At 41.9% G+C, this 72089-nt stretch overlaps 1 protein-coding gene, 3 long non-coding RNA genes, 1 pseudogene and 2 gene segments (V, D, J or C); 4 read left to right on the top strand and 3 right to left on the bottom strand.

Moving 5' to 3' along the window:
- Positions 1 to 2948, bottom strand: part of LOC145657415 (uncharacterized) — a 5392-nt gene extending 2444 nt beyond the window's left edge. The window contains exons 1-2 of one of the 2 annotated variants that reach the window (XM_081711799.1): positions 1052 to 2948; positions 1 to 595 (exon numbers count right to left, since the gene is read on the bottom strand). The exon at positions 1 to 595 is cut by the window's left edge and continues 2444 nt beyond it. In XM_081711799.1, the coding sequence (XP_081567925.1) occupies positions 1149 to 1766 (618 nt within the window). In that variant the 5' untranslated portion in view covers positions 1767 to 2948 and the 3' untranslated portion in view covers positions 1 to 595; positions 1052 to 1148. The remainder of the gene's footprint in view (positions 596 to 1051) is intronic. The other variant, XM_081711800.1, reaches the window with a different exon arrangement.
- A 7011-nt stretch (positions 2949 to 9959) lies between these two features.
- Positions 9960 to 11385, top strand: LOC145657414 (uncharacterized). The gene is made up of 2 exons (XR_014123050.1): positions 9960 to 11040; positions 11196 to 11385. It is a non-coding gene; the product is annotated as an uncharacterized LOC145657414 (long non-coding RNA).
- A 1826-nt stretch (positions 11386 to 13211) lies between these two features.
- On the bottom strand, positions 13212 to 22000 carry LOC118240949 (immunoglobulin kappa constant pseudogene; annotated as a pseudogene).
- A 12494-nt stretch (positions 22001 to 34494) lies between these two features.
- Positions 34495 to 37216, bottom strand: LOC145657413 (immunoglobulin kappa constant-like). The segment is given in 2 exon segments: positions 34495 to 34944; positions 36400 to 37216. Coding segments are annotated over 2 exon segments (429 nt in total).
- A 7328-nt stretch (positions 37217 to 44544) lies between these two features.
- LOC145657628 (uncharacterized) lies at positions 44545 to 46813 on the top strand. Its single transcript, XR_014123502.1, has 3 exons — positions 44545 to 44716; positions 45349 to 45564; positions 46738 to 46813. It is a non-coding gene; the product is annotated as an uncharacterized LOC145657628 (long non-coding RNA).
- Positions 46814 to 51881: 5068 nt separating this feature from the next.
- On the top strand, positions 51882 to 63398 carry LOC113588556 (uncharacterized). Of its 4 annotated transcripts, none has more exons than XR_004775714.2 (3): positions 51882 to 51984; positions 52103 to 53402; positions 63295 to 63398. It is a non-coding gene; the product is annotated as an uncharacterized LOC113588556 (long non-coding RNA). The 4 variants fall into 4 exon arrangements; XR_004775715.2 differs by lacking the exon at positions 63295 to 63398 and having other exon boundaries at positions 52103 to 52658; positions 52746 to 54124; XR_004775716.2 differs by lacking the exon at positions 63295 to 63398 and having other exon boundaries at positions 52103 to 52517; positions 52746 to 54121.
- Positions 63399 to 66822: 3424 nt separating this feature from the next.
- LOC113588558 (immunoglobulin kappa variable 1-39-like) lies at positions 66823 to 70740 on the top strand. The segment is given in 3 exon segments: positions 66823 to 67017; positions 67168 to 68331; positions 68531 to 70740. Coding segments are annotated over 2 exon segments (384 nt in total).
- The last annotated feature ends 1349 nt before the right edge of the window (positions 70741 to 72089 follow it).

Genomic DNA, 72089 nt, shown 5'->3' with positions numbered 1-72089 from the left:
AGGCCAATGACAAAGGAACAGGAACAAAAACGGACACAGGCACTGGATTGAGCACAGAAACGGGCACAGGGACAGACAACACAACAGGAGGAAAGACAACACCAGGCAACGCAGAAGGCAAAAATGATGGGGCAGGAGGAGCAGGCAACAAAGGAGACACAGGAGGCACACAGGCAACAGGACACACAGGCTGGGGCAGGAGGGCTGGAACCCAGGGTCAGAGGCAGCAGGAGACACATCTAGCAGGATGGGCAGGGAACATGAGGCCTGTGAAACAGGAGGCAGGTCTAAGGACACAGAAGAGACTGGAGAAATGGCAGTGGCAGCCTTTTGGGGCACAGAAGAGCTTCAAGGCATGAGGCACGGGAGCTCGTGGAGTGGCTTCTTCCACTCCAGGAACAGGAACGGGTGGGTCCAGAGGCGCGGCTATGGGAACAGACCTGGTAACAGGACGGACGGGCAGCTTCTCTCATGCCTGGAATAGTCTCAGGACGGGTGGCGTCGCTCAGGATGGGCGGCATCTCACGCCGGGAACAGGACCAGGATCAGTCTGAGTGGCATCTCTAGTAGCAGATGAGGGACGGAGAAAACGAAACTAAGGAGCAGAACCAGGGAGTGCAGCAAAACAGACGACAGGGAAACCATGACAACAGGGACGCCAGGAGGGTGGCCATTCATGACAGTCATATACAAATATTTGATTGTCAGAAATATTGAGTACTGTTCTTTTCTTATTTTTTGGAGTTGTAGGTGGATGCTGTGTTTTGGTTTTTTAGTTTTTTGCTTTGTTCAAGTTCAAGTTTGGTTTATTTGTCACGTACATAGTCATACATGGTATAACTCGCAGTGAAATGGTTTGAGAGTGCTCTGTTCAAACTGAGGAAAAAAAAACAGGGGTGCATAAGGAAATATATCTACATCTATATATATACAAAAATATATATATATAACAATGTATGTACAATATATGTATATGTATATATACACAATGTACAATGTATATATGGATATATGGATGTGTGTATGTACACAATGTGCAAATCTAACTTACAAATTTACAGTCACTTGGTGGTGGTGGTCCCCACAGTTTATCAGTTTCCCTGATTCAGGGCCCGAATGGCCTGTGGGAAGTAGCTCCTCTTCAGTCTCTATCTAATGGTCTTCAGGGAGCGAAAGCGCTTCCCTGACCTCAAGAGAGAGAAGAGCATATTGTTGGGATGGGTGGGGTCCACAATCCTCCTGGCCTTGGTCTGGCACTGCTTGTAGTAGCTGGTCTGCAGGTCAGGATGTTTCGTATGAGTGATGCGCTCTGCTGAATGCACCACCCTTTGGAGTGCTTGTCTGTCCTGCTTGGTGCTGTTCCCAAACCAGACTGTGATGTTCCCCATGAGGATGCTCTCGATAGTGCAGGTGTAGAAATTCCGCAGTACCTTGGATGGCAGTCTGAAGTCTCTTAGGCGTCTGAGGTGGTAAAAACGCTGACGAGCCTTCTTTGCTAGGGAGTTGGTGTGGCAGGACCAGGACCAGGACCAGGACAGGTCCTGTGAGATGTGAACTCCAAGGTATCTGAAACTATCTACTCTCTCCCCCGTGGTTCCACTGATCCTCACAGGTTGGTAGTGCCGCTCCTGCTTCTTGCTGCAATCCACAATCAGCTTCTTTGTCTTGCTGATGTTTAGGAGGAGATTATTTTCCTGGCACCAGTATTCCAGGTGTTTAATCTCCTCCAGGTAGGCCCTCTCATCGTTGTACGAGATCAGGCCCATGACGACGGTATCGTCAGCAAACTTGACAGTGATGGTGGAGTTGGAAGTGGCTGTGCAGTCGTAGTGAGTAGAGCAGGGAACTTAGGACACAACCCCGAGGAGCTCCAGTGTGGAGGGTGAGGGTGGATGAGACACAGTTGCCCACCCGTACTGATTGTGGTCTGTCTGTTAGGAGATCCAGTCGCACAGGGATGTATGCAGTCCTAGATCCTCCAACTTAGTAGTGAGTAGGGAGTGAATGATAGTGTTAAATGCTGAACTGTAGTCGACAAACAGCATTTTAACATAACTACCCCTCCCTTTATCCAGGTGTGTCAGTTTGGTGTGGAGCAGATGTGCAATTGCATCCTCAGTGGAGCGGTTGCGGCAGTATGCAAACTGCAGTGGGTCCATGGAGGCTGGTAGTGAAGAGGTGATGAAGTCTCTGATTAGCTTTTCGTAGCACTTCATCACGATTGATGTGAGGGCAACAGGGCGGTAGTCATTGAGGGTTGAGGTTTCTTTGTGACGGGGATGATGGTGGATCGCTTGAAGCTGGATGGGACAGTACTGAGCGTCAGGGAGAGATTGAACATGTGGGTGAATACTGGGGCTAGCTGGTCTGCGCAGGCTTTGAGGACTCTCCCGCAGATACCGTCTGGTCCCGCTGCCTTCCTGGTATTCACTCTTTTGAACACTCTCCTCACGTCACTCTCCATGATGATGAGGGGGCGCTGTTCTATGGTGGGCTCTGCGCATGTGCCATTCGCTGCGCCGATAGCACCATTTGCGTTGTTAGCATTAGCGCTGTTAGCATTAGCACTGCTAGATGTAGCCTCGAAGCAAAGAATGTGTTTAGCTCAATCGCCAGAGACTCATCAGCACTTATTGATCTGGAGGGTGGGCTCCTGTAGTCCGTGATCATCCATAATCCCTGCCACAGGGATCTAGAGCCACTCTGCTGGAACTGTGTCTCTAGTTTCCTCCCGTAGCGCTGCTTCGCCTCTCTCACTGCCCTGCGCACTCCGTATGTCGCAGATTTGTACTCGTCCATGTTCCCGCTTATGATGCCTGCGTTGTAGGCAGCAGCGCAAGAGTTCAGAGCCTCGCAGATGGTTTTGTCCCCCCAGGGCTTCTGGTTGGGAAACTTCTTGTTGGTGGCTCTTGGAATCGTGTAGTCCACCAGTTTCCCAATAAACCCCACTACTGCCTCCGTAAACTTGCTGACATCATCAGTGCTGCGCCAGAACATGTCTTAATCTGTGTCATCCAGAGCGTCCTGCAGAAAGGCCATTGATTGGTCTGTCCAGCGCGCGACCTCCCTCTGAACCGGAGCTTCCTGTTTCAGCCTTTGTTTATATTTTGGTAGGAAGAAGATGGCGGCGTGGTCCGACTTGCCAAACGGTGGATGAGCTAGTGCCTTGTAGTTGTCCTTGTACCGGGTGTGGCAGTGGTCAAGTGTTCTATTTCCCCTGGTGGGGAAGGGCACGTGCTGGTAAAGGTTGGGCACTGCACGCTTGAGGTTAGCGCTGTTGAAATCCCCCACCACGATAAGTGCAGCGTCCCAGTGTTGTGCCTGAAACTGTATGAGAGCCTCATGAAGTTCACACAGTGCAATGTCCGTGTTGGCCTGAGGTGGAATGTACACAGTGTTGATGATCACCAAAGTGAACTCCCAAAGGAAGGTAGAAAGGACGAAACTTTTAGGCGAGCAGCTCCAGGTTGGGTGAGCAGGAGCAGGCGAGAGTAACAACATTGGCATTGTTGCACCAGCTGTTGTTTACCATCACACACACTCCACCGCCTCTTGATTTTCCCAAATCTGCCATCCTGTCCATGCGGTGAACCGAGAAGAACTCGGCCGGCTGGATGGCGTGGTTCGGTACCGCTAGGTTCAGCCACGACTCGGTGAAGCATATGAGGTTGCAGTCCCGAATGTCCCTCTGGAACTTTATCCTGGCCCGGAGGTCATCGAGCTTGTTGTCCAGAGACTGGACATTGGCTAGCAGGATGCTAGGTAAGGGAGCTCAGTGTGCCTGAGCCCTCAGCCTGTTCCTGACGCCGGCTTGCTTCCCTCGAGGCCTTTTCTTCGTGATTTGTATTTTATTTTACTTTTGTTTTAGGGAAGTTAATGATTGAATTCCCTTTAGTAGACTTTTTGTTTGTTGTGTTGCCATAAAGTCCCTACTGAAGAAATACTCCTATTAAGAAAGATTATGTTGTCTATATATTTTGGATGTGTTTTGTTCCTGTATGTAACAAGAAAACAAAGAATACATCACTGAAAACACTGTACAGAGTGTGTCTCTATGTTTCTTTTTTATGTTGCACACTTTTATGGTCTTAGATTTTGAGCTCTTGAAAAGGCTTGGTAAAACCCACCCTGAAGCCCACCCAGGGTTGGTAATAGGGTCGTAAAATAAATTGGGGGCTCTTCTGCTTGTTTTGGTCTCTGCGTGTTTCTGCTTGGCTGTTTTATTTTTTTTTTGGTGTGGGGAGTTTTTGCGGTTTCAGTTTTTACCATATTTGATTTAGACGCGTTTACCGCTGCACCTTCATTGGAGGAGTTTGACATTTGCTGCAAGGCAGATTTGCTACTCGTTGCTGATTTTTTTCAGTATTCAAGAAAACCATTTTGCTACAAAGGTTGACATCAAGGCTGATCTGCATAGACAGTTGGTGGAAAAATGGGTGTTGCCTGAAAGTGCTTGTGCTGTCTTTAGGAGTGTGGGCAGTGCTGTGGAAGGTCTTTCACCTGAGGAGGAAGCAGAAGAGGAGGACATGTTGGTGCCTGCCAGTGACACTTATATTAGTCCTTTGACTCCTGTTTCCAACCCTGGCTTGATGATATGCTTGAAGGAGCTTGAATGGAGTTGTAACGCAAGCAGGTTCGTGTCCTGGAAGTCCAGGCTGAAAGAGATAAGGCTGCGGCATTTGGAGCTGGAGGTAAGGTTTGCAGAGAGACCCATGCCTGTACCTTGTTTGTCCACATCCAGTTGGTCAGGTGAATGACTTCTATGTTAGTCCACAGATTAGCCTTGTACCGCAGTTTCAGGAGTCATAAGTTGAGTCCTATTTTGACGCTTTCTAGCCTGTAGCTACCACCTTGAAATGGCCTAGAAGAGTATGGAATCTTCTGCTCCAGTGCACACTAGTTGCTAAGTCTCAGGAGGTTTTCTCTGCATTGCCTGATGATAAAAGCCTAGATTATGATGTGGTCAAGGCATCTGGAAGCGTCTCACCAGAATTTCAGAAACAGCCAACAAGACGTATGTTGAGTTTGCACGGGACATTAGTGGCTTGCTCTATAAATGGTGCAAAGTGAGTAAAGTCACTTCCTTCAAACAGCTTAGAGAACTTGTACTTACACTCCCTTACACTCTATAAATTTACACTCTATAAGCTTGCAGTCGGAACTTGTTATGGGAACAGTTGTTGTTGGGATCTGTTATATGTTGCCTACTTTTGGGGTTTCCTTTATAATGGGAATGGATTGTGCAGGGAAAAGTGTTCTTTATGTCCCTGAAGTAATAAGGCATCCAGATGGTAATACTGTTGTACAGACTATGGAGGATAAAGAGTTACTATCTATTTTTCCAGCATGTGTAGTTACCCATGCTCAGAGTCATAAATTTGAGGATGTTGTGGACATGCATGAGTCAAATTGGTTCCATACAGAGCCTAGAGATGTATCCGTTAAGCCTGATGAGCTTGATGTTGAGCAGTGTACTGAGTCGAGTAGGCCTTTTAAATCACTTGGGGTGTTTGCTAACGTGGATTTCTGTGCCACTAAAGAACAGCTTACTCATGCTCAGCTTAAAGATCCTTCATTACAACATTGCAGAGAGAGCATGGATAGAGTGCACAATGTCGATTCTACAGTACCCACATATCTGTGGGGTGATGGCATATTGAGGTGGACTCCGTCTTCATACTGAGAAAAGAAGAAGTGTAATTGGATTGTTCAAATAGTTGTGTCAGGAGTACCGAGCCTAGGTTTTAACTTGAGCACATAATCACTTGGTAGCAGGTTAATTGGGGGTGAACAAAACATACAAACATATCTTGCAGCATTTCTTTGGGCCAGCATTAAAGTCTGACATAAAAGGCTCTTATAACACCTGTCAGTTCACCGAGCAAACCAATTCTAAAGATACCACCTCCCTTCATCAACCTATACTGTGTTGCCACACCCCCCATGTGTCACACCTGTTTGTAATTGTTTTTCATTTACGTGTGTATATAAACCCCTATGGTTCTGTTGTCTGGTGTTGGTGTTTGATGTTATACTAACTTAATTGCTACGTATTCTTTGTTCTCTGTGGTTTTCTTCAACGTAACTCATCCCTGCATCCTGCTTAGTCTCCTAATGTTACAGAAACACCGTCCGACGAAGGATGCCTGGGAAAGGGAAAAAGAGGAAGGGTAAGAAGGGACATAAATGCCCTCCCACAACCCTCGCAGGGAAGCCCTCCTTATTCTTGGGTGTGCTCCTCACTCCCACAGCAGGGGAGAGTGGCACTGGGGGAGTTGGTGAGTGTGGTCTGGGTCGGGACTCGGTGAAGTCGTACGGGACCCACAGACCTGGGCTACTGGGACTGGTACAATGATGTCCAGTACTCAGAGTTGCACTCTGTAGAGTCCTACTACCCCGTGGAGTGACCCTCCATCATCCTAGCCTCACTTCACACTACCACAACAGGGGAGGAGGCCACTGGACGATTTTGAGGAGGCCCTGAATATGGTCCAGGGTCGAACTTTCCAGATTCTGCTGGGTCCTACAACCCCTACATGGACTATTCTGAGGGCTATGCTGAGTATGGAGAGAGAGGGTACAGCGACGTCACTATGCAGTCTGACTTTTAGTCCGATTATGTGGAGGATCCATCGATGGAGGTAGAGGAAGTCCTCCATGGAGATTCTCTTGCAGACAGTAATGTTCACTGGACGTTCACGGGAACGACGAGCCTCCAGCACGTACTGCACAACGCTCCGCCCAGGAGGTTTCACCTAGGCACAATCTAGCCAGTCCTAGAGGTGACTTCCGAGGAGGAGGAAACTCCCTCTACTAGGGCATACAGTCCCGGGACGCATGCACCTGTACCTAAGCCTCATAGAGGAAAGGGGGAGGCCACACCAGTGCCCACTCCAGCCTCCTGAAATGAGTACGCGGAAGTCACCGCCCCCCAAATCAGCGAGGGGCGATTCCCCCACAGGCGGATAGGACTCCAGCCCCGCCGATGACTGGGGGACAGGCTGGGGCTCCTGCCAGCTTACCTGGACTCTAATAGTCCTTTATGTAGTTTTGTACTCGTCCCTGTCACTGTGTCCATCCCCATCACATTGTCTGTCCCAGTCACTTTGTTCCCCTTTGTGTCTGTGCCTGTGCCTGTCAGTGTATCTGTTGTCATCCTGGTCCCTGTCCTACCCCCCTCTGTGCTGCTTACGCCGGCCCGTGTTGGGTTGCTCAGATCTATGGCTTCGCCATTTGACGTTGAATTTGGGGCTGTAGCCTAATAGGCTGGCGCTCCATTGAGGAGGTTGCTTATTTGCGGTTCGAGAGACAGTTGAAGACAGTTGAATTAATGTTTGGACATATGGTTAGAGGATATGAAAGATAGTACAATTGAACAGATCACGGTACAATTGAAAATTAAGAAATTATGTGATAGAATTGCTACATTCCGTTCATTTCAGCCAGGTGACGATTTCTTGGTTTTGTTGCCTCATGTAGGGTCTTCATTACCAATGAGATTTTCAGGGCCATAAATTATCATGAATAAGATCAGTGAGATGGATTATGTGATAGAAACTCCAGACTGAAAACGTAAAACTCTTGTTTGCAATATGAATAGGCTTAAGCAGTATATTCCACGGTCATGTTTAAAACCTGATGTTGTGCCTTCTGCTGTGGCTACGTTGGTACCTGTAAAGGATGAGGATGATGGGTTAGTTCCTTCTGCACCAGTGATGGCTGTGTGCTTGCAACTCCACTATGTTACAGGACTTGGATGGTTATTTATTGCATCTACAGCCAAAAGAGTGTTCTGATGTTAAGTCTTTAACCTTTATGCACCAATGCCCCCTAGCGGGCCAGCCGGCAGGCCCAAACTGGAATACTCAAATAAATTACTTGATAACATTGAATATTCTTAAAGTACAGTACATTGATCAACATAACATTTCTTAGGACTAATACAAGTACGTGCTTCAGATAATTCTGCTTTTGTTACGCAGGATGATTGTTTTCAATATAATGTTATGGCCTTCAGCCATATGCCTATTTTGGTCCTAGATTTTGAACTCTTGAAAAGGTTAGGTAATTGGGTCGTAACAAACACATAAATAAAAATGAGTTTATTGCTATCTTATATGGTTTGAATTGTAAAATCAAATTGAGGAAGAACATTTTGTGAGAGGAACTTCATAGATATATATGATATTCATAGATATTACATTCATGATTGAGATAAAATCATTATAATTGCATGGGGCACTAGTATCAGAGAGACGTGTGGCGTGGGGCACTGGTATCAGGCAGACGTGTGGCATGGGGCGATAGTATCACGGAGACGTGTAGTGTACTAATATCAGGGCTGCTGGTCTGATGCTAAGTTTTCACGTGAGCTGATGTAACCACAGTGAAGGAGCCACAGAAATGCTGAATGTTGAACAAAACACAGTGTGTGCAGTACACAGTACACAGTCCAGAGGACTTGGTTTGTAAACACACCGTCTGGGGGCTGAAAGAGACCCTTCCTTATGCTTCAGGCCTTCCTGATATATCACTGGCTGAAAATGTCCTTGATGGCAGGATAATGTGACCCAGTAATGTGCTGTCTCTGACTAACCTGTCTCTACAACCATGGACCATGCTAGTGTTGTTGGTAACGAGTTTGCACGGGAGATTAATGGCTTGTTCGATAAATGGTGCAAATTGAGTAAAGTAACTTCATTCAAACAGCTTAGAGAACTTGTACTTTGAAAGAATTTTAAGAGTGTTTTGCTGGAAAAACTTGTCTTGCATTTAAGTTGCCAATGTTGGGCCCCTGAGCAAGGCCCTTAACTCTCAGTTGCTCAAGTTATACTCAGTCATAATTGTAAGTTGCTTTGGATAAAAGCATCAGCTAAATGCTGTAAATGTAAATGAGCAAAAACTTGTATGTCTCTCTGATGCTGCAGATGAGTGAGTGTTAACTCACTCCAAATAAAAAAATATATAACAATGGGGACAGTTGCTCACATTATTGCTGTTGACCTGCAGGTGAAGAGCATGAGACAGTAGTTACATCCTGTGTGAAGAAAGAGAAAGATAATATTTTGGACACCTGTTTGTGTCTTGTGACAGTTTTGATCTTTGATTCAGTGCTTGGTCTCTTTCTCCCTTACTCTGATTCTGAGCTTGTTTGATCCTTCTAACTTGGCCACTGTTGTAAATTTGTATATATTAACTATCGATCTTTATATTTTATGTATCTATTTATATATATAAATGATAAATTTGTACATAACATATCTATTTGTATCTATATTGTATGTATCTATTTGTATATTGTATGTATATATTTGTATATTTATGTATCTATTTGTGTGCTCTGGTAAGTAGGGAGTGACTGCCGTTGGCTTTGGGTCCTGGGTTAGTTTGTCTGTGTTTTCACTAAGGGAGCTATTGTAGTTTTATGTGTTTATTTTGTCCTGTGCAGCTTTAGTCAGCATCTTTGTTTTCTAGTGTGGGTTTGTTTGTTGTTTTGTCCTGTGTACCTGCTGCTGTAACACCAGTCTTACACTTTGAACTGTGTGTATTAGATGTTGGATATTTGTTTGTATAATACACTGGCAGACCTTGAACTACGATGGTCTTCTCTGAGGTTTCTTTAACTTACATTCTTAACACAAAACTCTTGTTACAGCCTTAAGCCTAGACGAGGTCGTAATGCTGAAGTAGAGAAATTTACATTTACAGCATTTAGCTGAAGCTTTTTATCCAAAACAACATATAATTATGACTGAACACAACTAGAGCAATTGCTCAGAAGCATTAATTTATATGATTGCTTATTCATTAATTTCTTTATTTGCTAAATACATTTTTATTCATTATCTAAATTACATGTAGTTGAGAACATAATTTGGATCCAATCTTCATACTGTTTTATTGGTAATTATTTCTGTTTCCTGTGTACATAATGTTCAGATATAAAATGAAGAACTGAAACTAGTCTCTAATGTCAATACCAGTCAGAGTGAGAGAGAGCGAGAGCAGTGGGGTGAAACAGATTTGTGTTTACAGCCCTGAGAAACCTGCTCCTTCCCAGAAGCAACACTTTTTGCAGATGTTCAACATTCATTAACCAAACTTATTCAAGCACAACACAATCCAGTACAACACACTCCAGTACAAAGAATCTTACAGTGCAGATAATGAATATTAAAATGATACAAGAACAGTTCAAAATGAAGCTTATTTGCAGTGATAACAAAACCCAAGAATCAAAACCAGCTGAGTGTTGAATTAAGAAAAAAAGAGCATTCTTCAGACTGTAGACTCCATTGTACAGGGCTGTACACTGGTCAGAACACGCTCCTTCACATCTTAGGCATCCACTGTACAACTCACCAGCGCCCCTTGTGGAAAGTATGTAGACAGCAGGCAAAACAGAGATTTGTACAGAGAAGCGATTGAGAGCACTACACCACACACACGTTTGGAAATACTTACATAAAATATACTAGATACTTCTGATTTATCATTCTCTCTTAATCTGTTCTTCAATTCCAGTTACCCAATAATCAGCACGCTGTACCATAGTGTTCTGACATTGTTGATAGTAAACATCTATATATTGCATTATATTATAAAGTTTATAGTTATCAAGTATGGTTGGTTCTGTTAAATATGGTTATTGTATTCAGTGGAGTCATTACTTCAGACAGAGAGGCCACAGAGAGTATTTGATAGATGTGTATTAATACAAAGAGGCCACAGAGAGTATTTGGTAGACATGTGTTAATATAGAGAGGTCACAGAGAGTGTTTGGTAGATGTGTATTAAAACAAAGAGGTCACAGAGAGTATTTGGTAGATGTGTATTGTCACAGAGAGTATTTGGTAGACGTGTATTAAAACAGAGAGGTCACTTTGCATGTGCAGCACCTGCTTCAGTGCTCTGGGAGTGTTTATAGTCCTGTGAGTTTAACACTTCATGACTGAGAGCTGCCTGCCCCAGCAACTTCACCCACAGCAACCATGACTTTGATCCCCATCTTCATCTGCACACTGCTCCTCTGGACTCAAGGTAACTCACTGCTTTACCTCTGTGGTGAACTATCCATGTGACACACGTCTACTACTCTTATTTAAAATGCACTATTCACAGATTTAGAGTAACTAAACAAAAGTATCTGTACAGGCAAATGTTACCTTTTTATGATTTTATTATTTCTTACCCAGGATCCAGAGGTCAGGTAACAGTGACTCAAGATTCAGTGAAATCTGCTCTTCCAGGAGACACAGTCACCATCAGCTGTAGGACCAACCCTGCAGTGCACCGCTGGAGTGATGGAGATGAAGGGATATTCTGGTACCTGCAGAAACCTGGAGAAGCTCCTAAACTCCTGATTAGATATGTGAAAACATTACAGTCAGGAACTCCAGCTCGTTTCAGTGGTAGTGGATCTGGATCTGACTTCACTCTGACCATCAGAGGAGTCCAGACTGAAGATGCAGGAGATTACTACTGTCAGAGTTACCATAGTGGTGATGTGTTCACACAGTGTTAGAGAGTCGTACAAAAACCTCCCTCAGTCAGACTGCACAGAGGCTGCACTGCTGCAGCTGGGACCTACTGCAGGTGTGGAGGGGGAGGATGTGATACAGAACAATGACACACTCTGTGCAGGAGAGATGCCCCATCACACTCACTCACTACTGAACAACACACATCTATAGAAAATCATTCTTCTAGGAACCACAACACACTCACGCACAAGTAACCAAAAAAATCTATAATGAATCACAAAGACACAATACAGACAACACTGTTGCACTTCTGTTAGAGGAGAGTTTTGTAGATATATATGTCCTTCTACTCCTGCTGTCTATGAGTTAGAAATGGAAGGTGTGAACATTAGTATGATCCATCAAGAAGAAACCCACCATTAAACACAATGCTAATGTTGCTGTTGACAATGATAACAGCTCAGACTGAGCTGCATTACCAGAAACATGGAGAAGCTCCTAAACTTCTCCTGTCTCTCTTTTCTTTGATCAGATGATCTCTCTGTTTCTGCTGGAGCAGGTGAAGACAAAACACTACAGTTATTACAATAACAACAACACATGGAATTTATCTAGTGCTTATCAAGAGCCCACAGAGGCACATTTACACACACCCAGTGCATGGAGCACCAGAAACCAGTCACAGCACTGCAGTACTGAGACCTTTGGTCTCTTGGGGCAGGTAGTTATTAGTGGAGAGAAATCTCTTATAGTAGCATGAAATACTTCTACCAGCAAGTACATTTCCTGTTAATTATAAATCTTTTTTACCAACAAGCAAAGGTCTAAAAGTAAAGCTTTTTAGGGGGTAAAGACATGAGAAATGCCACCAGACGAAAAACCTTTCAGTAAAGTTTTCTCTCTCACACACAAACACTAATTTTGTTTTGGTGTGAAGGACATGCCTGTGTCATTAATGCACTGTGTGACTCTTCCTCAAATCATATAAAACATACCAAACATTAAACAGTTCTTTACTGTTACATTTATTATGTTTAGCTTGAAGCTTTATTTTATCCAAACAGATAACAGAGGCCTGGAGCATAGATTTTCTATCATAAAGCCCATTGTAAAAATATGTCGACTGTGGGTTTTCAATAAAAAGTAGGTTGTTTTTTATATGAAACCTGTAATTTTTTTGCAATAAAAAATACATTTATTACCTCCTAACAGACCCATGACAATCTTTTATTAAAAAAACCCAGCTTGTGCTAAAATGTGATATGCAGTTAGTTTCTGGCATAAATTTAGAAAAAGGTAATACTATTATGGTATATGGAGGGGGCAAAATATGTTTTAGCACCCACTTCATGATGTTAAAAAATATACTGACTTACACCTTACAGTTTCTAGTGAATGAAACTTATGTTGAGTCATCTTATTTCCTGGTTCCTTAACAAACTTTACCAAGAGTGGTCAAATGGCAACATTATCAAAGTTTAATCCTATAACTCATTACACACACGGACTTCTGCAGTACAGACAATTAGCACTTTAAAGGCATTTCTTGTTATGTGCAATGTTGGCAAAGAATCTTCAATTAAGAAACTATAATGTTGTTTGTTCACATTTTTTATTTCATTTTGACCAATAAACAGAGGAACATTTGAGTAATAAACACAGTTGAACTAAAAGACAGCACATTAATGAGTGAGAGGAGAACACTTCAGTACACATGTGGGAGATTCACTACTCAGCACACTGCTCTCTACTCAGTGTCTGTGTGACAGGAGACTGGGAGTCCTTGGTGGCCTCACAGGTCACTGTCTTCTTCAGCCACTCCTCCTTCTGGAGGGTCAGGATGCTGCTCCAGCTGTAGAGGCCGTCCTTCTGCAGAAGCCCGGAGCTCTGGCTCACCCCCGAGCTCCAGCTGCTACCAGCCACCTTCCAGCTCAGCTTCCAGTCTGAGGGGAAGCCCTTGTTGGCCAGACACACGAGTGTGATCTTCTCCTGCTGCAGCTGTACACTGGAGGGGGGCAGGACCGTGAGGGTGGGCGGGGCATCACCCAGGAGACACAACACGGTCTACAGCTCAGACAGGCAGGAACCGTTAGCAGGAAAATCAGTTGTGTTTCACTTCCTCTTCAGTGAGGAACAGAAGTCAGAAACGTATTAGATCAACTTTTTTTTTTTTTCAATATTATTTTCCCTGGACATTAGAACCCCAATATATTCAATTAATGAAACATTTAAATAAATATAATGTATAGTCATACATAGATTAAAATGGAAGTATATTTAACAGACGGTGGTTCATCAGTATGCGAGTATTACGGTTAAAGTGCTTTGCATTGACAACCTCCACTCAGGGACAAACACTTATACTAATGAAAATTAACCCAGTAGGCAGAATAAAGGTTTGCTGGCGGATATTGCTGAAACATTTATGCTTTTACCAAAAAACGCTAATAATGTGGGTCGATTTACACTAAAAGCTGTAATAACACTGCAACGGTTAGGATAAATGCGCTAATAAAATCACCTTTAATGCGCTTTAATAAAGAGACCTTTATTACAAACAATACCTACTTAAAACTGTGATTTACTGGGAATAAAAAGTGAAGTTCTTCTTACGTCCAGTGTCCTCCACACTAACTTCGTTTAAGGTCCGTACATAAACCTGCTCTAAACACACTGCCGTCTCCTCTCTTTACAGCGCCGTAGTTTAGCTTCAGAGTTAATGAACGATACAACCCCAAAGACGCTTGTTTTTCTTTTCTTTTTGTGTAGTGAAAGAAGTTATCAAAGATACTATATACATACAATATACAATTAGAAATAAAGATAAATAAAGATAGAAAAATAAAGACAGTAACTACATTAATTTTGAATAAAGAGTGCAAGTTACTTAAATCCAAATGAGAGTTTTGTGCCGCTAAAAGTGTGCGTGTGTGTATGAACCTGTTTCGCAGAACTGAATTCGGTGATCCCTTTAAACTATTTCAGACTTATATCGTTAATGTTTATGCGTTAGATACATGTAGACTTTGTAGAATCATAGCAATTGATTATAAGAATTGTGTTTTTAGATATATTTATGTACACTAAAAACAATGTTTAATGCAACATCCAAATCAAGATAATTTATCTAATGACATAAATAAATGTGTTCTAGATGTATAATTTAGGAATTTGAGTATTTGTAAAAACGTTTTGATCCTGCAGTATGCGAGTATTACAGTAAAAGTGAACTGCACCGATAAAGCTGCAGTCAGGTACCGATATTTCTGACTTTTAAAATAAACCCAGCATGCAGATGAAGTCTTGTTGAGAGATATTCCTGATACATGTATGTTTTTACTACTGAAGGACACTTAAGAAACTCTCCATCGGTATAAATTAAAAGGTCTATAAGGACATATCAATGGTTATGATATAGGAAGATACTTAACAAAGTCACAATTAGTCTATAAAAGAGTACGGGTAGTTAACAAAAGCACCGTGCGTTCTGATGCAACGTTACCTAATGTGGATTAATAGTGTCACCTAATGTGGATTAAAAGTTAAAGTCTACTTATGTCTAACTGACATGTTTTGTTCCGCCACCGAAAGTCAACCACAGTGCTACAATCTCATTTCCAGGTATAAAAGGGTCCTGAAGACACTATTAGGAAGCTTTATGCCCAACCTTGTGTTTTCATTTGTGTGTTTGTTATTTGCTGTTTTGATTGTTCTGTGCTCTGACCCTGTTAGTCTACTTCCACAGTGAGATTCGCTTTGGCCTTCTGCTTGTTCTGTTGCCCTTATATCTAGTGTATATAGTGTATACAGTGTCTATATTTTAGTTTGTATAGTCTGTATTCACTTGTGTCACTTCACACCAGGTGTAGGGTGGGGTGCTGTTTGTTCTGCAGTTTTGGGTTTGTCTCTGTTTTGTGTCTGGTGAGGGAGATAAGAAAGTGTGTATGTGTTTTGGTTTTCTCATTTTGTTTCATTAGGTTTTGTAGCCCCACTTATGGTCAGTGTCACAAAGGTCCACCCTCCTCACGTCCCTGATGTCATGGTTTCCCTGTCTTCCTGCACTCCCTTGTTCCAAGCCTTAGTTTCATTTTCTCCACCCCCGTCTGTTCCTCTATTCCACTCCTTGTTTTAGTTTCCACTCTTCCCATGTTCACCTGTATCTGTTTAGTGTCTGCTTGTCTTGCTTATCTAAGCCCTGTAGTTTTGTCTTCTGGTTGTTTGTTATGGTGGTAAGTTATGTCTCTCTGTCAGGTTTGCCTTATGCCTGTTTTACTGTTGCCGTCATTGCTTTTCTGTGTATTCCAACCATGTGTTATTACCCTCAGCAGCCCTTAGCCTGTTTGTTTTACCCTTCGTGTCATGTTTCCTACATTTAATAAACCACCTCCTGCAATTGCATTCTACCTCTGCCTGTTCCTGTCGGAAGCATTAGTCAGTTTCATTATTCTTGTTTGGTGATTTACCATTTTCAGTGTTGACCCATCTGAAGTCTTTCTTGTGTGATTTGTGCCTATTGTATTACACTATTATATAATTGATCATAATACAACAGTCACTGTTTCGTCCCTGATTTGTTCCATTTTGTTTACTCACATATCCATAATTCATACTCACTTTCACTTGCCAATTAACCCCAATTCATCATTTACTAATTTCTGTCACAGACCCTACCTGGACTGGGTCATAACAGAAATTAGGGGCTCATCCATTTTTGGTTGTGTGCATTTGTTGGGCATTTTTTTTTCCCTGGGGAGTGTGAGATTGTTGCTAGCTGTTGGGTTAGGATGGTTCCTTTCAGAATAGTGGATTTCTCACTCTGCCCTACTATGGAGGTATTTGATAGGTGTTGTAAAGACGGTCTTCATGCTACAGCAGATTTCTTTGACATAATGATACATTGGCCTCAAGGTAGACATGAAGGCCATTTTGTAGGAAGTCTTGGTATTGGAGAATATCCTCCCATAAAGAAACAAGGTCCCTGGGGTTCCGCCTAAACCTCTTGGGTTAATCCCAGAGGCCTACCAGCAGAACTTCAGGCAACTAGACAAACACCCCTCTAAACTTATGTAGAATTTGTATGGGAAATCTGTGTAATTTGATAAATGGTGTGCTGCCTGTCAGTCAGAGCTTTCATGAGCTAAAGGAACTCATGTTAGAAGAATTCAAAATCTACTCTCCCACACAGGTAGTGGTGTGTTTAAATAAGCAGAAGTATCGACTCTCTCAGACAGCTTTTGCTGCCAATGAATTCATGTTAATACACAAAACTTTGCTTCTCTGCCTGTGCCAAAAAGAGAAACCCATCCTTGCAAGACTGTCCCATTACCCCACAGAAAAAGTGAAGTCCCTGAGAAACGGGCATGTTTTTACTGTCACAAAAGAGGGCACTTGATAGCTGCTTGTCCAGCTTTGATGCGTACAAAGACATGAAAGGTAACTGCGGTCGGTCAGTTTTGTCGGTCCATTTTTGTTTATTGATTGTGTTAAATTCATCCTATTCATCATTTAATAATTTCTGTCACTGCTCCTATCTAGACTGGGTTGTAACATCTGTTTCAGCAACATGGAACTCAATGTGTGTCAGAGCCCTGGACAGCTCCCAGAACAGAGCTAATGAGACCCAGGTGAAGCTCATCAGAAAGACACTCCTGAACTCACCCAATCCACTGATCTCCAATCAGCCCAGAGCCAGATGAAGAGCCAGCTGTGCTGAGGGAGGAACTGCTGTTGTCTCACACATTGCTCATCTTCTTCTCAGAGGCAGAGAGCCAGTGATCCCCAAAAGTCGAGTGAACATGCAGATTTACAAAACACATCAGATTCTTACCCACACCTGGCCAAATAGAAAGAATTTTCCTGATATATTCTTCTGTGTTTCCTGTTTGTCCTACAATGTATTGAACAGAAATAGCACAGGTCACATTGCACAACAGAAACCAACAGAAATAAACAATAAATACCTTATTACAACAGCCTGCTGATCATGTAATTAAAACAAAGGTAAGCTTCTCTCCTTGCACTGTCTGGCTTATCATTCATGTTGCGTTCATTTTGTAATAAACTGCGGTTGGATTCTCACAGTGACTCTGGGTCAGTGTTGTTATAGAGATGTAACCTGCTATGGGTAGAGAAGATCTCACCATGGAAGAGCAGGTGAGTAGCAGCCTGTGTAGAGTAGAGAGGCTCACTGTCTACTATGGACAGTCTTATAAAAAGAAAAAATGGCATTTTCCTTCACAAAGTTGAATAAGGAGAGTTTGATACGTGGAACTGACATACTGTGAACCTCAAACACTATTTACTCCTTTTTCAAATACAAATACCACATAAGCCAAACAAGGCAGTAAAATGAGCCTGTTCCAAAATCCTAGAATATTACACAACAGTCTTGACTCATTGATATTCATGCTCCTAAAAGTTGCATATGTCACATTCTAGCCCAGATGACATTACAATCGACCTGCACAGTTAAAGCTTCAGCAGTTCTGCAGGTGTTGTGAAGAACAAAACAATGACAACAGACCAACAATGAAAATGGCAGATTACATACAGAAATGTACCATTCCAGGCTGTGATGATGATGTCACACCCTTCTCAAGGAACCACACTGTTAATGGGCTTTCTTTGTATTAATATTTACAAGATTCCAGACAACTTTTATTCATATAAGCTAGTTTACTCTGCAGATTTGACTCCAAATAATTTTTCAAACACTTACATTTTACATTTAAATTTTTGGCATTTAGCAGGAGCTCTTATCTAGAGTGATTTACAAAAGTATTTTGTCATCTTGTAATGTTCTGAGCACGTACAGAGATGGAGTCAGTCACAGTAAGTCAGTTTCATCTTTATTAGAGAACACATTTAGTTCACAAACAGAATCCAAAGTACATAAGCCAAGTTCATAATTCAGAAAAGCAATGCACAATGTAAACCAAAACAAATAGGGATCGGGCAAAGAGAGTAATCCAAAACACAGGCGGAGATTCAACAAACCAGAAGCAACACACAAAACAACAAACGTAACACGGTTTGACAAGACTTCCGAAACACAAACACAAACAGCTTCACTCAGTGTTTGACACTTATCATTTAAATCATTATGTAATAGATACTTACATCACTGGACCGCCACCTGTTTGGGCCTGGGTCTTTTTTCTATTGGGTATAATGGAGGTCAAATTTGAACATATCCAGTAAGATCAAATTTGGAGAATTGTATAAATGCATTTAGGTGTTGCTTTAAAATAAACATTATACTGGAAGAGTTGAATATTTAACTGGTCCTCATACTGTTTCAGCCTAACTTGTGCTTTCTCTGCATGATTATTGTTTCTTGTTTCTCATCTTGCTCTTGTTTGTTCACCCTATTTTATTTTCTTCATCATGTCTGTCATTTCTTGCCGATCTGCCCGTCTCCATGTTTCATCCCTGGAATGTTCTATCTGCCTTCCAAAAAGGCCATACAGGTCACTGACCTGCTGCCAGGGTAATGAGTACAGTTAAGAATCAGTTACAGGAGTTTTACAATAAGCTGGTTGAGACACATATCAATCATCCTTACGCTACTGACATCAGTAGAGCGGCTGTAGTGGTAAAATCATTATAACTATTAGAGAGAGCACACAGACTGATACTCTGTAGTACTGAAGAACGGTAGTGCATCTGGAAAATCTGGCTCTTGTCTGCTTTAAAGCAGAGTGTCACCAAATCAGACCTGTGTTCTCTATGTAAAGTAAATAAAGATTTACATCATTGTGTTATATATTCAGTATATTCTCAGTTTGTGCTGCGATTAGTAATCTAGAGACACTTGCTGAAGTTATGGAGATATGTGGGTTTGGACCACCCCAGCCCTGATATGGTATAGGTAAAAGAAACCATGGAAAAATAAACCAGTCAGACCAGATAGAAACTTCTGTTTTAAGCACAATAATTTTGTTCTCATCAAAATTTCCTACTAAACATGAAATGGCTTAATATGTAAACCTGTATTCCTGCTTGGTTTATTGTAGAACAAAAACATGAAAGGCTTTATTGCCAGCGTGCACTATATAAAGGCTTGTGTGACTCAGCAGTTACTGCCAGTAGAGGTCACTTTTGAAATCTGATCATTTAATCCGACTAAGCAAAGAGAGTTGCTTAATTGGGGGATGATCTCCCACATCCATATCATGAACGATCTCGGAGGTCTGAGTTGGTATATCAGAAGACAAACCATGATATCGGGTAATTAAAGACTTAACATCAGAACATTCTTTTGGCTCTAGATTTGATAAATCACCATCCAAGTCCTGTAGTATAGTGGAGTTGGGCAAACGCGCAGCCATCACTGGTGCAGAAGGAACTAACCCATCATCCTCATCCTTTATAGGTACCAACATAGCAACAGCAGAAGGAACAACATTAGGTTTTGAACGTGACAGTAGAATATACTGCTTTAATTTACTGATGTGGCAAGCATGAGTTTTATGTTTTCGGTCCAGAGTTTGTATCACATAATCCGTCTCACTGATTTTATCCATGATAACATATGGTGCTGAAAATCTTGTTTAGAATGACATGAGGCAACAAAACCAACACCTCATCACCTGGCTAAAACGAACAGACTGTAGCAATTTTATCGTATCTCCTCTTCATTTTTGATTGCACTGCAGCTAACTCCTTTTAACAAGTTAACAAGCGGATTCTAACGATTCTTTAAAATGACTCACATAATTTAGCAATCCTAAATTCGGCTCATCGCTTTGTAGCCATCAATCCTTCAAAAGTTTCAGAGGTTCTCTAACCGTATGTCCAAACACTAATTGAGCAGGACTGAAACCAAGAGACCCCTGAACAGTCTGTCCAAGCGCAAATAAAACTAAAGGAATTCCAAAGCTGCTTGGGTCTCAGAGTGGTGAGTACTCGATACCCTATAGACAATTGTTCATAGACAACTGTTGTAAAACTTGGGCAAATATTTTGGATAGAAAATTGGATCCTTGGTCAGTCTGAATGTACTGTGGTAAACCAAAAATAGAACAAAAGTTAAATTATGGACTTAAATTTTATGTTGTGCAATGGAATAGCCTCTGGAAACCTTGTAATGGCACACATTCCTGTCAGAAGCCGATGTCCCGTTTTTGTTTTGAGCAGTGGGCCTACGCAGTCTGAAAGAAGTGTATCAAAAGGAACACCCACCACAGGTATAGGCCGAAACAGGGCAGGCGGCATCTTTTGCTTTGGTTTGCCGGTTAGCTGACAGGTATGACAAGACCGACAATAGTCCCTCACGTCAGACTAACACTGGCCAAAAGAAATGCTGTAAGATGCTGTAAGGACTAAAAAGGGAACAACATAAAAAGAAACACGGAGACACACTCTGTACGGGGTTTTCAGTCAGTGATGTTTGTTTTTTTTATTTTATATGGAAACAAAAACACATTCTCTCTATCTCTCTCTCTCTCTCTCTCTCTCTCTCTCTCTCTCACTATATATATATATATATATATATATATATATATATATATATATATATATATATATATATATATATATATATGTAAAACCGAATCTAAACAGGAGTGTTTCTTCAGGGTGGGCTTTACAACAAAGCAACAAACAAAAAATCTACTAAAGTGAATTCAATCACTAACCCCCCTAAAACAAAAGAAAATAAAATACAAATCACTCTTACCTCAACTCCTTAATCACAAAAACAGAAATACAACAACAAAGCAAAAAGAACACAGCGTCCATCCCTACAACTCCAAACAATAAGAAAAGAACACTTAATGTTTCTGACAATCAAATATCTGTATATGACTGTATATGACAGATAGAAGGTTAATTATCCCTTTAACCAATCAGGTCATCCGTTGTTTTGACCGTATTATTTCTACAGCTCACTGGTTATTAGTGCGCCCTCATGCGGGTAACCTGAAAAACACATTTTAACACCACAGCACGAGGAAACAACTCAGAAAATCACAAGGACATAACAAGGAGTTACAGAAAAAAAGATATTAGCTTTGGAAGTGTTTTAATACTTCAGCATAAGATTGTGAGGTCATCCACATGTTAAACACTAAAGGTCTGACCATGTGGTGTGGAGGTGGGGGTCAAACACAACCTGTGTTAGTTCATGTCTATGATGAGATAAGATAAGAAAAGACTTTATTATCATTGTACTTGTACAACAAAACTTAGCTCACAGAGGGACCAGCAGCAATAACAATAATAAATAATATAAGAGAAATATTAGCAGTGCTACATATGTATACATCAGACTTAGTGCAAACAATGAAGTGTAAACAGGAAGTGTGAACAGTGAAGTGAGTGTAGGAATATGGACTGTGTTGTTACGGGGCATAAACATGTTCTCTTTACTAAGAATGAGGCCTTTTGTTTTTCTTATTTAGTTCATTTAATCAGGGTAATGATACACTCACCAGCACAAGAGGAATGAATGTTAGGTGGTGTTGGTGTAGCTGTAGGGAGAGTGAGCCACCAACCTGGACAGCAGGGGGCGACATAGTCTACCTCAGCAGGACTAGAGAGAGAGAGAGAGAGAGAGAGAGAGAGAGAGAGAGCGAGAGAGAGAGAGAGAGAGAGAGAGAGAGAGAGAGAGAGAGAGAGAGAGAGAGAGAGAGAGAGAGCAGTGGGGTGTAACTCAGATTTGCATTACCAGGGCTGGGTGATTCTCTTTCTCCCAGAATAGAGCCACACTTTCACCAGATGTTCTGATCTGTTTAGATAAGCTCACTCAGGCACAAGAAACTGCCTGGTAACATTAATAAAGATCTTATTTTCTTATAAAAGAGCAGACAATGTCCAAAATGAAGCTTTATTTCAGTGGAAGTAACAGAAATGCCAGGACACAGAACAGAATACAGACAGAGCTGCTGCATTCTGCTCTCCTGCACTGGTCAGAACTCCCTCCTTCACCTCTGAGACGTCCACAATCCAGATTACCACTCACACTGAGTTTAGTGCCTCATCCACGAGTCACCCATAGTGATACATTCTAACGAAGCTGTCATTCAAAAACCTCTTTGACTTTATAGCGACTACATACACACACAACCCTAAGCTTCATATTTCAGAAATGGATCATTTTTAAATCTTTAATTACTTTTCACATCTTTACCCAAACTATTTACATTTTATGGCATTTAGTTGACACTTTTATTCAAAGCAACTTACAGTTATGACTGAACACAATTTGAGGGTTAAGGGTCTTGCTCAGGGGCCCAACAGTGGGGACTTGAACTGGTGACCTTTTGATGAGTAGTCAAGTACCTTAACCACTAATATTTAATGAATATTAATAATCTAGTTTAGTTTGTATTGTCATGACAGCTAAGAGAGGAGGAATTTGGTATAATTTTTTATACAGTTGCTTAAGCTTCATTTTGAAAACAGGGCTCATTTTGTCAGATCACTACACACATTTCACATAGCAACATAAAAGTAGCAGAACACCTCAGTTCATTTGCAAAATAATTTATACAATAACATGACAATTTGATGATGTTGTGTACTCTGTCTAACGTGAGTGTGTGGACTGTGATGATGGTGTGTAGTCTGTCTAATGTGAGTGTGTGGACTGTGATCATGGTGTGTAGTCTGTCTAAAGTGAGTGTCTAGACTGTGTTGTTGTAAGGACCCAGGTTGCCATGGCAATGGACTCCATTCTGTGTGATTGTAGCCACATTGTGATGTTACCACCACGCTGGCCCTGGACATTCAAAATAGCTCTGTGGCCAGTGATGTTTTTCACTCTTCTTATATTTGTCAGGTTAAGTCCAGACTACATTGTGTTGACCTGATAGAAACGTACTTGTAAAAAGATGCGTGCAGCAAACAATACTGAGGTGAACACATCACATGAATACATTACATACTTCCATATATTTATACTGCAGGTCTTTTACTTAAAGACAGATAAACTAGTAGAAGTGACATCGTGTTAGATTTCTGTGTCTAATGTAGAGAAGTGTGTTTAGTAGAAGTGGTTTGTGTGTGTGTAGTGATTTGATTAAAGTCTGAGGCTGAGACGTTTGCTTATAGTTCTGCTTTGCTTTCTGAGTGTCAGGTTTCACTAACTGTAAGTTATTGTTAATCATAATGTGTAAAGAAACATAAAAAACTAATACAGAGACGCCACAGAGAGTATTTGGTAGACATATATTAATACAGAGAAGCCACAGAGAGTATTTGGTAGATGTGTAATAATACAGAGAAGCCACAGAGAGTATTTGGTAGATATGTAATAATACAGAGAGGCCACAGAGAGTATTTGGTAGATGTGTATTAATACAGGGAGGTAACTTTGCATGTAAAGAACCTGCAGTGCTCTGGGAGTGTTTATAGTTCTGTGAGTTTAACACTTCATGACTGAGAGCTGCCTGCCCCAGAAACTTCACCCACAGCAACCATGACTTTGATCCCCATCTTCATCTGCACACTGGCCCTCTGGACTCAAGGTAAAAGATCATTTTATGCTTTGCTTTTGAGGTGAATAACCTAAAAAAACAGATGTCTTGTTTAATAAAATATTCTAAAACTTCTATTAACAGATATAAGCAACATAAGAAATGGAAAATAAAATATGATTTAAATTGGATTTGCTTTGTTTTGTTTTGTTTTTTTCCCCCAGAATCCATGTGTCAGGTGACTGTGACTCAGACTCCTGCAGTGAAATCTGCTCTTCCAGGAGACACAGTCACCATCAGCTGTAGGACCAACCCTGCAGTGTATGGTAATAACCGTCTACACTGGTACCTGCAGAAACCTGGAGAAGCTCCTAAACTCCTGATCTACTGGGCTACTAACTTACAGTCAGGAACTCCAGCTCGTTTCAGTGGTAGTGGATCTGGATCTGACTTCACTCTGACCATTAGAGGAGTCCAGACTGAAGATGCAGGAGATTATTACTGTCAGAGTGAACATAGTGGCTATGTGTTCACACAGTGTTGGAGAGTCGTACAAAAACCTCCCTCAGTCAGACTGCACAGAGACTGCACTGCTGCAGCTGGGACCTACTGCAGGTGTTGAGGGGGAGGATGTGATACAGCACAATGACACACTCTGTGCAGGAGAGATGCCCCATCACACTCACTCACTACTGAACAACACACATCTATAGAAAATCATTCTTCTAGGAACCACAACACACTGACTCATGACTGTACAATGTCAGAATTGATTTTTATTTTGGATGTGTTTGGTATTACATCTGAAAAACTGTACAAGCTGTATGTAGAGGGTTGAACATATCTATGTCCATGAGCTGATCCAGGATCAGTGTATCTGGTTACCCCTGCCTCACTCCAGTTTTCTGGTGCCTGTCCCCAGTTTATAATATAATAATTTACTATACTAACATTAGTAACACCTATTGTCATGAAACCTATAGAAACATACAACAGTACTAATAATTAGACTGTGATCTTCTGGATGGAGATCTCAGTGGTGTAACCCACTGACTTCCAAGTGTCAGAGTGTAAACTACCCAAACATCTGCATGGTAGTGATAGTTGTGCACAAAAACCTCCTTCAGTTGTAGACACAGAAACTGGTCTGATATCTGCTAATTAGCTGATAATAGCTGCTTTTTAGCTGCTAATTCTGCACTCAGCTCAATTCATCAACTACAAACCATTACAGTACTGGGCAGTTTTCTCTTTTTGTAAAATATCCCTTTTGTTTAATTTCATTAAAAGGTGGGGCAGTGGTAGCTCAGTAGTTAAGGTGCTTAACTTGTAATTGGAAGGTTGTTGATTCAAGCCCCACCACTGCTAAGTTGCCCTCAATTGCTTAAGTTGTAGTCAGTCATAAGTCACTTTGGATAAAACCATCAGGTAAATGTAGGCAGCAAACCTCACTTGCTTTCTTGCAAATATTAACACAAACAGACTAAAACTGCACAGGAGAACATAAAACTAGTTTTCCCAAGATGAATCTCACCTCTTTGGCATAATAATAAGAATTTTCCTGCATAATGAAATAACATAATAATGCAATAAGAAATGTCTCAGCAAACATGCAGAGATCTATAGTCATGCTAAAACTTGAAAAAATGGAAATGAAGGGAAAATATAGTTGCCCAATATAACACACACACACACACACACACACACACACACACACACACACACACACACACACACACACACACACACACACACAGATTAATCATATTCCAAATTCACAGTATGGTTCAGACCTCACCTGGAGTTATACAGCATGTACAAGGATTTATGCAGCTAGTGGACAAAACCTTGCTGTAACACACTGGAAATACAGTCAGTGATCCCAAAGGTAACAGAAGCAAAGTAAACAAAAGAAACATAAACAAACAACAAAAACCTTCAGCATGAGAAATCCACAGTAGTTAAAGACCCAAAAGCTCATAACCACAGCAACCATAAACTACACACAAAAGCTACATAAAGATTAAAACACAGGATACATGGAAAAGGAGGCAAAACACAAACTCCTGATCATGTGATAATTAAAAGGACACACATCACAGTCTGAATACCTGAATACCAGCAGCTCAACCACACCAAACACAAAGGAGGAAGCCCAGAAGGACCAGAACACCAGCAGACAGGAAGTCCTTCCTCCTAAAGAGTTCCCACATCAGGAAGTCCTTCCTCCTAAAGAGTCCCCACATCAGGAAGTCCTTCAAAGTTCAAAGTTCAAAGAGGTGTTATTGTCATTTCAGCTATATACAAGTACACAACAAAAACGAGACAATGTTCCTCCAGGACCATGGTGCAACACAAAACAACAGTGCAACAGACTGACAATGAACACAAAAGTGCAAACAGTCCAATATAGTGCAAAAATGTCATTAAATAAACATTAAATAAACAATAATAAATACAGGACAGGACAAATACAAAATGAGTAGACAGTGCAATTATTTAGTCCAGTACACAGTACTGGGAATATGTAAAGTGAGTTGTGCATAGCAATCAGTGACATGCTACCCTGGTCATAGCAGTCACCGGTAGCAGCCAGAACAGTTCAGAGTACTGTGCTGGTTTAGTAGAGTACTCTAGCAGCAAATAGGATAATGTGCAAGACTGCAGCAGGAGTGCATAGTTTATTTGTCTCTCTTTGAGGTTTGACTTCAGCACTAGTCCGATGCAAAACAATGTGTGAGTGTGTGTATGGATATGTATGTATGTATGTATGTATGTATGTATGTGTGTGTGTGTGTGTGTGTGTGTGTGTGTGTGACTGTGTATAAGCATGTATAAAAGTGCCCATTTTGGAATCTGAATTGGGATTGGACTTAGCCAAAGTTCAGGAGTCTAATCGCTTCTGGGAAGAAGCTGTTGCACAGTCTGGAGGTGCAGGACCGAATGCTGCCGTACCTTCTTCCAGATGGCAAAAGGGTGAACAGTTCATGTGAGAGGTGTGTGGGGTCTTTCACAATGTTGGTGGCTTTCCGGATGCAGCGTGTTATGTAGATGTTCGTGATGGAGGGAATAGAGACCCCAATGATTTTCTCAGCTGTTCTCACTATTCTTTGGAGGGTCTTGTGGTCAAAGGCGGTGCAGTTCCCAAACCAGGTAATGATGCAGCTGCTCAGGATGCTCTCTACAATACCTCTATAGAAGGTAGTGAGGATGGGTGATGGGAGATGGGCTTCCCTCAGCTTCCGAAGGAAGTAAAGACATTGCTGGGCTCTCTTGGTGATGGAACTGGTGTTCAGGGTCCAGGTGTTCTTGACGATCTCCACTGAGAATCCGTTGATGGCATGCGGGGAGTGATCTTGCCTTGCTCTCCTGAAGTCAACAACCATTTCTTTTGTCTTGTCAACATTCAGATACAGGTTGTTGACCTTACACCAGCTCAACAGTTCTCGCACCTCCTCTGTGTATGCTGACTCGTTGTCTTTGTTGATGAGACCAACCACAGTCATGTCATCAGCGAACCTGATGATGTGATTCGAACTGTGCATTGCTGCACAGTCATGAGTCAGCAGTGTGAACAGCAGAGGGCTGAGTACGCTGCCCTGGGGCGGACCAGTACTCAGTGTGGTGGTGTTGGAAGTGCTGCTCCCAATCCGGACTGACTGAGGTCTACCAGTCAAGAAATCCAGGATCCAGTTGCAAAGGGAGGTGTTCAAGCCCAGTAAATTCAACTTTCCAATCAGATGCTGAGGAACAATGGTGTTGAATGATGAACTGAAGTCTATGAACAGCATTCTTATGTAGGTGCCCTTTTTATCCAGATGTGTGAGTGCCAGATGAAGTGTGGTAGAGATGGCATCATCTGTAGAGTGGTTGGAGCAGTACGCAAACTGCAGGGGGTCCAGAGAAGGGGGAAGCTGGGTCTTGATGTGTCTCATGACGAGTCTCTCGAAGCACTTCATGATGATGGATGTGAGTGCGATGGGACGGTAGTCGTTGAGACACGACACCGTGGGCTTCTTAGGCACGGGGACGATGGTGGTGGTCTTGAAGCATGTTGGGACCACGGCACAGCTCAGAGAGATATTGAAGATGTCTGTCAGGACATCTGCAAGCTGGTCAGCACATTCTTTGAGCACACAACCCGGGATGTTGTCTGGTCCAGCAGCTTTCCGTGGGTTAACTTCACGCAGAGTATGCCTCACATCAGCCGCAGTCAGGCACAGCACCTGGTCATTTTGCGGCGGGATGGACTTTTCTGCTGCAACGTTGTTCTGCGCTTTAAACCGTGCATAGACTCATTAGCAAAATGGTGCCGGTGAGGTCGGCTGCCGTCACGACTGCTCCGTCCACACCTGGCACTTTTTTCGCTCTTTTCGCTCTTCCTGCTACCCCTGATTTCTCCGCAGCCCTTCTCTACACACCACGGCGCTTATCTCATACAGCAGAGATGCCCTCATTTCTCTTAATCTACACAACACTCACCTCAAGCCATCTGTAACCCCGGACCCAAGATGGCCGACGGAGATCCTGAGGGAAAACAAAAGATGCGGCGCGAGGAAAAGGCCTCGAGGGAAGCGAGCCGGCGTCAGGAACAGGCTGAGGGCTCGGGCACACCGAGCTCCCTTACCCAGCATCCTGCTAGCCAATGTCCAGTCTCTGGATAACAAGCTCGATGACCTCCGGGCCAGGATAAAGTTCCATAGGGACATTTGGGACTGCAATCTCCTCTGCTTCACCGAGTCGTGGCTGAACCCAGCGGTACCAAACCACGCCATCCAGCCGGCTGAGTTCTTCTCGGTTCACCGCATGGACAGGATGGCGAATTCAGGGAAGTCCAGAGGCGGCGGAGTGTGTGTAATGGTAAACAACAGCTGGTGCAACAATGCCAATGTTGTTACTCTCACCCGCTCGTGCTCACCCATCCTGGAGCTGCTCGCCCTCAAGCTTTGTCCTTTCTACCTTCCCCGGGAGTTCACTTCGGTCATCATCAACACGATGTGCATCCCACCTCAGGCCAACATGGACACTGCCCTGTGTGAACTTCATGAGACTCTCACACAGTTTCAGACACAGCACCAGGATGCTGCACTTATTATGGTTGGGGATTTCAACAGCGCTAACCTCAAGCGTGCAGTGCCCAACCTTTACCAGCACGTAACCTTCCCCACCAGGGGAAATAGGACACTAGACCACTGCTAGACCCCATACAAGGACAGCTACAAGGCACTAGCCCATCCACCGTTTGGTAAGTCGGACCACGCGGCCATCTTCCTCATACCAAAATATAAACAACGGCTGAAATGGGAAGCTCCGGTTCAGAGGGAGGTCGCGCGCTGGACAGACCAATCGGTGGCCGCTCTGCAGGACACTCTGGATGACGCAGACTGGGACATGTTCCGGCACAGCACTGATGATGTCAGCGAGTTTACGGAGGCAGTAGTGGAGTTCATTCGGAAACTGGTGGACGACACGATTCCAAGAATCACCATCAAGAAGTTTCCCAACCAGAAGCCCTGGAGAGAACCATCCGTGAAGCTCTGAACTCTTGCACTGCTGCCTACAATGCAAGGATCATCAGCGGGAACATGGACGAGTACAAGTCTGCGGCATACGGAGTGCGCAGGGCGGTGAGGGAGGCAAAGCGGCGCTATGGGAAGAAACTAGAGACACAGTTCCAACAGAGTGGCTCTAGATCCCTGTGGCAGGGACTATGGATGATCACGGACTACAGGAGCCCACCCTCTGGACTGATGAGTGCGGATGAGTCTCTGGCGAACGAGCTGACTACATTATTTGCTCGCTTCGAGGCTACATCTAGCAGCGCTAATGCTAACAGCGCTAATGCTAACAGCGCTAATGCTAATAGCGCCAATGCTAACGGCGCTAGTGCTAACAGCGCCAACGCTAACAGCGCTAATGCTAACTGCGCTAGTCCAAAAGAACAGCGCCCACCATAGAACAGCGCACCATAGAACAGCCCACCATAGAACAGCACCCTCTCATCATCACGGAGAGTGACGTGAGGAGAGTATTTAAAAGGGTGAATACCAGGAAGGCGATGGGACCATACGGTATCTGCGGGAGGGTGCTCAAAGCTTGCGCAGATCAGCTAGCCCCGGTATTCACCGACATCTTCAATCTCTCCCTGACGCTCGGTATCGTCCCATCCAGCTTCAAGCGGTCCACCATCGTCCCCGTCCCGAAGAAACCTCGACCCTCCGACCTCAATGACTACTGCCCTGTCGCCCTCACATCAGTGCTTTGAAAAGCTAGTCAGGGACTTCATCACAGCTTCACTGCCAGCCTCCTTGGACCCACTGCAGTTTGCATACCGCCACAACCGCTCCACTGACGATGCAATTGCACATCTGCTCCACACTACACTGACTCACCTGGACAAAGGGAGGGGAAATTATGTTAAAATGCTGTTTGTCGACTACAGTTCAGCATTTAACACTATCATCCCCTCCCTACTCACTACTAAGTTGGGGGATCTAGGACTGCATACATCCCTGTGCGACTGGATCTCCAACTTCCTAACAGACAGACCACAATCAGTACGGGTGGGCAACTGTGCCTCATCCACCCTCACCTTCAGCACTGGAGCTCCTCAGGGTTGTGTCCTAAGCCCCCTGCTCTACTCACTGTACACCTACGACTGCACAGCCACTTCCAGCTCCACCATCATTGTCAAGTTTGCTGACGACACCGTTGTCATGGGTCTGATCTCGGACAACGACGAGAGGGCCTACCTGGAGGAGATTAAACACCTGGAAAACTGGTGCCAGGAAAATAATCTCCTCTTAAACGTCAGTAAGACAAAGGAGCTGATCGTGGATTGCAGCAAGAAGCAGGAGCGGCACTACCAACCTGTGAGGATCAGTGGAACCACGGTGGAGAGAGTAGATAGTTTCAGGTACCTTGGTGTTCACATCTTGCAGGACCTGTCCTGGTCCTGCCATACCAACTCCCTGGCAAAGAAGGCTCGTCAGCGTCTTTACCACCTCAGACGCCTAAGAGACTTCAGACTGCCCTCCAAAGTACTGCGGAACTTCTACACCTGCACTATCGAGAGCATCCTCACGGGGAACATCACAGTCTGGTTTGGGAATAGCACCAAGCAGGACAGACAAACACTCCAAAGGGTAGTGCATTCAGCAGAGCGCATCACTCACATGAAACTTCCTGACCTGCAGACCATCTACTACAAGCGGTGCCAGACCAAGGCCAGGAGGATTGTGAAGGACCCCACCCATCCCTACAATAGACTCTTCCGCTTTCGCTCCCTGAAGACCAAGACAGAGAGACTGAAGAGGAGCTTCTTCCCACAGGCCATTCGGGCCCTGAATCAAGGAAACTGATAAACTGTGGGGACCACCACCACCATGTAGCATAACTGTATATATAGATATTCTATTACCACCATGTAACATAAAAACTGTAAATATGCCATTTTACAAAATGGATCTGTACATTCTGTACATTGTGTACATATATATACACAGAACCATATACATTGTGCATTGTGTATATAATCATAATATACATATATTGTACATACATTGTTAATATATTTTGTACATATATAGAATATATATTTCTCTATTCACCCGTTTTTCTTCTTCCTCAGTGTGGACAGAGCACTCTCCACCATTTCACTGCGAGTTATATTGTGTATGACTATGTATGTGACAAATAAACCAAACTTGAACTTGAACTTGAACTTGAACTTGAGTTATCCAATAATCAGCACACTGTTCCATAGTTTTCTGACATTGTTTATATTAAATAGAAATACTATTTGACCTATATATTACATTATATTATAAAGTTTATAGTTCTCTAGTATGGTTGGTTCTGTTAAATATGGTTATGTAAAAGGTATTCAGTGGAGGCATTATTTCAGAGAGAGACCACAGAGAGTATTTGGTAGACATGTATTAATACAGAGAGACCGCAGAGAGCATTTGGTAGAAATGTATTAATACAGAGAGGCCACAGACAGTATTTGGTGTACATGTATTAATACAGAGAGGCCACAGAGAGTATTCGGTAGATGTGTATTAATACAGAGAGGCCACAGAGAGTATTTGGTAGATGTGTATTAATACAGAGAGGCCACAGAGATTATTTGGTATATGTCTATTAATACAGAGGTCACAGAGATTATTTGGTAGATGTGTATTAATACAGAGGTCACAGAGAGTATTTGGTAGATGTGTATTAATACAGAAACGCCACAGAGAGTATTTGGTAGACATGTATTAATACAGAGAGGCCACAGATAGTATTTGGTAGAGGTAATTAATACAGAGAGGCCACAGAGATTATTTGGTATATGTGTATTAATACAGAGGTCACAGAGATTATTTGGTATATGTGTATTAATACAGAGGTCACAGAGATTATTTGGTATATGTGTATTAATACAGAGGTCACAGATATTATTTGGTATATGTGTATTAATACAGATGTCACAGAGAGTATTTGGTAGATGAGTATTAATACAGAGAGGCCACAGAGAGTATTTGGTAGACGTGTATTAAAACAGAGCAGTAACAGAGAGTATTTGGTAAATGTGTATTAATACAGAGAGGTCACTTTGCATGTGCAGCACCTGCTTCAGTGCTCTGGGAGTGTTTATAGTCCTGTGAGTTTAACACTTCATGAATGAGAGCTGCCTGCCCCAGCAACTTCACCCACAGCAACCATGAGTTTGATCCCCATCTTCATCTGCACACTGCTCCTCTGGACTCAAGGTAGGATTTAAAAAAGTGGAATGAATAAAATTAAATTGTGAATGATTAAGTATTTTAATAATAGTTAGACATAATATCTTTCTTATTCCTGCATTTTCTTTCATTCTGAATCCAGAGGTCAGGCCTCATGTTTAATCATGATTCATACTGACTTCATATTTGTTGTTTTTTTTCCAAAATCCATGTGTCAGGTGACTTTGATTCAGACTCCTGCAGTGAAATCTGCTCTTCCAGGAGACACGGTCACCATCAGCTGTAGGACCAGCCACAGAGTGGATGATGGTGTTGATCTGTTTTGGTACTTGCAGAAACCTGGAGAAGCTGCTAAACTCCTGATCTACTATACTACTAATTTATGGTCAGGAACTCCAGCTTGTTTCAGTGGTAGTAGATCTGGATCTGACTTCACTCTGACCATCAGAGAGTTCCAGACTGAAGATGCTGGAGATTATTAGTGTCTGAGTGAATTTTACCTCAGTGGTAGCTGAGTGTTCACACAGTGTTAGAGAGTCATACAAAAACCTCCCTCAGTCTGAACACTCTGAACATACAAATCTATGAGCTACAACTGCTCAGGAATTCTGGAGAAGCTCCCAAACATCTCCCTTCTCTCTTTTCTTTGAGCAGCTGATCTCTCTGTTTCTGCTGGAGCAGGTGAAGACAAAACACTACAGTTATAACAAAAGAACAACACATGGACTTTATCTAGTGCTTGTCAAGACCCCACAGAGGCACATTTACACACACCCAGTGCATGGAGCATCAGAAACCTGTCACAGCACTGCAGTACTGAGACCTTTGGTCTCTTGGGACAGTTGTTCTTATAATAGAGCAGGTAGTTATTAGTGGAGAGAAATCTCTACTAGTAGCATGACTGCTAAAGCAGTGTCAGTCATCTTCAGGAGGTTCTGTCCTGTTTGGAGGTGATGAAAGCACACACTAAAGCACTAATCACCATGTCTGTGCGTTCATCTGATTATTCTCAGCCACTGTGAAACACTTCTACCAAAAAATACAGTTCATGTTCATTATAAATGTTTATTACCAACAATCAAAGGTGTAAAAGTAAATATATTTAGGGGGTAATGTTTAATAATCTTACTATAATTTACTAAATGCCACCAGCCAAAGAACATTCAGTAAAATCTTCTATCTCACACTAAAACTTTTGCTTTGGTGTGAAGGACATGCCTGTGTCATAAATGCACTGTATGACTCAAATAATATAAAACATACCAAACATTAAGCAGTTATTTACTGTTACATTTATTACATTTAGCTTGAAGCTTTATTTTAAACAGATACCAGAGGCCTGGAGCATAACGTTTCTATTATAAAATCTATTGGGAAAATATATTAGGACTGTGGGTTTTCAATAAAAAGTTGGTTGTTTTTTAATATAAAACCTGTACTTTCTTTTGCAATAAAAAACAACTTTATTACCTCCTAAGGGACCCATAACAATATTTTATTAAAACAGCCCAGTGTGCGTTAAAAAGTGATATGCGGTTAGTTTCAGGCATACATTTACAAACAATAATAATATTATGGTATATGGAGAGGACCAAAGATGTTTTAGCACCCACTCCATGATGTTCCAAAAATACACTGACTTACACATTACAGTTTCTAGTGAATGAAACATATGTTGAGTCATCTTATTTCCTGGTTCCTTAACAAACTTTACCAAGAGTGGTCAAATAGCAACATTATCAAAGTTAATCCTATAACTCATTACACACACGGACTTCTGCAGTACAGACAATTAGCACTTTAACGGCATTTCTTGTTATGTGCAATGTTGGCAAAGAATCTTCAATTAAGACTATAATGTTGTTTGTTCACATTTTTTATTTCATTTTGACCAATAAACAGAGGAACATTTGAGTAATAAACACAGACTATCTAAAAGACAGCACATTAATGAGTGAGAGGAGAACACTTCAGTACACATGTGGGAGTTTCACGCCTCAGCACACTGCTCTCTACTCAGTGTCTGTGTGACAGGAGACTGGGAGTCCTTGGTGGCCTCACAGGTCACTGTCTTCTTCAGCCACTCCTCCTTCTGGAGGGTCAGGGTGCTGCTCCAGCTGTAGAGGCCGTCCTTCTGCAGAAGCCCGGAGCTCTGGCTCACCCCCGAGCTCCAGCTGCTACCAGCCACCTTCCAGCTCAGCTTCCAGTCTGAGGGGAAGCCCTTGTTGGCCAGACACACGAGTGTGACCTTCTCCTGCTGCAGCTGTACATTGGAGGGGGGCAGGACCGTGAGGGTGGGCGGGGCGTCACCTAGGAGACACAACACGGTCTACAGCTCAGACAGGCAGGAACCGTTAGCAGGAAAATCAGTTGTGTTTCACTTCCTCTTTTTGTGGAACTGAAGTCAGAAATATATTATATAATTTTCAATTGGCATTAAAACCCTAGACAGTATATTTAATTTATGAACCATTTAAATCAATATAATGTATAGTCATACATAGATTAAAATGGAAGTATATTTAACAGGCGGTTATTGTTCAGTATGCGAGTATTACGGTTAAAGTGCTTTGCATCGACAACCTCCAGTCAGGGACAAACACTTATACTAATGAAAATTAATCCAGTAGGCAGAATAAAGGTTTGATGAGGGATTTTGCTGAAACATTTATGCTTTTACTAAAAAAATGCTAATAATGTGGGTCGATTTACACTAAAAGCTCGCAACACCACTGTTACGGTTAGGATAAACGCACTAATAAATTCACCTTTAATGCGCTTTAATAAATAGACCTTTATTACAAACTATACCTACTTAAAACTGTGATTTACTGGGAATAAAAAGTGAAGTTCTTCTTACGTCCAGTGTCCTCCACACTAACTTCGTTTAAGGTCCGTACATAAACCTGCTCTAAACACACTGCCGTCTCCTCTCTTTACAGCGCCGTAGTTTAGCTTCAGAGTTAGTGAACGATACAACCCCAAAGACGCTTGTTTTTCTTTTCTTTTTTGTAATGAAAGAAGTTATCAAGGATACTGCATATATACAATATACAATTAGAAATAAAGCTAAAAAATAAAGACAAACTAATTTTGAATAAGGACTGAGTTACTTAAATCGAACAGTTTTCTGCCGCTAAAAGTGTGCGCACGTGTATGAACCTGTTTCGTAGAACTGAATTCGGTGATCCCTTTAAACTATTTCAGACTCGTATCGTTAATGTTTATGCGTTAGATACATGTAGACGCACTGTAGAATCATAGCAATTAGATATAAAAATGTGTTTTAGGAGATATTTTTCATATTTTTATACACTACAAACACAGCATTTAATGCAACATCCAAGTCAAGATAATTTATCTAAAGACATACATCACTGTGTTCTAGATGTATAATAGAAGAATTTGAGTATTTGTAACAGCCAAAGTTTCGATCCTTCAGTATGCGAGTATTACGCTATAAGTGAGCTGCACCGATAAATTGCAGTCAGGCACCGATATTTCTGCCTTTTAAAATATACCCAGCATGCAGACGAAGGCTTGTTGAGAGATATTTCTGAAACATGTATGTTTTTACTACTGAAGAAACTCTTCGTCGGTATAAATTAAAAGGTCTATAAGAACATAGCAAGGGTTATGATATAGGAAGATACTTAACAAAGTCACAATTAGTCTATAAAAGGGTAATTAACAAAACCACCGTGCATACTGACGCAACGTTACATAACGTGGATTAATAGTGAAGAAAGCTTGAAGTCTACTTACGTCCAATTGATAGTTTTGTTCCGCCACCGAAAGTCCACCACAGTGTTACAATCTCGTTTACTGTCTGTACAAAAACCTCCTGATCTAAACACTCCGCTCTCTCCACCATTTACCGCGTAATATGTAGCTTCGAAATTAATGCTTTAGAAAACTCATAAAGGACTTATCCAAAAGCCTTTTAGATGTTTGAAATAATAAAATAAAATACACACATACATTCTATTATTAGATAAATTACGTCGTAATAGCTGTTGCTCCGTAAATCACAATAAATGCAATCGCAACGTTTTTAAGTCTCCATCATTATCAAACATCAAACATATCGATTATGATTACAGAAAATACCAACTTTTGGATAAGCAGTGAAAGTAACTTACGTCCAATTGAGATTTTTGTTCCGCCACCAAAAGTGTACCACAGTGATACAAACTCGTTCAGTGGTCGGACAAAAACCTCCTACTCTAAAGAAGCCGCTCTCTCTGCGCTTTAGAAAGCCTTTTTCAAAACAGTAATAACGGATAGAATTTATAATTTTTAAAATATGCAGGAAAATATCTAGGCATTAAAAATAAATAAATGTATTTTTTTTTTTTTGTGCAGCCTATATATTTCTCCGTTTGCTCGTTTTTCGAATGTTAAAATTAGCCTTAATTGGTTTTATCAAAATATCTGTACATTAAGATTTTTTAAAAATTATGTAAAATAACCATTCGATAAAATGTTTTGGACGTTTACAAAATCAATGATCAATGCTGAGAAATGTAAGAGGACTAATTAAATACTTCTAGCCGAACAGTCCTGTTTTACTGTGAATTTACTGTGAATTTCTGCTAAATAACCAAATAATGATCCAATAAAATGTTTATTTATTTACTGCCTTGTTTTTGTTTCGCAGCATCTTCAGCACAAACAAATATGAAACCAGACAAAGAATCAACAAAAACAACATTCACAGTGAGTGACACTGTAAACAAACAAACATTAAGAAGCATTGAACAATGTGAGGCTGCCCTCCACTGGTTCTTGACAAAACACTACACTGATCTGAACGTCCAGATTGCGGAGTCATTGTATTAAGAACTTGATCAGGAAAAGTGTCATACATTGAAAATACTCAATTTTTCTTCAAATATAAGTAAATGTAAGAATAATTAAGAAGCTTTAAAATGAATTAAAAAAAATATGCAAAAACAGAGACAATGCCGTGAGACTTCAGACTGTTGTCCATGTACTCGAGCTGATCCAGGATCAGTATATCTGGTTGCAAAGACAGTCCAGTTACCCCACATAAAACCAGTGAAGTCCCTGGGAAACAGGAGTGTTTTTACTGTCATAAAGAAGGGCACTTGATAGCTGCATGTCCAGCTTTGATGCGTAACATACGAAATGTAAGTGTGGTCAGTCCATTTTTGTTTATTGTGTGTTTGTTGCCATTTAATTCCAATTCATCATTTAATAATTTCTGTCACTGATCCTACCTAGACTGGGTCATAACATCTGTTTCAGCAACATGGAACTCAAGGTGCTTCAGAACCCTGGACAGCTCCAAGAACAGAGCTAATGAGACCCAGGTGAAGCTCATCAGAGAGACACTCCCGAACTCACCCAATCCACTGATCTCCAATCAGCCTAGAGGCAGATGAAGAGCCAGCTGTGCTGAGGGAGGAACTGCAGTTGTCTCACACATTGCTCATCTTTTTCTCAGATGCAGAGAGCCAGTGATCCCCAAATGTGCAGAGAACTGAATGAAGACCCAGATTTACAAAACACATCAGACTCTTACCCAAATGTGACCAATTATATAGTGTTTTCCTGATATATTCTTCTGTGTTTACTATTTGTTCTACAATGTATTGCACAGAAATAGCACAGGTCACATTGCACAACATTGAAACCAACAAGTAGAAACAATAAATACCTCATTACAAAAGACTGATCATGTAACTAAAACAGAGGTAAGCTTCTCTGTGTTTAGTTTTGAGTGAGCAATGGCAACTACATATTTATTTTGTTAATTGAAAATCAGCCTGTGATACACAGTGTCGATAACACGGGGAAAAGTCTTGGGGGCTGTGTAGGGGTCAGGCAGGAGACAAAGTCTGAAATACAGACGGGAGTCGAAAACCAGAAAGACAAAACCATAACTGAAGCACTTGGTACGTAACATAAGGTTGGCAATACTTCACGACGTGAGTGTGAAGGAGGGGAGCTTAAGTAAGGGAGCAGTGATGAGGGAAACAATGATCAGGTGTGTGCTAGTATTCTGGTGAACCAGATTGGAAGTGTGTGTGAAAAGAGGTAGATGTGGCAGTGCGGGGTTTAGCATGATTCCTGGCATTTGTAACACATTTGCACATTTGAAAATCCTACAAACATAGCTAAACTTAGCTTTTAAGGTTTATTGTTGTTGTCATCTTTATGGGGGTGTCTCGAGTAATTTCTTATTAAAAGTCGTGACAAAGGTCAATTCATTAGGTCACTAAATTAATTAATTACATGTTCAGTGGAATATAGCCAAATTCCCATTTAAATATGTGTTTGTGTGTGTGTGTTTGCATGTACTACAACTTATTGTTGACAGTTCGGAGACCAAACAAAAGCTGTAGATTTACGCAGAAGTTTGTAATACCTGACTGGATTCACATATTAGCCAGATTTAGGGTTAAGGTGGATTCTTGGCACCGGAGAAATACTTCATGGAAGGTGTGTATATGGTTTTCCTATGTATTAGAATCCACGATAACATTGTCTAAATAGGCATCACACCCTTTGATGCCAGCTAATGCAATGTTCATTAGACGTATTGAGTGTTACCCACATGATCCACACAGTCCTCTATCCTGGAAAGGGAATGGAATCGAACTTCGTGAATGAATAAATTTTTCTATAATTGGTACAAAAGCGAAAGGTGCCATTGGGTTTAGGTACCAACAAAGAAAGTGAACATCAAGGGCTAGAGCTAGGAGAAGCAAGACTATTTTTAATGGATGTTCTTTTGCAGGCCCCTCCTTTGAGTCTTGGTTCTTCTCAAGGTTTCTTCCTCATGCTCTAGGGAGTTTTTCCTTGCCACTGTTGCCCTTGGCTTGCTCACTGGGGGCTTGGACTTGAACATTTGTAAAGCTGCTTTGTGACAACTCCTGCTGTAAAAAGCGTTATATAAATAATTTTTGATTGATTGATTGATTGATTGTGTGAGACATAACTTTTGACCGTGTGTATGTGACAGACACTTTTTCTTATGATCAGGTGTCTGTATCTATCACATAATCCATATCACTTAATCATGATTTAACCATATATGGACCAGTGAATTTGGTGTGAAGGGCAGAACCTGGCAAAAAACACTTTGTCTCCTTTGCACCAGTATCCCTCAGAATGCGAACAGGGTATTGGTTCACATCCGAGAGCAACACTGACACTGTCCCATCTAATATAAAAGATTTAAATGAAGTGTTCACCAGATCTAATACAGATGAGGAATCATAAAGCAACTGAGATGATGGAACATGAACCACCCCCATGGCTTTGGGTGAAGATTGAGCCTTTTTCTGGTTCTGAGATGTATAACAATCTTTTCTGGGACACAGTTTTTAAATTCTTCTAAAAGAACAAGTTCTTTAAACAGTTCCAGAGTGAGTTACAATGCATGCAGGGCACCACTGTGTGGTCATAATAGTGTCATAATCTAAACTTTGCTCTGATGAAAGAGGAGAACACCTCCTGAGCTCTTCCCACAAGCATACAGTGCAACATTAACGGCAAAACATGCTTTGGTCACTGTAGTGTGGTCACAATATGTTCAGACACAGGGAAATACGTGTCGACCTCATTCTCACGAAAATAGGGCACCAATGCCAGGTTTTTACTGACATCAAAGCCAGTACAAGGCAATGGAGTTGAAAGTGCAATTGGGGGTGTGACAGACTGTGTAGCTCTTTGAGGAGTAGGGACAGGGGTAAGGGTATACACCTTGTAAGGAGTGGGCACCAGATGAGAGTCAACAGGAGGAGCATGAACAGAACGGGCTTGTCTCAGCTCTAGTTTTAGCTCCCTCACTCTGAAGTCTCGATGCGTTTTGAGTTCAAGAGCGTGATCCTTTTGTCTGCTCAGTTCCAGTTCCAGCTCTTTCATATGTAGAGCCAGCATTGGATTCATATGAGGCAGAGAGGGAGTAATGGCATCTATGCACAATGAACCTTTGAGTTCAGTCTCAGCCTCTGCTGGGACCGTAAGAACAATGCCTGGCATACCGTCAGCCTCTGGTAGAATCTGCTGTCGCACAAGCTCATCATACAGTGTGGCCTTGTTTATTCGCCTGGCCCAATATGAGGCACCACCACATCGAAGAAATCTGCTATCAACAACAAATCATCCGACGTTGCATCGAACTGTTCCAGTGTGGGAAAGAACATAAACTGTTCCAAATCAAACCCAGAAGCCATGATAAATGACAACCAGCAAAACCTGCAGAAACCAGCAACCAACCACAGCAAACCAGACCAACACTCCCACACACAAAAGAAAAGCCAAAACCAGCAGCCAAGTACACATAACCACCCAAAATAAGCAAAGGACGATCCCCCAATTCTGTTACAGCCCGATCTAGAATCCAGACCATAACATGGAAAGGCAAGATGGGGAAAAGGATATAACAAAGAAAATAACAGATCTAAATGAACAACAATAACCTGCCCTAACTCCCAGAACCAAAACAGAAAAGAAAGCTCAAAATAAACTGCATCATCTCCTTACTTCCCAAACTATGACCAAACATATAATGACAGAATAATTAAATAAGTATAACACACTTTATACACAATTTACATCAGCAACCAATTTCCATACAGGGCATAAATGACAATCATGAACAGGGTTACACAGCCAAGGTCAGAATACTGGAGGTCTGGTCCAGAAACACGAGTTATAAAATGAAACACACACTCTCAAGCATTACAGACGTAACAGAACCAAACAAACTCTCGCATACTCACAGCCACAAAAACATATTCACAAAGGCACAATTCAGTCAATTCAACGAAGTAGCAGTAGTGCAAAGTAAGAGCCAGTTCCGTTCCTCCGTCTTCTCGCTCAGATGGGACGTATATAGTGGTGTGAGGTGGGACAACCAATCAGGACAAAGGGCACTGCGATCACAGAGGACCGTCAGCACCTGCCGCGGCACATGGATGGAGACGTGGACGATGAGACACCACCTGAAACAGAGGACGTAACAAAAAAAACACAAGGATCCCGCAATTGCAAGGGATCCATCCATTGCATGAATAGACAGAATAGACAGAAATTGTTCACTGTTCCATGGGCATGTGATGGAGCTGAGATTTTTGTCTATGACTGAGGAGGACCACCAGAAAGCCCTCAGTGCGGCCTTGCAGGGAGATGACTGAGAGGCCAAGCAGCCATTTCTGTTTTAATACAGAGAGTATATGGTGCTGGTCTTGATGAGCAGAAGCTCCAGGTCATCACCTTGCTCACTGGTACACAGTGCCCTTCTGCCCATAGGGTCTGAGGCAAAGACACTGGGCTTCAGTGCCCCTTACCACACACTGTCTGAGCTTTGGTTTCAAACTGTCCTCTGCTGATAAACAATTGAAGAACTAATATTAATCAACATAATACATTTTTTTTTTTTACTTAAGGATTTGTTGTTTCCATGCGATTTTGAGTAGACATTTTGTTGGTGTGGTCAATGTATCAATATTATTATGGGAAATATTGAGGGTAACTATTTGAATACATTGGGTCCACTTGAAATTTAGTGGAAGTGAAAAAAATACTTAAATATAAAAGAGTGGTCACATCCTGCAAAGCTGTGTAGGAAGAACACTGAGAGCCATATGTGAAGATGTAGCCTACATTGAAACATTTAGCTGACACTTTTATCCAAGGCAACTTACAATTATGAGTGAGCACAACTCAAGCAAATGAGGGTTAAGGGCCTTCCACAGGGGCCCAACAGTGGCAACCTGGCAGTGGTGGGGCTTGAACTGGCATCCTTCCAATTACAAGCCCAATACCTTAATCACTGAGCTAGCACTGCCCACATTTAGAGATCACTGGCTCTCTGTCTTTGAGAAGAAGATGAGCAATGTGTGAGACAACAGCAGTTCCTCCCTCAGCACAGCTGGCTCTTCATCTGGTTCTGGGCTGATTGGAGATCAGTGGATTGGGTGAGTCAAGTACCTTAATCACTGAGCTACCACTGCCCTAACATCGAATAAGAAAGAAGTTGACTTAAAGTGTTTGTGTGATTTAGATTTGTTAAATACTGTCTTTATTCTTCTGAACGATCACCTTACTTTGTTTCAATCAAAATAGTTATTTTAGTTTAATAAAACCAGTTAAATTACTAGCCACCACATAAAGATTTTTTAGGCTGAAAATCTTTACATTGCGCACTTAATTTGTGTATGTTTTCTCCTAATGAATATATACTTCACAGTATGTAAATATTCAATATTATTAAGTTTACTTTATATTAAGTAGAGCTAGGGTATTTCTGTTACTTGGAAAAACTACTGACTTTATGTGACCATTAAACATTCAACAATTTATCTGAGATGACTATGGACAAAACATTTTACTCACGAAATCCAGCAAGCTTTTCCAAGTCTTTTCCTAAGCCACTGATTTCCAGTTCTGGTCCTGTAACACACCATGGGCCAGAACACACAATGCCCTGCACATTTAAGCCTTTTCCCCAGTTCTATCTCACCTGTTCTAACTGATTTGTGGAAATTAAAATATGCAGGTGTAAGGTGGTCTCAAATCCAAGTCAGCTTGGTGATACCAACATCCTACTGGGTGAGCAACCACACCCTAACAATGGTGGGCCTGTGTACCGAACAGTTAGAGCTTGGGTCAGGTAAAACAAAAGGAAAAACTAAACAGCACGCAGAGCGTGGGGAAAAAGGGAGAACAAAGGACAGCAGCCCCGATGCACTGGGGAAAACTCAAACTAAAACTTCCCAAACAAAACCAGAAAATGGGGAGGAACTTGAATGGCTAAGGGAAGCCTCCGGAGAGAGAGAGACTCAAGAGGGAAAACTGGAGAGAGGAGGGGACCTGTGAAAACACAGACACCCTCGCAGCACAGAAGTAACTTAAGTTACCAGCTAGGAGCTTTGCTCAGAACTTTGTCAAATACCCAGCACTGAGTGACTGGTTCACTGGGCTTATATAAGGTCTAGCCCAGCTGTTGGGTGTTAAGCCTGATTAGTGGTTTGGTTGACTCGAAGCCTCCCTGTGGGGGCCGGAAGGAGTCTCGGCCTGGTGCCAACCCTTACAGCAGGTCTGGGCGTGTCACAGGAGCAGGGTTGTTCTTACATGTTTTGAAGTATTAATATAAACTTCTCTCCAAATATGCTAATTATTATTTATATTAGTGTAGCATTTTCCAGTTAAGACATTCCTGGTATCTTGTGTGGTAGGTGTTTCTGATAAAAAGGTCAAAGATTGCAGGTACAATGTAGGTGGACATGCCAATACATGCCAATACAAACATCAAACTTATGACAGAATTAACATAATCAGATAAACCCATTTAAATTACATCTAGCCTTTACAAATCATGTAAATGTTACTGCAATGAACCAAGAATTATAAGCATTTTATTTAAACTTTTTGAGTCCATATATATTATAGTGAGATCTATTTAAATTAATGGGCTGGAGTGAATAAGTGTGCTGAAAAAATGAAATATGATACAAGAATACAACTGCTTTCTTTAGGTTTTGTTTTGGCTATTATTGTGCTCATGTTTTACATTGTATTCATATGCAAACATTTAACACATTGTAGCCTATATTTAATAAGCGATAATAAGTAGTTTAATAAGTAGTTTAGTATTTCACAATATGCTCCTTGGAACATATAGTAGATTAAAATAGAAATAATACCTCAATACAATAGGAGAACACGCATGAAAATAAAGAAATAAAACTGTTAAAAATGACAGAGCTCACACAGTGAGTAATGACATCTTTACTCCTGTTTTCTACTTCTTAAAATAACAGAAACAACTTTTAAAAATACACTGAAATGCCTAAACGGATGTGCAATAAAATCTTAGCCACTGCTTCCTTTAGCAACGATTCCACATAAAGACATTCTGTGGTGGGCAAGAACCTCCAGCCACTGGGTCTCCAGTGTACAGAGATTTGACTCTGTAGAGGAAACTTCTCCAGGGATGTATCATCGAAGAGTTTGCTCTGCGTAGGGATGATATATGTTCACAATGAAGATAAAACTGATTTTTTGTTGTTCGGAATTACACGGCCAGTTCTAGCACTCACTGAACGTAAGTTTTAGTTTTGATTGTTCTTGATTGTTTTTGATTATCGTAATAAGTAGGACTGAAACAACTGAAAAAAATTATAGGCCTGTTGAAGGTAGCCTAGTTGGAGCCTGCTTGTAAAATGTTCTCACTAGGGGCTCATTCCGAGAACAAATGCTGATCTGTGAAATCTTAAATCAAATTTTACTTTTAGAGGTTTTGCTATATTTGTATAATTGTCAGCTAAAAATGACCTCTCGTAAAATCCGACCGAGATACTTCCAGACTTTCGAGCGGTCTACAAACTGTATCAAAAGACTGAAAAAACAGACTGTGTCAAAAACGATACCCTTTGTCACTCCAAAAAGTAAAGAAAGATCAGATGTTATTGTCCATTTTTACCTGCACTTGTGTAATGTGTTATATAATGTTCATTGGTTCTGCTAGGAAGTAGGCTCGGACGTCCTGTCCACGCTTTGTAGTTGGTCATCTTTCATGTCAGTTAAAAGGCCCTGTATGCTGAAACTTGTCAAAATGTATGACCCTAGTGTGGGTATTAAATGTATCGCGTCATACCTCTGTTGTAAATTGTTGTAAGCTCTGTTGTAAACACTCTGTGTATTACAAATACATGATCCGGTCCGGAAACTCCATAGATAACATCACTGACTTAACTGAAGTGACTGTACTGGATGGCAGACAGATCGACTCCTACAGCAGCAGGGACAGAATCGGGACTCCAAAACAGGACTGGCTGAAGAAGCTTCCAGAGAGAGACCAGCAAACAGCCACTACAAACCTAGAGGAGTATGGAATATGGCTAAACAGCACACTCTATTTAGTTATTAAGGACTTTGGACACAATAAGTCAGGTGAGAACATTTTTTTTTTTTTTTTTTTTTAGTTCCTCCAAAATGTTGACATTATTAATGCAGCAGAAGGAGTAGATCAACATAGTTAATTCAGCAGAAGGAGTAGATCTGCATTATTAACACAGCAGAAGGAGTGGATCTACGTTATTTACTCATTATTTACATTATTTTAGAATGCAGATCTACTATCATGTATTTTATGAGTAAATGATCTGGCTAGAATGTATGCTATGAGTAAATGACAGCACTTTTGTAAGTCGCTCTGGGTAAGAGCGTCTGCTAAATGCCTTAATGCATCCACTTGGTCTCCTGCTGTGATGGTGGTGTGTAGTCTGTCTAATTTGAGTGTGTCGACTGTGATGATGGTGCGTAGTCTGTCTAATGTGAGTGTGTGGACTGTGAGGATGGTGCGTAGTCTGTCTAATGTGAGTGTGTGGACTGTGATGATGGTGTGTAGTCTGTCTAATTTGAGTGTGTCGACTGTGATGATGGTGCGTAGTCTGTCTAATGTGAGTGTGTGGACTGTGAGGATGGTGCGTAGTCTGTCTAATGTGAGTGTGTGGACTGTGAGGATGGTGTGTAGTCTGTCTAATGTGAGTGTGTGGACTGTGAGGATGGTGCGTAGTCTGTCTAATGTGAGTGTGTGGACTGTGATGATGGTGCGTAGTCTGTCTAATGTGAGTGTGTGGACTGTGAGGATGGTGCGTAGTCTGTCTAATGTGAGTGTGTCGACTGTGATGATGGTGTGTAGTCTGTCTAATGTGAGTGTGTCGACTGTGATGATGGTGTGTAGTCTGTCTAATATGTGTGGACTGTGATGATGGTGTGTAGTCTGTCTAATGTGAGTGTGTCGACTGTGATCATGGTGTGTAGTCTGTCTAATGTGAGTGTGTCGACTGTGATGATGGTGTGTAGTCTGTCTAATGTGAGTGTGTCGACTGTGATGATGGTGTGTAGTCTGTCTAATATGTGTGGACTGTGATGATGGTGTGTAGTCTGTCTAATGTGAGTGTTTACAGTGTGATGTTGTAAGGACCCAAGTTGCTGTGACAATGGAGGACTCCATTCTGTGTGATCACAGCTACATTGTGATGTTACCACCACATTGGCCCTGGACATTCAAAATATCTTTTTCATCTCAGCGATGTTTCTCCATCTTCTTACGTTTGTTAGGCTAAGTCCAGATAACATTGCGCTGACCTGATAGAAACGTACATGTAAAAAGGTTGTGTGCAGCAAACAATACTGAGGTGAACACATCACATGAATACATTACATACTTCCATATATTTATGCTGCAGGTATTTTACTTAAAGACAGATAAACTCACCAGTTGCATTTTATAGTGCTTACACCTGATTGGTGATATCACAATTAATCACTCACGTGATCATCCCAGTTAATCATCCCAAGTACATTTGACAGCTGTGTTTGATCAGTTCACAGGTGGGAGGTTTTGAAAGGCAAAGAAGTGATGTCATGTTAGATTTCTATGTCTAATGTAGAGAAGTGTGTTGAATAGAAGGGGTGTGTGTGTGTGTGTGTGTGTGTGTGTGTGTGTGTGTGTGTGTGTGTGTGTGTGTGTCTGTGTGTGTGTGTGTGTGTGTGTGGTGATTTGATTAACGTATAAGGCTGAGAATGTGCTTATAGTTGTGCAATTCTGGACTGAGGTTTTGCTATCTAAGTGTCAGATTTCACTAATTATATTTTTAATTATAGCGTGTAATGAATCATAAAAAACAAATACAGAGAAGCCACAGAGAGTATTTGCTAGATGTGTATTAATGCAGAGAGGCCACAGAGAGTATTTGCTAGATGTGTATTAATGCAGAGAGGCCACAGAGAGTATTTGCTAGATGTGTATTAATGCAGAGAGGCCACAGAGAGTATTTGGTAGAGTTGTATTAATACAGAGAGGCCACAGAGAGTATTTGGTAGATGTGTATTAATACAGAGAGACCGCAGAGAGCATTTGGTAAATGTGTATTAATACAGAGAGGCCACAGAGAGTATTTGGTAGATGTGTATTAATACAGAGAGGCTATAGAGAGTATTTGGTAAACGTGTATTAATACAGAGAGGTCACAGAGAGTATTTGGTAAATGTGTATTAATACAGAGAGGCTATAGAGAGTATTTGGTAAATGTGTATTAATACAGAGAGGCTATAGAGAGTATTTGGTAAATGTGTATTAATACAGAGAGGTCATTTTGCATGTGCTGCACCTGCTTTAGTGCTCTGGGAGTGTTTATAGTCCTGTGAGTTTAACACTTCATGACTGAGAGCTGCCTGCCCCAGCAACTTCACCCACAGCAACCATGACTTTGATCCCCATCTTCATCTGCACACTGGTCTTCTGGACTCAAGGTAACTCACTGCTTTACCTCTGTGGTAAACTATCACTGTGACACAGGTCTACTATTCTTATTTAAAATGCACTTTTCACAGATTTAGTAAGCTAAACTAAAGTATATACAAGTAAGTTTTTACTTTTTTGTATTTGTTCTTTTTTTTGTCCAGGATCCAGAGAGCAGGTAACAGTGACTCAGGATTCAGTGAAATCTGCTCTTCCAGGAGACACAGTCACCATCAACTGTAGAACCAACCCTGCAGTGTATTATTACAGCAGCTATGGACATTATCTACACTGGTACCTGCAAAAACCTGGAGAAGCTCCTACACAGTCTGGCCACAAATCAAAACATCAACACTCCTCTTCCCAGAAAATGACTTGTGGTCCTTGGTCCCTGTTGATTAGCATGGAGCTACCTGATGTTTTCCTTATTTAACTACTGGCTCTTTAATGACACAAACAGTCCCTTGACTGCCATTAATAAAGTCACTTCTCTTCATGACATGTGTCACTCCTCATCTCACATGTTACTGTGGTTTCCCAATAATGAATGTGAATGTGAGGAATCGTGACTCTCTCTTAATTCCACTGCATCAGATCTGACAGGTACATGATTTCCAGGTGTCATCAACACCAACATGAGCTCATGTCATGACTCATTAAGTGTAGAAAAATCAATGTGAAAGTGACTGCAGCACATAAGAGGGGATGACTGAGAGCTCTAAGAGGAGAGATTTTATCATTCATCTGATAAACACTCACACTAGTTCTCTGTGGTAAAAAAGACAGATGTGTTGTTTGCATATGTGAGCTGCCTCACTGCTCCACACACTTTAAGAGCTGTAGTGGTGATCAGAGAGTGTTCAGTCCTTTAACACACACTGACACACAGCACAATGGTGATGTCACTCATTCTACTGCTGGGGACCCTGGGACTCCTCACTCAGGGTGAGACAAAATGAAAAAGGTTTAGTGTTCATTTGTACTTGGTTTTGGATGGTCATGTTTATTTGTACTGATTTTTGTCCTTTTTTTCAGAGTTGCAATTTTTTTTATTTGGATTTTATTTTGATTTCAATTATTGATTTGATTTTAATTGTTATTTTGTATGTAATTATTTTTTAGAATCCTTTGGGTATGTAATCCTGACTCAATCTCCAGGATCTCAGTCTTTTCAACCAGGACAAACTGTTGCTATCAGCTGCAGGGCCGGTGGGAGTGTTGGTAGTTACCTCCACTGGTATCTCCACAAACCTGGAGAAGCTCCTAAACTCCTGATATATGATGCATCTACCCGTCAGTCTGGGATTCCAAATCGTTTCAGTGGTAGTGGATCTGGTACAGAATTTACTCTAAAAATCACTGGAGTCCAGGCTGAAGATGCAGGAGATTACTACTGTCAGCAGGGTTACTACTCACCATTCACACAGTGTTAGAGCACCATACAAAAACCTCCCTCAGCTGTAGAGGAACTGTTCTAACTCAAACACAAACTGATCTGAGATCAGCTGCAGAGCTACTATAGCTGCACTCAACTCAGCTCAACAACTCCAAAACACTACAGTACTGAACTGCTTGTTCTTTTAAATTGTCATCATTGTGTAATAGATTCTTACATCACTACATATGTAGCAGGTTAATGTCTTTCCTTTAAACCAACCCCTGATAACGTCCTGCTTCTACACTCAGGTTCTGGACAATGGCAGTAATATATGAACATCACTGTGGTGTATATGGACAGGTGATCACTACCTAGTGAACTGGTCTGAGTTACTCATGATTCTTTTAATCATTTTACTGCTGTTTTTAGCCTGGAGATCCTGGAAAAGCTGCTGAGGAAACAGTGTGTTAAACTGTCCACACAGCAACTTGTCTGTGAAGTTAATTCTTCCTTCTTTTCCGAATAAAAGAGTTATTTTAAAGTCCTGCTAATGGAATATCTGGATCATGTCAGGTGATGATGGGACAGACAAGGTGAAAATCCATCATTACTGCTGAAGTGAAGTTGAATACACCACCCTGGGAATTTCACTGCAATTCCACAAAATGTATCAATTACACAAACAAAACGGTTATAAAAAATGTTGTTATGCTTAGAAGAAAGGAATGTAGTTACAAAAAGAGTAATTTACTATTACATTCATATTATTTAAGATGAACAAAATAGTTGCATTTTCTTTAGGGTTGTGTAAAACAATTTTATAATAAAAGTTTTAAACTGATGTTAACTATGCAGGTATATATCTTATTGTTATCAACAGTGCATTGTTTATTAATAATAACTTTAAATCTCAGGTGAACCAGGCCACCAACAGACAGGAAGTCTTTTCTCCTAAAGAGGCCCCACATCTACCAGCCAACTGGAGTGCAAGTGGTATAAATCACCATTACAGAACAGACAGTGAAGGGCTGCTTCTGAACTGTACTGACCACACCTACACCTCCACACTGAGGACACAAGATTATTAAAGCATTTACAATTAAATTGAACTCCCAAAGATGTAGAAGTGGAGGCTTTTGCTGACCTATAAGCAGTTGATCTGCAGGTGGAGCGTGTGAGACAGTGATGTCAGTGAAATAATGTAATAATAGAAATATCCTCCAAACTCACACTAAAATGCACAGAAGCTTTGGACAGAAACTGTTCGTTCATTCATTCATTGATTTGTTAAATATTATTTTTAGTCATGATCAAAATTTACTTAATTGAGAAATTCACTTAATTCATCTGCACATGGTGTACATAAAGTAACAATGTTCAGATTACAAATGGAGAAGTGAAACTAATCTCCCCACCCAGCTATATGCAAAACATGTGTGCAGTAAAACATCATTTTAGGCAGTAAAACAGAGAAAGAGAGAGAAAAAAAGGAGCTCAATATAAATAGATAGATAGAGAGAGAGAGAGAGAGAGAGAGAGAGAGAGAGGGAGAGAGAGACAGAGAGAGAAATTTAGAGAGAAAGACAGAGAGAGAGACAGAGAGAGACAGAGACAGACAGAGAGAGAGAGAGACAGAGAGAGAGAGAGAGAGAGAGAGAAAGACAGAGAGAGAGAGAGAGAGACAGACAGAGACAGAGAGACAGAGAGAGAGAGAGAGAGACAGAGACAGAGAGAGAAAGACAGAGAGACAGAGAGAGAGACAGAGAGAGAGAGAGAGACAGAGAGAGAAAGACAGAGAGAGAGAGACAGAGAGAGAAAGAGAGAGAGAGAGAGAGAGACAGAGAGAGAGAGAGACAGAGAGAGAGGGAGACAGAGACAGAGAGGTTCACAGGTTCAGAACCTTTCTTCACTGTGAAGTTTTGTCTCTCCTAGTATGCATACTCAGCATTTACTCTGGACTGCTATTTCCATGTACTCATCCCAGAGAGTTTTTTTAATTTTTTTTTTTTGTATAATCCCTGATTGTGAGACACATATTTCCTACCTGTGTGGTTTCGTCCTGTGCCTGTTCCTGATTGCCCTTTTGAAACATCTGCGTTGCTCTGGCCACTATATTGGGACTTTGACCTTTGTACTGTTTTTGTCCTGGACTTGCTCCGCTTTTAGTAAAGTGATATCGATAAACTCAGTCCGTGAGCATCTGAGTTTCTTTGATCCATTACAGTCACAGTGAAGCCTCTTTCACACTACATTGACCCCATGCTCACACACACACATACACACCTATCTCAGCTATATGTCAATAGTATTTCAAATGGACAATAATTATTAAAGTTAATGGATAATTAAAATTCATAATTAACATTTTTTAATTGTTCAATTACTTTTCCCATCTCTCTGTAAATTTAAAAAAGTTAAGTTCAATATTTAGTGGAGGCATTGCCATACAGAGTATTTGGTAGATGTGCATTAATACAAAGAGGCCACAGTGAGTATTTGGTAGATGTGTATTAATACAGAGAGGCCACTTTGCATTGTCAGTACATGCTTCAGTAGTCTGGGAGTGTTTAAAGTCCTGTGAGTTTAACACTTCATGACTGAGAGCTGCCTGCTCCAGCAAGTTCACTCACAGCAACCATGACTTTGAGCACCATCTTCATCTGCACACTGGCCCTCTGGACTCAACGTAGGATTTTAGTTAATGGGATGATTTAAATTAAACCGTTTAAATTCAATACATTATAAATGTTTTCCCTTTACCTCTGATCTTATTCTGTTTTCTCCATATATTTTCTTTTTTCCAGAATGCAGAGGTCAGGCAACTGTGACTCAGACCCCTGCAGAGAAATCTGCTCTTCCAGGAGACACAATCACCATCAACTGTAACAGTAACACTGCAGTTGACAATGACTGTAACAGCAGGTTTTATTGTGTGTACTGGTTTCATCAGAAACCTGGAGAAGCTCCTAAACGCCTGATCTACTGGGCTACTAACTTGCAGTCAGGAACTCCAGCTCATTTCAGTGGTAGTGGATCTGGATCTGACTTCACTCTGACCATCAGAGGAGTCCAGACTGACCATGCAGGAGATTACTACTGTCTAATGGATCATTACAACACTTTCAAAACCTCACCGTACACACTGTTAGAGAGTCGTACAAAACCTCCCTCAGTCAGACTGCACAGAGACTGCACTGCTGCAGCTGGGACCCACTGCAGGTGTTGAGAGGGAGGATGTGATACAGCACAACACACCACTCACTCACTTCTGAACACATTGCATATACAATTCTATGAGCTACAACTGCGTAGGAAATCTGGAGAAGCTCCTACACTTCACCCACCTTTTTTTTTGAGCAGGTAAAGATAAAACACTATAGTTATAACAATAACAACATTTTCTTGTTGATTATAATGGATGTACCTGATGTTTAATGACACCAACAGGCCAGTGAGAGTGTTGGCAGTAACCTCCACTGGTACCTACAGAAACCTGGAGAAGCTCCTAAACTCCTGATATATGATGCATCTACCCGTCAGTCTGGGATTCCAGATCGTTTCAGTGGTAGTGGATATGGTACAGAATTTACTCTAAAAATCACTGGAGTCCAGGCTGAAGATGCAGGAGATTACTACTGTCAGCAGGGTTACAGCTGGTTCACACAGTGTTAGAGTGCTGTACAAAAACCTCCCTCAGCTGTAGAGGAACTGCTCTGACTCAAACACAAACTGATCTGAGATCAGCTGCACAGCTGCTAAATCTGCACTCAACTCATCAACTCCAAATTACTACAGTACTGAACTGTTTGATCTTTTAAACTGTCATCACTGTGTAATAGATACTTACATCTCTACATATGTAGCAGGTTAATGTCTTTCCTTTAAACCAACCCCTGATAACATCCTGCTTCTACACTCAGGTTCTGGACAAAGGCAGTAATATATGAACACATCACTGTGGTGTATAAGGACAGGTGATCACTACCTAGTGAACTGGTCTGAGTTACTCTTGATTCTTTTAATCATTTTACTGCTGTTTTTAGCCTGGAGATCCTGGAAAAGCTGCTGAGGAAATACTGTGTTAAACTGTCCAGACAGCAACTGGTATGTGAATTTAATTCTTCCCTCTTTTTAGAATAAAAGAGTTCATTTAAAGTCTTGACAACTGAATTTCTGGGTCATTTACGGTGATGATGGGACAGACAGTGTGAAAATCTAGAATTACTGTTGAAGTGTAGCTGACTATACCACCCTGGGAATTTCAGCACAGGGAAAGTGCTATGCTAAGAAAAAAGGAATATAATTGAAACATGAAAAATTTATTTTATTAAAGTTGAAGAAATGAATGAATTTTATTTGGCTCTGCATAAAAATGTGAAAATATCAAACAATTAATAAAAACACTTACAAATTAAATTTTTAAACCAACATTAACTATGCAAGCAAAGGTCTTATGGATATCAACATTTTTATTTTTAAATTAATTATAAATTCACACATTTCTTGCACATTGTTCCTACTTGCTGCTAGAGTACTGTCCTAAACCAGCATTGTACTCTGAACTGTTCTGGCTGCTACCCGTGACTGCTATGTTCAGTATAGCATGTCACTGACTCCTATGCACAACCCACTTTACATATTCCCAATATTGCATACAGGTCAAAATAAATGCACTGTTCATTGTGTATTGGTCCTGTCCTGTATTTATTTATTGTATGACATTATTGCACTGTATTGTATTGTTTGCATTCATGTAGTGTGCTGTCTGTTGTATTTGTTGTGTTGCACCATGGTCCTGGAGGAACATTGTTTCGTTTTTGCTGTGTACTTGTATATAGCTGAAATAACAATAAAACCTTTTCGAACCTTTCAATTTAGTGAGAATTGTCTGCCACAGGATAAGGAAACAGGCAACCCATGGTGCAATACTGAGGCTGACCATGTGGGGTAGATTAATCCTATTGCAGGACCACATATGCACAGCAAATGCTCATAAATCTACAAACAGCACAGATTGAAGGGATTCCACCATCCAGAGGAGATAAACTCCCCACTAAATCAGTCAGCTCCTACTGTAATAATGGAAACAGTAGGGCATTAAAATAATTTATAGAAAAGCTATTTATAGAAAAAGTAAATTTACATTTACAGCATTTAGCAGACACTCTTATCCAGAGCAACTTAGAAAAGTGCTTTGTCGTTTACTCATAGAATATATCCAATTACAGTACAGTAGGTTAGAATTAAACAGACCAATGAACTAGAATACTGTAGAATACAGGGATGAATGCTGATACCTGGAAGTGCAAAATACATATAGTCTATCTTAGACAATGATAAGTGCTAAAACAATAAGTGCTCGAGTTTGTTAAACAACATAAACAGTGCCCTGCAATAAGCACTAAATTAGTCAGTCAATAAGGGAGCACTGTCAGTTGTCCTTTAAACATTCTGCAAATAGATGGGTCTTCAGTCGGCATCTGAAGACTGCAAGGGACTCTGCTGTCTGGACAGCAAATGGGAGTTCATTCCACGATCTTGGAGCCAGGACTCGATGCTTGTCATCAAGCCGAGCCGTACTTGAGGTTCGAAGTACTCGAGGTACGGATCGGGCTTTGACCATTGACCTCATGTATGAAGGGGCTGATCCATTTTTGGCTTTGTAGGCAAGCATCAAGGTTTTAAATCTGATGCGTGCAGCAACAGGGAGCCAATGAAGGGAGCGCAGCAGTAGAGTAACGTGTGAACTTCGGAAGATTGAAGAGCAGTCATGCTGCTGCATTCTGGACAAGCACCAGGGTAGCTTCCTGCAAGAGAAAGGGTCGAATCCTTCATATGTTACAAATGAGGAATCTGCAAGACCGGGTTAGATTAGAAACATGAGTAGAGAATGACAACTTGTTGTCCAAAGTTACGCCCAGGCTACGGGCAGCTTTGGGTGGTGATATTAGAGAGTTCTCAAAGGACAAAGTGAGGTCATGGTAAGGGTTGGGAGTACCTGGGATGAACAGAAACTCGGTTTTGCTGGGGTTGAGCTTGAAGTGGTGGGCTGGCATCCATCCAAGACGCGATGTCAGTCAAGCATGCTGAGATACGTCTGGAGACCTGCCTGTCAGAGCATGGAAAAGAAAGAAATAATTCAGTGTCATATATTGAGATATTCAAATCTGTCCTGCATGCACGCTTAAACAGTGTGATCCTGAGGATTTGTGCACAATAAGTCTGCTGGGCAAGGAGCAGGACATACAGACTCCCTCGACAGAGACAGACATTTCTTGAAAAAGATAGAAGACAAAGGCACTCACATAAACGGTGAACATGAATACACATACGACTAACATTAACACAGGCAACATGAATATTGTGAATATTAACACTAACATGAACATGATCAATAACTGACAACGAAGCACCCTCCCACAGTGTTTTAAGTACACACAGACACTAGCAGACTAAACCACGTGCAGGTGTGTGGCAAGTACAAAGGCGTGGTTACTAACAAGAGGATTAAGTCCCACTGTATGCAATCTGCTGTACCACATGATTAGTGGGGAGAGGATTAGTGGGGAGACGTGGCTCCCAACGCCTCCTTCCCAGGACTGTGAACCCCAGTCTACCGCACACACATAATGTACAAAAAACACATACAACAAATGGCAAAGCCTGATGCCCACCCAACCCAAGGCAGGCTAGGAGCTGCCAGCAAGGGAGACCTCAGTACTTGAGGGGGAAAGGGCGAAGTCCATGCCTCTACCAGGGCAGTCCAGTTATGCTCCACACAATGTGCCCATGCACCTGTAGACACACAAAAGGCATGAGTACACACAACAAATAGACACGCCTGTAGACACATGAGAGACAGGAACCACAGAAAACTCCGGTGCTGGGGAATGTTCTTTGCCCTACTGGACATGCAGAAGGGCACGTCTGCTCTGGATCCAGACGTGCTGCTCCAAACTATGATCCTCCTGTTGCCTGCCACCCAAGGAGAGCCCTCGAGGTAGTCCACCTCCTGGGCTTTGGACGGACCCATCCAGTACTCCTGGCCTTTCCTTGGAAGAGAGAGAACACATGCTATATCCTCACCAACCAAGAACCTCACCAGCTCCACCAAACTGCTTACACCGTGGTCCCCACTGATAACTTTGTTTAAGGTCCGTACATAAACCTGCTCTAAACACACTACCGTCTCCTCTCTTTACAGTGCCATAGTTTAGCTTCAGAGTTAGGGAACGATACAACCCCAAAGATGCTTGTTTTTCTTTTCTTTTTTGTAATGAAAGAAGTTATCAAAGATACTACATACATAAAATATACAATTAGAAATAAAGATAAATAAAGATAGAAAAATAAAGACAGAAACTAATTTTAAATAAGGAGAAAGTTATTTACATCCAACTGAGAGTTTTGTGCCGCGAAGTGAGCGTGTAAAGTGGATTCAGTGACCCCTTTAAACTATTTCAGACTTAAATCGTTATTGTTTATGCATTAGATACATGTAGACACTGTAGAATCATAGCAATTGGTTACAAAAATGTGTTTTAGGAGATATTTTTCATATTTTTGTACACTAAAAACACAGCATTTAATGCAACATCAAAGTCAAGATAATTTATCTAAAGACATATATAAATTGTGTTCTAGATGTATAATATAAGATTTTGATTATTTGTAACAGCCAATATTTTGATCTTCAGTATGCGAGTATTACAGTATGAGTGAACTGCACCGATAAGCTCCAGTGAGCCACCGATATTTCTGCCTTTTAAAATAAACCCAGCATGCAGATGAAGGCTTGTGGAGAGATATTTCTGAAACATATATGATTTTACTACTGAACGACACTTAAGGAACTTTCCATCGGTATAAATTTAAAGGTCTATAAGAACTTAGCAACGGTTATGATATAGGAAGATACTTAACAAAGTCTCAATCCTTCATATGTTGCAAAGGAGGAATCTGCAAGACCGGGTTAGATTAGAAACATGAGTTGAGAATGACAACTGGTTGTCCAAAGTTACGCCCAGGCTACGGGCAGCTTCGAATGGTGATACCAGGGAGTTCTCGAAGGAAACTGTGAGGTCATGGTAAGGGTTGGGAGTTGGGATGAACAGAAGCTCGGTTTTACTGGGGTTGAGCTTCAAGTGGTGGGCTGTCATCCATGATGCAATGTCAGTCAAGCATGCCGAGATACGTCTGGAGACCTGCATGTCAGAGGGTGGAAAAGAAAGAAATAATTGAGTGTCATCAGCATAGCAGTGTTAGGAGAAACCATGAGAAGATATTACATCACCAAGAGAATGAGTATACAAAGAGAAGAGAAGGGGGCCTAATACTGAGCCTTGTGGAACACCAGTGGAGAGACTAGATGGCTTGGATGTAGATCCTCTCCATGTCACCTGATAGGACCATCCCGCCAGATAGGACTGAAACCATCTCCAAGCAGAGCCAGTCACACCAAGCCTGGAGAGAACAGAGAGGAGAATGTTGTGGTTCACTGTTTCGAAGGCTGCTAAAAGGTCTAGAGGAATCAAAACAATACTTTGCAAGTTTGAGGGGGGAATCTGGGATGTTATAAAGTGAGCTAGAATAAGAGACAGGTGTTGCTTATCAGTACTCAGACAAGGGTGACCTAAGTCCGGACAGGGAAAGGCTACTGGGTTGGAACGATGCTGTCAGAGAGCTCCCCCATCCCCGCCCGATGGGCGGCTTCAGACGATCGACCCCGAGCTCCCCTCGGCCAACCCCGACAGCTAGGACTGGGCAATCCGAGAGAGAGGAGTGGAACTCAGTGAGGAGTGAATGGTCCAGTATACTCCCTGGCGGTTCTCATGACCTCTTCTCCAGTCCATACCCCTCCCAGTCAATGAGGTACTGCAACCGACCCTAGAATCTGTGAGAATCCAGGATCTCACGTACCAAATATGCAGGCTGACCCTCCACTTCCAGAAGAGCCGGCAGGGCAACAGGGGCAGGGTCCACCAAGAAGGGGCTATAGTGTACCGGCTTGAGTGACGAGATGTGAAACGTGGAGTTAATGCAGTATTTAGAAGGGAGCTGTACTCTATAGGAGACTGAGTTGACTCTCCTGAGCACCTTGAAGGGACCAACGTAGCATGGACTCAATTTTCGACAAGAGGGCCCCTTCGTCATGCCCCAAGTGGATATCCACACCTTCTGATTGGGATGGAACGTCGGTGCGGGCCGACGGTGACAGTTGGCGAACCTCTGTTGAGATGCCGTGTTGTAATGGAATGCAGGAAGTCCAGTGTAGGAAGGTCTGTAGGGGCATTGTCCCAGGTGAAGAAGGCCAGCTGAAAACCAAAGGCACACTGCAAAGGAGTCAGTCATGTAGATCAGTCATGTTCAAGGGAATTGCGTGCATACTCTGCTCACGGTAAGTATTGGGACCAGTCAGAATGTGTGCTTCAATACTGTCTGAGGAATCTTCCCACTTCCTGATTTGTCTGACAGCAACAGAATCCACGAGGGCTGTAAAAGCCTCCGACCGTTCCTCCCATGACACTAACAAAGGCAAAGTAAGCTGGTTATGTTTAAAGAAGAATACAGAAGTTCTTAATGGTGTTGTACTCCTTGCCTCCCTCCTCCTGGGTAGTTTGGGACCTCATACGTGGAAATGACCCTTCTCGCTACAATAGAGGCATAGACCCAGGGAGACACGTCCAGTGAAGTCCCCAAGCCGATGCAAGTGGGTTGCTCATGCCTCACCCCCTGGGAACGAGCTAGATGATTCTCCAGTGGTTTCTGCCTGTACTGTGGCGCTAATGGTCACTTCCGCAATCGCTGCCCTGTCCATCCCCGTCAAGAGAACGAGAAGACTTCTACATTTAGCACACACATAAGAATGTCTTCTTTACTGTATATTAATCGACAGCTTACACTACTTGTAGTTCTGTCTTTCAATGGTAACAGAGTTTCTCTCTCTGCCTTGGTGGATTCTGGAGCAGCTGGGAATTTTTCGGAGGTCGGGTTAGCTATACAACTAATTAACATTTAGCAGGAGATCTAATGCAATTTTAGGGATTCCTAAAATTGCCTAAGATCTCCCGCTACATGTTAATTCCCTTAATGGCCAACCCATAGGAGAAGGTGTAGTCACATACAAAACTGTCCCAGTCACACTTAAGATCAGCCTATCTCACTGTGAGTCAATCCAATTTTTGCTTTTATCCATGTCCCATGACTCCATTATATTGGGCTTTCCCTGGTTGTCTACCCATGACCCTAGTATCTCTTGGTCTACTGCTGAACTGCAGTCATGGAGTAAGCACTGCTTTCAGAACTGCATGTCTTTGCCAGTCTTCTCCACTACTGTCAAGAGCCCAGATACCACATCACTCCAATCTATCCCTCTGCTCTATAGGCTCTTCTCGGGTGTATTCAGTAAGGTTAAGGCCACTGAACCCCCATCTCATCGAGCTTGGGACTGTGCAGTGGAAATCCTTCCTGGGGCTTCCCTACCACAAAGAGAGCTAAACCTACCCACTTTCCCAGCCTGAGGAGGCAGCTATGGAGGCGTTTGTTGCGGAGGCCCTGCAACATGGCTTCGTTTGTCCTGCCACCTCTCCAGTTGATGCTGGTTTCTTCTTCGTAGAGAAAAGGAGTGCGATTAAGGCCATGCATTGAGTACCGGGCCCTAAATGAAGTGACCATCAAGTACTCCTACCCACTCCTCCTTATTACTTTGATGCATGAACGCCCGCTAGGAGCTACAATCTTCCCCAAATTGGACTTGCATAGTGCTTACATGATGAGTGGAAGACAGCCTTCATAACAACATGTGGCCACCTAGTAATGCCTTGTGGGTTGTCTAATAGTCCCTCAGTTTTTTAGGCTTTCATGGATGAAGTCTTTCAGGATATGGTAGGCAAATTCATGATTGTGTACATAGATGACATCCAGGTGTTTTCTCAGTCTAAAGCGGAGCATGTTGATCATGTAACGGCTGCCCTGGAACGTCTTAGACAACATCACCTGTATACTAAGGCCAAGAAGTGCGAGTTCGACAGGGACTGCGTCACCTTTCTAGGGTGTACCATCAAACCAGGAGTTCTCTCCATGGATCCGGATAAAGTGACTGCAGTCCAGAATTGGCTTAAACCCTCCACCATCAAGGAGTTGCAATGATTCACAACAACTGTATGATACACAACAACTGTATGATACACAACAACTGTAGATATGGTATTATACAAAATGGATCTGTACATTCTGTAGATTGTGTACATATATACCCAACCATATACATTGTACATTGTGTATATAATCATAATATACATATATTGTACATACATTGTTAATATATTTTGTACATACATAGAATATATATATTTATCTGTATATATATATTTTTTTCTCTATGCACCCCTGGTTCTCTTCCTCAGTTTGGACAGAGCACTCTCCACCATTTCACTGCGTGTTATACTGTGTATGACTATGTATGTGATGAATAAACCGAACTTGAAATTGAACTTGAACTTGAACTTGATTCTTGGGTTTCGCCAACATGATTTGGTGACATTGCAGCTCCCCTTACTGACCTCCTCAAGAAACAAGATAAACAGAAGCTTCAGTAGACCATGGCTGTGGATCAGGCCTTCCTGACTTTAAAGGGGGACTTTGTTATGGCACCTTTACTCCGTCAGCCCAACCCTTCTCTTCCCTTAATAGTGGAGGTTGATGCTTCAGATGTAGGAGTGGGAGCTGTCCTGTCACAGAGATAAGGCACACCACCTCGTATATAATCCTGTGCATTCTACTCCAAGAAACTACAACCAGCTGAGAAGAACTATGATGTAGGAAACCGGCAACTTCTCGTGGTCACACTTGCCCTAGAACAATGGAAACACTGCTTGGTGTACACCGACCATCAAAAGCTAGAGTAGCTACAGTCAGCTCGACGACTCAACCCAAGACAAGCCAGGTGGTCATTGTTCTTCTCCTGGTTTCGCTTCAGTTTTATACAGACCTGGTTCCAAGAATCAGAAGGCTGATGCTTTGTTACACATCTATGACAAGGGAGAGACCAACCAGAATCCAGAACCCATCCTGCCTGACAGCTGCTTCCTAGCTCCTATACGGTGGGTTGTATAAGATGACCTGGAGGTTGCTCTGAAGGATGGACATATCCCAGAGGGATGCCCCCCGACAAGCAATACATTCCAGCTTCCGTCAGAGGAACATTACTAGAATGGGCTCATATGACTTTATGCAATGGGCCTTCCCTTCCTGACAACATGCGTGATTATATAATGTCTTGTGTGGTCTGTGCCCAGTCACTCATACCTTGCACTCTCCCTGCTGGAGAGTTACAGCCCTTGCCTGTGCCACAACACCCCTGGATCCACATCGCAGTGGACTTCATCACAGACTTGCGTGCATCTGAGGGATACTTGGTCATAATGGTAGTGGTAGACAGGTTTTCCAAAATATGTCATCTCATTCTTTTTCCCCATTTGCCTACAACCTTAGAAACAGCTGATGCCATTTTTCACTTATTTATTTTGCATATTTGGTCTACCAGAGGCAATATTATCTGATCGTGGTTCCCAATTTACATCACAGGTATGGAGACAGATTCATAGTTATGGCTAACTTTCTACAAAACTCTCCTCTGGTCACCATTCCCAAGTCTAATGGGGAGGTCGAATGTGTGAACCAAAAGGTTGGAAGGTTCCTTCGCCAGTAATGTGCCTCCCAAACTGACTCACACAAATACCTCCCCTGGGTGGAATACACTCACAATTCACTCACTCACTCTTCCACTTGGCTCACTCCTTTCCAGTGTGTCTACAGTTATCAGCCAGCCCTTTTGCCATGGGATGACTCCCCTACTGACATACAGGCTTTAGATCAGTAGTTCCAACAGAGCCCTCAGACATGGGAGGTCACCTATGTCCACTTACAGAGGGCATTGCACACCTGACAAGAATTTGCAAATCACCACCATAATTCTACCCTTCAACAACAATCTGGTCAGACAGAGGGTCTGGGTCGTGACTCGGACTACCCAGTAGGAAACTGGTACATCGGTCCATTCAGGGTACTCCGGCAGGTCAACCCTGTATCCTACAAGCTGCAGCTTCCCACAAGGTACCAAATGAATTCCACCTTTCATGTGTCCCTGTTGAAGCCTGTGCATTATAATCCTGTGTCCGCAGCCACAAACCCTCCTGCCCCAGTGTAGATCGATACGGAGCCAGCCTATGCTGTCCGTGAGTTGTTTGATTCCCGGAGATGTGATGGAACCCTTTAGTATTTCGTCGACTGGGAGCATTATGGACCTGAGGAATAATCATGGGTTCCCAGGGGTGACATCCTGGATTCCTCTTTACTAGCTGACTTCCATGCTGCTCACCCAGATCTTCCAGGCCCTCAGGGCCATTGTAGACCCAGGACTCCCCGTTCTAGCATGTCTGGAGCTGCATGTCAAGTGGGGGGTACTGTTACGAACCCCAGGAACCACACACAGCCCTGCACTGCCATGCACACTCCCCCCGAATGATTCACCAGAGTTCTAGCATGAACCTGATCCTCATTTTCCTCATTACTGCCTCCTTTATAAGCTTCCCTCCCCTGCATTCACATCGTAAAGTATTGCTACTCCATGGAGCATACAGAGCATTCTAGCATCTTGTTTGTCTTCCTGGTTTCCTACTTCTGCCTGTTTTATAGACCTCATCTCCTGCCTGACCCTTGGAGACACCCCCTGGATTCTGCCCCATGTTACCAACCTTAGAACAGCTTGACCATGAATACCTGCCTGACCCCCATGGATCTGTTTGATTTCACAATTAAAACCTCTTGCAATTGGATCCTATTCCTTGTGTATATGTTCAAATGCTGCACATGCAGCTTTGATGCGTAAAAACATACATGTAAATGCGGTCGGTACATTTTTGTTTATTGTGGTTTATTTGCCATTTAACCCCAATTCATCATTTTTTCATTTCTGTCATTGACTCTACCTAAACAGGGTCGAAACATTTGTTTCAGCAACATGGAACTCAAGGTGTTTCAGGACCCTGGACAGCTCCCAAAACAGAGCTAATGAGACCCAGGTGAAGCTCATCAGAGTGACACTCCTGAACTCACCCAATCCACTGATCTCCAATCAGCCCAGAGACAGATGAAGAGCCAGGTGTCCTGAGGGAGGAATTGCCGTTGTCATACATTACTCATCTTCTTCTCAGAAACAGAGACCCAGTGATATCCAAATGTGAAAAAAACTCAATGAAGATGCAGATTTACAAAACACATCAGACATTTACCCACAACTGGCCAATTATACAGAGTTTTTCTGATTTATATGTCTGTGTTTACAATATGTCCTACAAAGTATTGCACAGAAATAGCACAGGTCACATTGCACAACACTGAAACAAACAAGAAGAAATAATAAATACCTCATTAGAAAAGCCTGCTGATCATGTAGTTAAAACAGAGGTAAGCTTCTCCATGTTTAGTTTTGAGTGAGCAATGACAACTACATATTTATTTTGCCCATTGAAGATCAGCCTGTGATATACAGTAAAAGATCATTTCTTTAAATTAGTGTGTTCTCTATCATCTGAGGTCTGTGCATTGGGAGAATCAACAGCCAGGACTCCTTGTATTTACTACCATGTTTATTCATATACAGAAAGGCCCAAAGGTGTAAACGTGAGCTTAAACTACTATATACAGCTAACTATGCCTAGTACATTCTAACCTTTACTATGGATATATTCAGAAGTAGACAAAGCTGCATTTTACTAAAATTAATAAACTAAATAAGATTCTGTTTGGGTGATATTATGTGTCCATTTACTTATCCATAACATTAACAACAGAAAACCAAACATTTTCAAAATATTTGTTATCTAAAAGTCGATAGGCTAATAGCTCAATAGACTGTAATATGCATTTTAGCAAAATAAATGGGATTTGCTAGGTTCATTTCAATTTATTTAACTGTGCTTGTACATTGTTTTGATCATTGTTCCAGCTGGCAAACTCATGACATCACAGGGTCTGTCCAACAGAACAGATCAAACTGAGCTAAGCTTCAGCTTCATCTTACCACAGAGCAGTTTTGTGTCAAAGCTGAAGTTGGTAGAGTAACTAAGGAGGACTTAATATCATCTTCTTTTGTGGAACCCAAAATGTCCAAAATGAGCTGGGAGGGTCTCAGTAAGCCTGGATTATGGAGGTACTGTCATGCAGCCCTCATGCTTCTTGCACAGTTTGCCTAATCATTCATGTAGGGCTCGTTTTATAATAAACTGCAGTTGGATCTTCACAGTGACTCTGGGTCAATGTTGTTACAGGGATGTAACCTGCTATGGGCAGAGAAGATCTCACCATGGAAGAGCAGATGAGTAGCAGCCTGTGTAGAGTAGAGAGACTTGCTGTCTACTATGGACAGTCTTAGTGGAATGGAAAAGTTGAATAAGGAGAGTTTGGTACGTGGACCTGATATACTGTGAACCTCAAACACTGTTTACTCCTGTTTCAAATGCAAATCGCATATAAGACAAACAAGGCGGTAAAATGAGCCTGTTCCAAAATCCTAGAATATTTCACAAAAGTCTTGACTCATTAATATTCATTCCCCTAAAACTTGTATAAACCAGCCCACATTCTAGCCAAAGTGCTATTACCATGGACCGGAACAGTCAAACCTTCAGCAGTTCTGCAGGTATTGTGAAGAACAAAACAATGACAGGGAATAACAATGAAAATGCCAGATTACATACAAAAATGTACCATTCCAGGCTGTGAAGATGATGTCATACTCTTCCGAAGGAACCACACTGTTAATGGGCTTTGTTGTTTTCATATTTAACTGCAGCCCAGACAACTTTAACTTAAATGTGTTAGTTTACTCTGCAGATTTGACTTCAGAGAATTTTTCAAACATTTACATTTTTGGCATTTAAAAATATAAATGTGTGAGTGATTTACAAAAGGGCTTTGTCATCTAGTCATAGAACGTATCCTATCCAGTACAATATGGAGCAGCTCCACCCAGTGTTTGACACTGAAGAGAGAGGCAGTTCCAATTTCAAAGTTCAAAGTTCAAAGAGGCTTTATTGTCATTTCAGCTATATACAAGTACACAACAAAAACGAGACAATGTTCCTCCAGGACCATGGTGCAGCACAGTGCAACAGACAACATGCTATACAAGTGCAAAAAATCCAATATAGCGCAAAATGTCATAAACATTAAATAAATACTAATAAATACAGGACAGGACAAATACAAAATGAGTAGACAGTGCAATTATTTAGTCCAGTACACAGTACTGGGAATATGTAAAGTGAGTTGTGCATAGGAGTCAGTGACATGCTATACAGAACATAGCAGTCACCGGTAGCAGCCAGAACAGTTCAGAGTACAGTGCTGGTTTAGTACAGTACTCTAGCAGCAAGTAGGATAATGTGCAAGACTGCAACAGGAGTGCATAGTTTATTTGTGTGAGGTTTGACTTCAGCACTAGTGCGATGCAAAACAATGTGTGAGAGTGTGTATGGATATGTATGTATGTATGTGTGTGTGTATGTATGTATGTACGTATGTATGTGTGTGTGTGTGTGTGTGTGTGTGTGTGTGTGTGTGTGTGTGTGTGTGTGTGTGTGTGTGTGTGTGACTGTGTATAAGCATGTGTGTATGTGTGTGTGTATAAAGTGCCCATTTTTGGAATCTGAATTGGGATTGGAGTTAGCCAGAGTTCAGGAGTCTAATGGGAAGAAGCTGTTGCACAGTCTGGAGGTGCAGGACCGGATGCTGCAGTACCTTTTTCCAGATGGCAAAAGGGTGAACAGTTCGTGTGAGGGGAGTGTAGCAGGCTATGGTGGTGGTATACATGGAGGTCTGTTGATTCCATGTATTTGTGGTTTATGTTGCAGGAAAAATGTGGTAGAGACGACAGATAGTAGAACAATAGCACCATTTATCGGACCTGGAGTGGCCGCTGCGCGCTACAGCGCCGCCATCTTGGATTTAGCATTTTATTGGCATCACGATCTCAACCACAACCTGTAAGCAGCCAGCCCTGCTGTGTGATACTTTTACATATTTTGTTGCTTGAAGTCCTATAATCTTAAGTATACAGTTTCATAGTGAGCTGACAACTTTAATTTACTTCATGTTGTTATCAAGATCAAAAGTAAATAGCTAGTATTAGTGATGTTAGTTACTAGCATAGCTAACTAAATAGCAATGACCACCTACCTTATTTACACAGAGGTTCATTTTATTTTCCTTCCTGTGCTTCATTCAAAGAAGCCTGTGCTGTTATTTAAATCTACAATAGAAGATGATTCTGTCATTTCCTCTGTCAGGTTAATTTTTATTTCATTTTTAATCAACAAGACAACTCAGAAGATAACTAATTTGGTTGTTAGAAATTACTACAGCCAATCAGCGCAAAGCTCATTGAAATATTCATGAGCCCATCAAAAAAGGGAAAACAGAATGTTTCATTCTTGGGCCACAGTGTGAGAGGGGGCACTTAGAGCTGTAATGTTCATACTGGGAGGGAGGGGAGAGGAAACTTTGCATGTGCAGCACCTGCTTCAGTGCTCTGGGAGTGTTTATAGTTCTGTGAGTTTAACACTTCATGACTGAGAGCTGCCTGCCCCAGAAACTTCACCTACAGCAACCATGACTTTGATCCCCATCTTCATCTGCACACTGGCCCTCTGGACTCAAGGTAACTCATGGCTTTACCTCTGTGGTGAACTATCCATGTGACACAGATCTACTATTCTTATTTTAAATGCACTATTCACAGATTTAGAGTAACACATTAAAGTATCTGTGCAGCTAAATGTTTTGTGTTTTGTATTAATTTCTTCCTCAGGATCCAGAGGTCAGGTGACAGTGACTCAGACTCCTGCAGTGAAATCTGCTCTTCTAGGAGACACAGTCACCATCAGCTGTAGATCTAGTCCACCAGTGAACACTGATGCTGGAAATGAGCTTCTAGCCTGGTACCTGCAGAAACCTGGAGAAGCTACTAAACGCCTGTTTTACCATGTTCACAAGTTACAGTCAGGAACTCCAGCTCGTTTCAGAAGCAGTGGATCTGGATCTGACTTCACTCTGACCATCACTGGAATCCAGACTGAAGATGCAGGAGATTATTACTGTCAGAGTGAACACTGGGTCAATGCCATGGTCTTCACACAGTGTTAGAGAGTCGTACAAAAACCTCCCTCAGTCAGGCTGCACAGAGACTGCACAGCTGCAGCTGGGACCTACTGCAGGTGTTGAGGGGGAGGATGTGATACAAGGCAAGGCAAGTTTATTTATATAGCACATCATAGACAATGGCAATTTAAAATGCTTCACAAAAGACTATTACATAACAACCTTATCACATCCTGAGATCTATCACGTTAGGACGGTAAAACAAGAAAGAGATTACATAGATAAATAAAACTGATGCAAAGGGAAAATATAATACAATTAAAAATAAGTTATTTATTAAAACAAACCACAAAAGGAAAGGTGTCAAGAAGAAAGATCTAAATACACTAGGAACTGGCACGGAACGCTTGCCTCTCACGAGTCACGTGGTTTGGCCTTAATTCCTCTCTTAATTCCACAGCACTGCAGCAGATCTGACAGGTATCAGCTCACAGGCAGAGTGACAGTGATGAGTAACAGTGTTCAGACACTACATGAGATCCAGGTGTCATCAACACCAACATGAGCTCAGTTATGTCATGACTCATTAAATGTAGAAAAATCATGAGTGAAAGTGACTGCAGCACATAAGAGGGGATGACTGAGAGCTCTAAGAGGACAGATTTTATCATTCATCTGATAAACACTCACACTAGTTCTGTGGTAAAAAAAACAGATGTGTTGTTTGCATATGTGAGCTGCCTCACTGCTCCACACACTTTAAGAGCTGTAGTGGTGATCAGAGAGTGTTCAGTCCTTTAACACACACTGACACACAGCACAATGATGATGTCACTCATTCTACTGCTGGGGACCCTGGGACTCCTCACTCAGGGTGAGACAAACTGAAAACTTTTTCATTTTTCTTAATTTTGGATGTCCATTATTTATTGTTTGCAATTTATTTGAACTGTTATTTGTTCTTTTTATTTTCAGAGTTACAATGTTTTTATTAGGACTTATTTTGATTTTATTTAAAACCTTTTTTCAAATTTAAATGTTATTTATTTATTTCAATGATTGTTTATTTTTAGAATCCTTTGGGGAGATAATTCTGACTCAGTCTCCACATTCTCAGTCAGTTACACCAGGACCGTAACGATTCCCACAGGAACAGGCGAGAGGCAGAATACATGTGCAGGGGGCAGTTTATTAACGGAGGAAAAACACAATCACTGAGGGCAAAATAACAGGGGCAAGGAGAAAACACTGAGGCAAAATGATACCCAAACTAAGCAAATGGAAAAGCAACGGTGAACCAATGAGCATAATTTAAACATGACAGAACTAACGTAACTCCGCGTGGTGCGGAGACATGTGGAGTTTTCTTCTTCCACCCCAGGAATGGGCAGGCCCAGGGGCGCGACTGCGGCATTCAACGGCGAGTCTGGAAGGTCCAGAGGCACAGCTAAGGCATTCAGCGGCGGGCCCGTGAGGCCCAAAGGTGGTGCTGCACTGGTCAGCGGTGCTGCACTGGTCAGCAGTGCTGTACTGGTCAGCAGTGCTGCAGGGTTCGGAGGTGTCTCTGTGCCGTTCAGCGTTGCTGCGGCGGTCAGCAGCGGGGGGTCCAGGAGGTCTGGAGGCGCGGCTGCACCGGTCATCGGTGCTGCAGGAAGGTCTGGGGGCGCACCTACAGGTACAGACTCAGCACAAGAAACAGGAACAGGTTGAGACCTCTTGGGTAGTGAGAACAGGCCAGATGGCCACCACTAGGCCGGGAACAGGAACAGGACTGGCGGCATCCACTCCACCGGGGACTGGGTCTGGACGGGTGGCGTCTCTTGTGCCAGGGACTGGAACAGGAACTGGCCAGGCGGAGTCATCTCTCACGGTGGGGACCGGAGCTGGCCGGGTGGTGTCATCTCTCGCACCGGGGACAGGATCAGGCTCGGCGGCGTTTCTCATGCGGGAGGCAGGGGCTGGATCCGGCTGGGTTTCTCTCGCACCAGGGGCTGGATCCGGCCAGTTGACGAACACCATGCCGGAGATTACGACTGTTCCTCCTCACAGGAGGCAGGGACTGGCTGGGCAGCTGAGAGGGGAGTAGCTATAGAAGGCAGGTTCGGTAGGGTTGTAGCAAACTGTGCTGTTAACAGCTGGAAGAAACCTTCCACAGTTCTAGCCTCCTGAGCTCTGTGCTGAAATATTATCTCTGCCCACTCCAGTGCTTTACCCCGAAGAAAGGTCTTTATGAACAGCACCTTCACAAGTTCAGGGGGTTTAGGGCAGGTCAGGCACTGGAGATAGTTGCGGCACTGCATAATGAATCTCCCTACTGACTTGTCCTCCCCGTCATGCTCACTCGGAGTCACCATAAGTGAGGGAAATACCAGTGGCTTGATATAAGCAAGCTCCCCCTCTGGGAGTAATCCAGTGTCCCTCATAGCATGGCATGACGGTTGCTGAACTCAAGATGACGGAACACGATGCGACGGATCGAAGCCCTCCTGCTGCATTCTCTTAGTTGGGTTTGGTTGTTCTGTAAAGATTCCCATAGGAACAGGCGAGATGCAGAATGCATGTGCAGGGGGCAGTTTATTAACGGAGGAAAAACACAATCACTGAAGGCAAAATAACGGGCAAGGAGAAAACACTGAGGCAAAATGATACACAAACTAATCAAACGGAAAAGCAACAGGAAACCCACGAGCATAATTTATACAGGACAGTACTAACGTAACTTACCAAAATAACCAACAAACTAGAAAACAAAACACGCAACAAAACTAAGGAGCAGAACCAGGCACTGCAGGAAAACAGACAACAGGGAAACCATGACAACAGGAATACCAGGATGGCAGCCACTCCTGACAAGGACAGATTGATACTATCAGTTGCAGGGCCAGTCTGGGTATTAGCAATTACCTCCACTGGTACCTACAGAAACCTGGAGAAGCTCCTAAACTCCTAATCCATTATTCATCTACCTGTCAGTCTGGGATTCCAGATATATAAATGTTTTATTTTTGTGTGTTCTGGTAAGTAGGGAGTGGCTGCCATTGTGTTTGGAGCCTGGGTTATTTTATATGTTTTCTCTTATTGAGTTACTGTAGTCTTGTGTATTTATTTTGTCTGTGTTTTCACTTATGGAGTTTATGTAGTCTTATGTGTTTATTTCGTCCTGTACAGGTTTAGTCAGCATCTTTATTTTCTAGTGTGGGTTAGTACCAGTGTTAGACTTTGAACTGTGTTTATTAGATGTTGGATATTTTGTTCATATAATACACTGGCACACCTTGAACTATGATGGTCTTCTCTGAGGTTTCTTTAACTTACATTCTTAACACAAAGCTCTTGTTACAGTCTTAAGCCTAGATGAGGTTGTAACATTGAAATAGTGAAATTGATGGCATTAGATGATACTTTTTATCCACAGCAACTTATAATTATGACTGAATACAACCAGAGAAGTTGAGGGTTAAGTGCTTTGCTTAGGGACCCAACAGCAGGGCTTGAACTAGCAACACTGCAATTAAAAGTTGAGCACCTTAAGCACTGAGCTACCACCACCCCCACCAATTAACACAGATTTTTAAGATGCTGTCAATGAGACTTCACTAAGCCGTTTTATCAGAGGATGGTTTTGATCCATCAGCCTCTGGGTTATGGTCCCAGCACACTTCCACTGCACCACTCTGCTCTACTGCTAATAGAGAAATAATAAATTACCTACAAACTCACACTGAAATGGACAGAAGTGTTCAAGTATATGAGAGTTCATACATTCATTCATTCATTTCTTTATTTGCTAAATACAATTCATTATCTAAACTTACTTAGTAGAGAATATAATTTCTATCCAATACTGATAGTTTTATTGGTAATTATTTCCTTTGCCTGTGTACATAATGTTCAGATAAAAAATGAAGAACTGAAACTATTCTCTAGTAATGTCAATACCAGTCAGAGTGAAAGAGAGCGAGAGCAGTGGGGTGAAACAGAATTTGTTTACAACCCTGAGAAACCTGCTCCTTCCCAGAATAGAACAACACTTTTTGCAGATGTTCAGCTTTCATTAGCCCAACTTACTCAAGCACAACACAATCCAGTACAACACACTCCTTACAACACACCCCAGTGCAAAGAATCTTACAGTGCAGATAATGAATATTAAAATGATACAAGAACAGACCAAGTTCAAAATGAAGCTTTATTGCAGTGATAGTGACCCAAAAATCAAAATGCAGCACTAAGAGTCAGTGAGCTGCTGTGGCTGTAACAGCAATTCTGTTCTTCTACACTCGTCAGAACACTCTCCTTCACGACTGAGAGCACCACACCACATACACACACACGTTTATAAATATTTACATAAAATATACTAGATACCTCTTATTAATCATTCTCTTTTAATCTGTTCATCAGTTCCAGTTATCCAATAATCAGCACACTGTACCATAGTTTTGACATTTAAGAGCATCTATATACTACATTATTTTATAAAGTTTAAAGTTATCTAGTATGGTTCGTTCTGTTACAATATAATTTTGTAAGAGTTATTCAGTGGAGTCATTACTTCAGACAGGGACCACAGAGTGTATTTGGTAGATGTGTATTTTTAGATGTCTATTAATACAGAGAGGCCACAGAGTG

Source organism: Electrophorus electricus, chromosome 4 (genome assembly GCF_041902795.1).
Source record: "Electrophorus electricus isolate QZ-2024a chromosome 4, ASM4190279v1, whole genome shotgun sequence".
Lineage (NCBI taxonomy): Eukaryota > Metazoa > Chordata > Actinopteri > Gymnotiformes > Gymnotidae > Electrophorus > Electrophorus electricus.
This window is presented reverse-complemented; position numbering and strand designations above follow the sequence as displayed.